The sequence below is a fragment of the Punica granatum genome, chromosome 2, assembly GCF_007655135.1.
Source record: "Punica granatum isolate Tunisia-2019 chromosome 2, ASM765513v2, whole genome shotgun sequence".
NCBI classification, from domain to species: Eukaryota; Viridiplantae; Streptophyta; class Magnoliopsida; order Myrtales; family Lythraceae; genus Punica; species Punica granatum.
The window spans coordinates 906,044-976,413 of record NC_045128.1 but is presented as its reverse complement, the minus strand read 5'-3'; the positions used below and the strand labels follow the sequence as shown (position 1 = coordinate 976,413).

General features: G+C 38.7%; 8 protein-coding genes across 9 annotated transcripts; 4 read left to right on the top strand and 4 right to left on the bottom strand.

Annotated features, from left to right (window-relative positions):
- The first annotated feature begins 17,147 nt into the window (after positions 1–17,147).
- Positions 17,148–18,138, top strand: LOC116197984. Its single transcript, XM_031528273.1, has 2 exons — positions 17,148–17,340; positions 17,481–18,138. The coding sequence occupies exons 1-2, from the start codon at positions 17,166–17,168 to the stop codon at positions 17,981–17,983; spliced, it is 678 nt and encodes a 225-aa protein (XP_031384133.1). The 5' UTR covers positions 17,148–17,165; the 3' UTR covers positions 17,984–18,138.
- Positions 18,139–22,024: 3,886 nt separating this feature from the next.
- Positions 22,025–23,714, top strand: LOC116197629. 2 transcript variants are annotated; one of them, XR_004155072.1, is made up of 4 exons: positions 22,025–22,261; positions 22,394–22,537; positions 22,849–22,931; positions 23,377–23,714. XR_004155072.1 is itself a non-coding variant. In XM_031527808.1 (3 exons), the coding sequence occupies exons 1-3, from the start codon at positions 22,109–22,111 to the stop codon at positions 23,386–23,388; spliced, it is 309 nt and encodes a 102-aa protein (XP_031383668.1). In that variant the 5' UTR covers positions 22,025–22,108; the 3' UTR covers positions 23,389–23,714. The 2 variants fall into 2 exon arrangements, 1 of the variants encoding a protein (XP_031383668.1); XM_031527808.1 differs by lacking the exon at positions 22,849–22,931.
- Positions 23,715–37,324: 13,610 nt separating this feature from the next.
- On the bottom strand, positions 37,325–40,959 carry LOC116197526 (protein ACCELERATED CELL DEATH 6-like). The gene is made up of 4 exons (XM_031527695.1): positions 40,470–40,959; positions 39,919–40,197; positions 38,953–39,464; positions 37,325–38,859 (listed from the first exon to the last, which is right to left on the bottom strand). The coding sequence occupies exons 1-4, from the start codon at positions 40,783–40,785 to the stop codon at positions 38,182–38,184; spliced, it is 1,785 nt and encodes a 594-aa protein (XP_031383555.1). The 5' UTR covers positions 40,786–40,959; the 3' UTR covers positions 37,325–38,181.
- A 4,478-nt stretch (positions 40,960–45,437) lies between these two features.
- LOC116195180 (uncharacterized protein At2g34160-like) lies at positions 45,438–47,702 on the bottom strand. Its single transcript, XM_031524169.1, has 5 exons — positions 47,488–47,702; positions 46,567–46,615; positions 46,256–46,318; positions 46,088–46,152; positions 45,438–45,981 (listed from the first exon to the last, which is right to left on the bottom strand). Exons 1-5 carry the CDS (start codon positions 47,608–47,610, stop codon positions 45,850–45,852), a joined length of 432 nt encoding a protein of 143 aa, XP_031380029.1. The 5' UTR covers positions 47,611–47,702; the 3' UTR covers positions 45,438–45,849.
- Positions 47,703–54,754: 7,052 nt separating this feature from the next.
- On the top strand, positions 54,755–58,725 carry LOC116194819 (protein WVD2-like 1). The gene is made up of 9 exons (XM_031523717.1): positions 54,755–54,895; positions 56,005–56,419; positions 56,658–56,737; positions 56,850–56,952; positions 57,225–57,304; positions 57,417–57,519; positions 57,599–57,670; positions 57,788–57,898; positions 58,189–58,725. Exons 2-9 carry the CDS (start codon positions 56,009–56,011, stop codon positions 58,459–58,461), a joined length of 1,233 nt encoding a protein of 410 aa, XP_031379577.1. The 5' UTR covers positions 54,755–54,895; positions 56,005–56,008; the 3' UTR covers positions 58,462–58,725.
- A 1,187-nt stretch (positions 58,726–59,912) lies between these two features.
- On the bottom strand, positions 59,913–61,169 carry LOC116197395 (histone H1-like). The gene is made up of 2 exons (XM_031527539.1): positions 60,909–61,169; positions 59,913–60,773 (listed from the first exon to the last, which is right to left on the bottom strand). Exons 1-2 carry the CDS (start codon positions 61,056–61,058, stop codon positions 60,138–60,140), a joined length of 786 nt encoding a protein of 261 aa, XP_031383399.1. The 5' UTR covers positions 61,059–61,169; the 3' UTR covers positions 59,913–60,137.
- A 2,292-nt stretch (positions 61,170–63,461) lies between these two features.
- LOC116197081 lies at positions 63,462–64,510 on the top strand. Its single transcript, XM_031527102.1, has 2 exons — positions 63,462–64,053; positions 64,160–64,510. The coding sequence occupies exons 1-2, from the start codon at positions 63,552–63,554 to the stop codon at positions 64,237–64,239; spliced, it is 582 nt and encodes a 193-aa protein (XP_031382962.1). The 5' UTR covers positions 63,462–63,551; the 3' UTR covers positions 64,240–64,510.
- Positions 64,511–64,585: 75 nt separating this feature from the next.
- Positions 64,586–69,191, bottom strand: LOC116197080 (E3 ubiquitin protein ligase DRIP2-like). Its single transcript, XM_031527101.1, has 7 exons — positions 68,757–69,191; positions 67,096–67,195; positions 66,222–66,555; positions 65,512–66,071; positions 65,341–65,391; positions 65,035–65,107; positions 64,586–64,916 (listed from the first exon to the last, which is right to left on the bottom strand). Exons 1-7 carry the CDS (start codon positions 68,869–68,871, stop codon positions 64,743–64,745), a joined length of 1,407 nt encoding a protein of 468 aa, XP_031382961.1. The 5' UTR covers positions 68,872–69,191; the 3' UTR covers positions 64,586–64,742.
- Between the last annotated feature and the right edge of the window lie 1,179 nt (positions 69,192–70,370).

Here is a 70,370-nt window from a genome sequence, read left to right as displayed (position 1 = left end):
CCTGTACATCTCTATGCATGTGGTCTGCCCAGGTGGCCACAGCTGCCACGAGATCTCCGATCCAAGTGATTGAGACGGCTCAAATGCTTCTCGCTAATCAAAGTTTCGGCAAGTATAACCTCTTGAGGAACAACTGCAAGCATTTCGCGACATTTTGCTGCACAGGGACGCGCATAAGCAAACAGATGGCACCGTGGGCTTGGTTTGCTGCAAAACTAAGCTTGCTCGAAGGTATCTTTCGACGACCACGGACGGCTATCACCAAATGACCCCAATTACTGTTCTTTGACCTATAGCAACGTTGCCCATTTATTTACCAAATTAGATGAGTTTAAGCAGAGAACCTTAGCAGAGAAGTTTCCAAGCTTCTCACATATATATATAATTAAGAAGTGTCAGGTAGCAAGAGTAAGAAAAGCTAATTTTAACAAAATTCATTATTGTTTCTTTCCGAAAAAGTAGCATACCATTCAATGATGACCGGTAATCACCGTCGCAGATTTCAATCGAAGGTTAAAAAAAAAAAAAGAACAACAAAATCACAGTTACAGTATATATATATATTTCATAGCGATAGGATAAAATATCCGGACGGGCTTCGTTTGGGTCGCCACCCCCACAACCGCCCTCTCTCCGGCTCGGGCTCTGATTACGGTACGTTATGTTACCCTTTCTTCTCGAAAGTGTTAAATAGATTATTGTTTCTCACTTTCAGAATCTTGTATTTCTGCATCTATTTATACAGATCATTCATTTATTTAATTAATATTGTTGGCATCAATTTCCATTGATTATTGTTTCCTTACTTCCTTCAGGGAAAGCAAAACCCTCCTCTCCTTCTACCTCTCTGCTAGTGCCAGGAAAGGCGGTGATGGCAGAAAGAAACAGCTCCTGTCCTCCTGCCTGAGGTGAGATGGAGAAGAAGACTCATGAATCATTTCAGAACGACTTGCCTCCTGAGGGATGGAGATACTTCACGGATGGGGAGTGAGATCGTTACCAGAGACAAGTTGCCGAAAGCGATGTATTTATTATTATATTTAGTTCATTCCATTTTTAATAATCAGTTATTTGAATCCTTAGTTGCATTGTTAATTGAATCGTCTGGTTCTGGTCTGATCCAATGTGGTGATAAAATCTTCGTCTTTCAGTAGGGCTTCGATGCTGATCATTTCGGTGATCAGATTAATGCCTATATGATTCGACCTGTAACGTTAGAATGTGTTTCAAAGGAAAAAGAAGCTACTATAAAATGTCTCATCAATAAAGCTGTTGAGCACTACAACGCTTGCAGCAACGTAAGTGATATGATTTGATTACTCACTCCATCCTTGATAGGGAAAATCACCATTCCCTCTCTCCCTGTCTGTGATTTTCTTCCTTTTATATGCTACTCTTAACTTTTCTTGTTGCTTATTTTGTTTGTCTTGTAGACTAAAAGAATCAGCAATCCCCACATTCTGAAATTTAATGAGGACTTTAGTTCTCTTACATACTATATCACTTTCACGGCTTATGATGAGGATGATGCTAATTCTGATTCGGATGAGCCGGGTGTTTATCAAGCAAAAGTGCTCCGGCAATTTCCTCGTAGTGATTCGGTTATCAGCTTTTGCCGGTGCAAAGGTATTTATATCTCTCTCCTAGATTCTCGTGTGGTGCCTTATAATTTTGAGGGGACGAACGGTAAACTCGTACATCCCCTTCATGTGCGCAGCCTATATATATATACGTGTATATATATATATATATATATCTTTGCCATCTTCATTTTTAGATGTTAACTAGACCCAGTGATGATCAACTAGTTAGCTCTTTGTCTTCATAAACTAATTTATGGTAATAGACGAGATTAGTTAGAAACGTTGGGTTGTTGGTTGTCAATTGGTTTTAATGTGCTGGTTTAGAGCGTAATTTGGGCACCCATCTCTAGCTTGTTAGCATTAATAATCTGCCAAATTAACTGAAGATTCCTGTATTGGTCGTATGTATCACTTGCTTGGTTGATGGACGGACCCAAGAGTAATCCACTGGTGCCGTCAATGCAAACTAATATGACATATCTCCTGGTAATGGCCATGCATTATGTGTCTCTCCATTTCTTCCTTGAGGGAGGAATGACAGCATGATCTCTCTTTCAGATTGGGGTAATCACCAGGTTCTTTGCTCTACATTTTGCAGCTACATGATTAAGTGGAGCTTACATATTCCACCAGGATGGTTGACCGACGGAAACTTTTTCAGACTATGATCTCTGCTCACCTTGTGATTATGTTTGTGGGACAGATAATAACTAGTACTAGCTAGCACTCGATGATGATAGATTCTGCTTTTTCAGAATTGTTGGCGGCTTGTGTTAATCTATTTTGATGCATCCAAGTCTATGAGCATCAAATATTGAGATTTCAATTATCATTGTGACATCGGGGGTGTTCGTGATTGTCGTGGAGTTAGGATGAACTGGACAAGTCTTCAATGTTCAGAAGAAGAATGGAGGGAAATGTTTCATGCTGCAATTATTTTTATTCCACCCAATGAGTGCTTACACATATATGCTGAACTGTCAATGACTGTTGTTACAGTCTTTACAAACTGACCCCTCAAAGTGCAGTCTTTAGATTTTGAACCCAAGTCAAATTTTTATGGTTTCCCTGTTTAGGTGTCTCTCTTTTTGGGTAGAGAATGATCAATCGAAGATTTTAATATCAATAGAGCTCCTTTTTTTTTTTTTTTTTTGATACGTAGTATCGATAGAGTTCATTATAACCTGATGCACCCCCAAGCATCCTTAACAGAACACTTAAAAAGCTAGGAACTTGGTGGAAAAGTAATGGGGTTGCTTGGCCACCACCCTACTCAGCAATAAGATTTGTGCACTAGTTAGCTGGTGGAGTACGAGGCACAATACCATGGATATGGCTCGCGAACTCTAATAGTAAGACATCACGGTAACTGAGAAAGTGAGAAATTGATTGACACTAGTACTATACGAAATATATAATGTTCGCTAGTTATACACACACACACACTAGTACATCGATGAAGTAGATTAATCTCCTCTTTTGGGATAGTCTTGTGGGAGATTTTGACTTGTGAGAAACCCTTTGCAAACATGCGATCAAAAGATATCGTTGGTACGTTCTGAATCGAGGATCTGCTCGGTGATGGATCATGTCATAAGACAACAGAACAGAGCTTCAGAGGAGGAACACCATCCACAGAGGACTTTATATGCCCATAGATATGCTTAAGAGGCTAGAACAAAGCTTGCTGAGACGTAAGTCAGCACTTTGTCATCTGATGCTCTTTCTGCGCATAGTCTAGAATTATTAGATGATGACACATATCGTTATTGATGCACGTTGCTGTGGATTGATACCTCATTCTCTGAGGATATTGTAAATAATATTGAAATTTTATCTTTACAAGATCAACATCCTATCAGTAGTATTGGTAAAGCACTGTCATAAGACCATATGTTCTTGACTCTAAACATAATAATGACTCTAAACTAGGGCCTAAGCAGAACAGGATAATGAGCATCAACGAGACGTAATAGTATACCCCCATAATGTAGGGATGGATCTCCCAGCACATATGCATAGCCGTAAATGCCCCATTCACTGCCCCAGGAGTTTTGAAGTATCCAGACATTCTCCTGTTGGTCTTGAATCTGCATGATACCATAACCTACAATAAGCATGGCAGGAAGATGTGACTCATCACTACCTTCCCACCGACAAATACCTTGCAATTCAATTTTCATATAACAATTTTTCAAAGTTCAAATGTATAAACAATATTGTAGTCACCATGGTTGTTAGAATCGGGATTCGAATCATAGAATCTTACGATTCTACAATTCAAGGAGTAGCTAGCGATTCCGATTCTATGACATGAATCGAGAAGGTAAAATTGTCGATGAATCGCAATTCGAATCGTAGAATCTACGATTCTAGTTTCAACCCAAAGTCATATGCCCTCCCTCTCTCCCTCTTCATCTCTCTCATTGTGCTTCGATATTGCTCTTTGGTTTTCTTATTTTATGAAAAGTTTGAAACTTGTATCTTGACTGTAAGTGATAGGGACCTGAAAAGTTTCTGCAGCTACTTCGAATTGGGTTCCAGTCGATTCTTGATTGCAATCTGGTTTGAGATGATTTAGGCTGTAATTTTTTTCGACTTTTTTAAGTGCAGAGAAATATGATTTCAAGAAGGGATAGGCCAATAAGAAATTAGGGAGGAAAGCAGTTTCGTCTACAGGATCCGTAATTACAGTATTATATCAATTTTCATTGGAGATTGTTATAGTGAGAGCGCTCTCTTGTGAATACTAAGCACCATTTGATTTTGATAAACAAAGTAGGAGGCTGCAAGATTTATCATTTAATATTTACTTTAATTATTTCTGACATGGGATTTGGTGTGTGTGTATATATATGTTATTTTTTTAATTACAAGTAGAATATTATAATTCACGATTCGATTCTACGATTCACGATTCTACGACCATCGACCGATTCTAGGTAGAATCGCGATTCTGATAACCTTGGTAGTCACACATCGCTACCCTCCCAACGTTAATTCATTATGGTATTAGAATTCACCTGTTGATATGCTTCAAAATCTGTAGTGACGCAAGTATCCACTACAATCCGTCCGTCGTTGAGAGCTTGAATAATTGATTCCTCATTTCACGAATATAGGTCGACGAATGTCTCTATTGGACCATGTCGTACATGAGGCTGCAAATTAGTACAAAATATTTAATCTATTGTAATATTTCTCTAATAGGAAAGCTTCAGGCTAAATTGAGAAATCTGCATGGTGCCACAGCGTACTATAAGCATGGCATGAGGAGGTAAAACATCACTACCCTCCTAGTGACAAATACCCTGCAATTCAATTTCCATATAACAATTTTTCAAAGTTAAAATATAAACAATATTGTAGTGAGACATCGCTGCCCTCCTAACATTAATTCATTTTGGCATTAGAATTCACCAATTGATATGCTTCAAAATCAGTAATGACGCAAAAAGTATCCACTATAATATGTCTGTCATTGAGACCTTGAATAATGGATTTCTCATTTCGCGGATACAAGTTGACGAATGTTTTTATTGCGCCATGTCGTAGATGAGGCTGCAAATTAGTACAAAATAATTAATCTGTTGTAACATTGCTCTAATAGGAAAGCTTCAAGTTGAACTGAGAAATCTGCATGGTGCCACAACCCACAATGAGCATGGCACGAGGAGGTGACACATCATTACCCTCCTAGCCATAAATACGCTGCAATTCAATTTCCATATAACAATTTTTCTAAGGTAAAATACACAAACAATGTTGTAGTGAAACATCGCTGCCCTCCCATCGTTAATTCATTTAGGTATTAGAATTCACCTATTAATATGCCTCAGAATTTGTGGTGTCGCAAAAAGCATCCACTACAATCCGTTTGTCACTGAGAGCTTGAATAATTGATTCCTCATTTTGTGGATACAAGTTAACGAATGTCTCTATTGGGCCATGTTGTACTCGAGCCTGCAAATTCGTACAAATAATTAATCTATTATAATATTTCTCTAATAGGAAAACTTGAGGTTGAACTGAGAAATTTGCATGATGCCATAACCTACAATAAGCATGGCATGAGGAGGTGACACATAACTATCCTCCCAGCGATAAATACCCTGCAATTCAATTTCCATATAACAATTTTTCTAAGTTAAAATACATAAATGGTATTGTAGCAACACATCGCTACCCTCTCATCCTTAATTCATTTTGGTTGATATGCCTCAAAATAGGTAGTGACGCAAAAAGTATCCACTACAATTCGTCCGTCATTGAGAGCATGAATAATTGATTACTCATTTCGTGGATACAAGTTGACGAATGTCTCTATTGGGCCATGTCATACATGAGGCTGCAAATTAGTACAAAATAATTAATCTATTGTAATATTTCTCTAATAGGAAAGCTTCACGTTGAACTGAGAAATTTGCATGGTGCCACAACCTACAATAAGCATGGCATGAGGAAGTGACACATCACTACCTTCCCAGCGACAAATACCCTGCAATTCAATTTCTATATAACAATTTTTGTAAGTTAAAATACATAAACGATATTGTAGCGACACATCGCTGCCCTCCCATCGTTAATTAATTTTGGTATTAGAATTCACTTGTTGATATGCCTCAAAATTTGTAATGACGCAAGAAAGTATCCACTACAATCCATCTGTCATTGAGAGCTTGAATAATTGATTCCTCAATTTGCGAATACAAGTTGGCGAATGTCTCTATTGAGCCATGCGTACATGAGGCCGCAAATTAGTACAAAATAATTAATCTATTATAATATTTCCCTAATAGGAAAGCTTGAGGTTGAACTGAGAAATCTACATGGTGCCATAACCTACAATAAGCATGGCATGAAGAGGTGACACATCACTACCCTCCCAGCGACAAATATCCTGCAATTCAATTTCCATATAACAATTTTTCTAAGTTGAAATACATAAACAATATTGTAGCGATATATCGCTGCCCTCCCATCGTTAATTCATTTTGGTATTAGAATTCACCTGTTAATATGCCTCAAAATCAGTAGTGACGCAAAAAAGTATCCACTACAATCCATCCATTATTGAGAGCTTGAATAATTGATTCCTCATTTCGCGGACACAAGTTGACGAATGTCTCTATTGGGCCATGTCGTACATGAGGCTACAAATTAGTACAAAATAATTAATCTATTGTAATATTTCTCTAATAAGAAAGCTTCAGTTTGAACTGAGAAATTTGTTAGTGCCATAACCTACAATAAGCATGGCATGAGGAGGTGACATATCACTACCCTCCCAACGACAAATACCCTGCAATTCAATTTCTATATAACAATTTTTCTAAGTTAAAATACATAAACAATATTGTAGCGACATATTGCTGTCATCTTATCGTTAATTCATTTTGGTATTAGAATTCACATGTTGATATGCCTAAAAATCTGTGGTGATGCAAAAAGTATTCACTACAATTCGTCCGTCATTGAGAGTTTGAATAATTGATTCCTCATTTTGCGGATACAAGTTGACAAATGTCTCTATTGGGCCATGTCGTCCATGAGGTTGCAAATTAGTACAAAATAATTAAACTATTGTAATATTTCTCTAATAGAAAAGCTCCAGGTTGATCTGAGAAATTTGCACGGTGCCATAACTTACAATAGGCATGACATGAGGAGGTGACACATCACTACCTTCCCAGCGAATAATACCTTCTAATTCAATTTCCATATAACAATTTCAATTTTTTAGGTAATTTACCTTTTCTTATGTTGGTAAAAAAAATGCTTTGATTTACTTAGTAATATTCGACACAATTATTTATCAATATATACATATATTCAGCTCTCGTAAATGTTCACAGCTCATACAAGTGCACGTTGCTTTATTTTGCACTTACAGATATATATTTCTTTTTTGCTGTTGAAATTTTGGAACTCTCCTGTAAGGCTATAACTGATGACCATCCTTTTTTTTTTTTCTTTTTTGCGTTCTACGTTGTGTATATATATAAAATATTAGCAAAAGAAATGAAGATCAATTAAGGCACAACACAAGCATACATACCACGTCCATCCGCCCATATGCGTCTGCATGTAGAAGCATGTGATTCTCGACTACGTATTGGAAGCCATATTCCAGATTTCTTTTGTGAGGCGGCCCACGGGCTCCATCCATGATTTCCTGTACGGAAAGGGGTTGCAACCCCACCCCTTCCCTGCTATACGCGGCCCTAATGCTGCAGGCCACCGTGATAGCCCAACATATAGCTGCAATGCAACAAATAATTATTAAATAAACATACATAATTAATTGTATCATTATTTTATTATTATATATGTTAATAATAACATTAATATAATATAATTGTAAATATATAGCTAGACTAGACTACATTATTTGGTACTTCTTTGGTCTGGCAATTAAAGCTCCAAAAGAGACGTACGGTATTGTCCCTGGTGTTGCACCGGCGGTAGAAACCCATCTTCAAGGTAGTCTACATACTGGAGTCCATCCACAAAAATTCTTCTTGCCCCCTGCATTGCATTGCGACACATTGTCCAACTCCAAATCAATCAATTTCTTAATAAAAAAATAAAATTATGAAACTAAATTAACGCATGCATCAATTGGCAGAGTTCGCATAATTTCCATACATACACAACCATTGTGGCGCGCGGCAATTTAAATAAATATAAGCATGACATTCGTGATATGTATGTGTATATATTATGTATATATGTCAAGAAGAAGAAAAAAAAATCATAAAGATACAAATGTATTTTAGTGAAACGTATGTTTATGTGTCAATGCTAATGTTCCTGATTCCCTGATGTGGTCTTTTATATCGTTTTTGTGGCGGTGGATCAACGTCCAATACATCATCCTGCTCTTCTAATTTTTGCTCGGGCATTTTTCCTTAAACCTGTAAAAAGAAGTTAATGTTAATGTTTGTTGGGCCATGATTACCAATTTCATTCCAAATGCAATTTGGCTAATTATTCCATCCCACCCTGACCGTTGCATTGCACGTCTCACTCTACTCAATGCAGGTATGTACGGCTCTCTTCCTCACGTACGTCTCGTACCTTTCTCTCCCTTCGATTCCCCCGAGCTGAGATAAGATGAGGTGCTCCCTCCCAATCTCTTCTTCCTAAGAACGAAAACCTGCAGGAAAGATTGAGCGCCTTGAACTGATTGATTGACGAAGTGTACGTTGATCAGGTCATCAAGAAATGAGGAGTGCATGTATGTATGTATGTATGTATGTATGGGTGGGTGGGTCGGTGGTCTTACGCTTATCATGAGCAGCTAGCTAACTCTCACCCAATGGAAGAGGGAGGAAGAGAAAGAGAGGAGGGCTGGTGAAACCCCAAGGAGGCTTGACGAGACGGAGCCCTACAGTAACAGCTCTATCAAACAATGAAGAGAATTGGAAGGAGGGAGCACTTCTTCTGTGCACTGTGTAGCGCAGGGAAGAAGGCAGCGTTGTCCAGTACAGTACAATACATGGGGGAAGAAAAAAACAAGAGATTTATTTAGTAGGAACCAAAAAAATACTATTGCTTTATTTATGACGTCTTTCTTTTAGCATTTGCTCGATCGGGTTTTACCTGTACACACATATTTCTCAGTTTTTTGTTTTTTTTTCCGGTTACATATACATCTTAATTTTACTTTATCGATAGATAATGAATTAATTTATTTTAACTTTTCTTACACCTTTCCCAACTCTCTTATATAACTAATCTATCGATTCTTATATACCTCCTGAAAATGTTAGGGCAAGATCCGTTCTGCTTCCAATTTTCTTCTTTTTCCCTTAAATTCTTAAGATGTATTAATCTTTTATTCTTTTTCTCCTAATTTTAAATAATGAAAAAGTAAAAGAATTAATTTCTCCTATGTAAAAATGACATGTGGCCAGAACTCATAGAAAGACTAACCGTGTTATGACTCTTGGCTAGATTTTTTACCAGGTTTCACATTTCATGTTTTGTTCTACTAAGCCTTAATTCGATTGCGGCTATAAATAGAACTCGAGACAAAGTCCGTATTTGGCCCTTTTATTAAACAGTATATTTAGAAATATATTGCCCATATTTCTGGAAGTTAAAAGTGTTTCTTTTTTGGGCAGTGATGATTAAAATAAAGATGGTTTTCCATTATCAACTGAGTTGGTTTAAACAGTTCGATATTTGTTCCGCTGAAGTAATGTCTCAAGTTCGAGTCTTTATGAATACAAAAAATTCACGCCGAGAAGTCTTTATTCTTTAGTGGACCGGATCGGCTCGACTAGATTAGTCGGACCCTAATTAATCTTTTGAATGTCACGGTAAAAAGAAAAAAAGTTTTCCATTGTGCCATTGTACCTATAATAAAATATATGTATGCAGTTATCTGGAGTGTTTTGTTTTCACATATACACCAACCGTATTATTTGAATTTCACAAGTATATAATCCAATAACTGCGACAGTAAAGATGCCTTTTCGCTAACGATCGACTTCCTCGCCCTTTTGCTTCTCTGACCTTACTTTTTCCAATAAAATACTAGGCCGTACGTGAGTCACCATATTCGCAACTTTCCAGGAGGATTACCTCTACCACTTCACTAGCCTCTTTCTTCTCCATTTTTCTCCTCCTTTCTGAGCCTATTCACTTTCCTTCTACGCCCGCCACCCGCCCTGCTAGGCTGCTCCAGCTTCGGCTCCTCGCCACCTACCTCCACTTCTCCGGCTGTTGCCCTTCCACTTCTAACCGCCCTCCAACGACCAGCCTCCCATGTGCACTGGTCTATGAAAGTTAGCACCTTCACCAACCGCTCATCCTTAATCGCAGAAGGTAGAACAAATGCATACCTGTCCTGCTGCCCGTGCCACTTCATGCCTTTTCCACCGACCGTTGCCAGTGCCTCTTTCCTTTTCTTCTGTCCCCATCAACGTTTTCATGCACATCTTAGATGTTCAACGCCTCCTCTCCCTTGCTCTGTGCCTGGTGTGCCCTTCCTTGTTGTCATACTTCTGTGGGTATCGGTCGTGGAAAGATTGAAGAGCAGCTTCTGAGCCTTATGAAATAGGAGAACGCCGTGCCGAGAACTGATCATGGTTCAACCAATAGTAATCCCTGCAAATAATTATTCTGCTGCAAATATGATTCCCAGAGAATCATTGGGAAGTAGTATTTATCACCGTAGACATCAGCAGGCTTGTCCTACTGACGAACCAGCTGAGCCAATGGTAACCATTCTGCAGCTAAAAGTTACCCTGGTGCTTAAGCCCAATGGCAGCATCTCGAAGCATGGACAATCCATGAAAATGGCCTCTCCAGGGTTTTATAACCAATCCATCTAAGGTAGCTCGAGGACTACGAGTTCTAGCTTAAATGCTCGGGATCATTGTGTAGTTTAACAGAGCGTCCATGAAAATCTTACTCGTGAGAGCACCAAAAACCTACTTCGGGTTAACCAGCAAGGAAAGATCAAGCTTGCTCGAGGAGCTAGAGGGGTTGACTTGTAATGCAATAAGGATGAAACTGTGTCTCCACTGCGCTCATCTTTTTATCCTTGTCTCTGTCATCATCCAAACCTTGACCGACTGATGTGTCCACGATCTGAACGATTCGATGATTCAGATGGAGAGAAATCTGATACTCATTCCTCAGCTACTCCTGAAACTGGTAAAGAATACATTGTGGTTGATGAAATGGTAATAACTTCGCAGCGGATTTCTAAGGAATCTTATTATAACTGAAAGAAATACAGAATAGGAATGTGGTATCTTATATATACTACTTTGCCCTATAAAATGCTTATCTGTTAATGTTTAATGGCCCTTCCTTATTTTGGCTGCCTGGGATGCGATGAAATGTTGTTCGTGGAATCCTTGTCACTTTTTCTACTCTTTATGTGTACGCAACTAGTTACAAGAGAGCTGCAGGTAACGTGTATAAAGATTCTTGACTCGTGCTTTAGGAGATTAGCCCCGTGAAATTGCTTATTGTTTCTCCAACTCTCTACATTAAGCATTTACTCTTGCCAAAGACTCTTGGAGCTTCTGAACCAGAATACTTGATAGAGCTTGGATCAGGCAATTGCGAAGTCGTTTATCATGGGAAATGGAAGGGGTTTGATGTTGAGCCTTAGCTTCTTCAGGAGTGCTCCTATTAACGAAGATCGCTCACTCAAATGGATTCGCAATTATAACAGGAATTTAATTTGCAATAAGCAGTAACTGTATTGTAAATAGCTATAAAAGTTAGCATAAAATGTGTACGTAATAGATGATCAAATAAATTAGATAGAAATTCTTTTTAATTTCATTCAAATAGATTAGCAGTCATGGCAAGAAATCAATTTGCAATTACCAGTTATAGATTAAATAGCTATGAGAATTGTCATAAAATGTGTATGCAATAAATCATCAAATAAATTATGTAGAAAATTTTTAATTAAATAAAAATTATTAATTTATAAATTAGATTAGGATTTCTTTTAAACTAGTCAATCCACCCGCACTTTAGGCGGAAATGTTATTTGTGACTGATTTTAATTCATTATTTAATTTGATTAAATTTTAGTTAATTTATAATTTATTTCTTGATAATATTCAAATTAATATTGAATATAAATTTTTTATTAAATATAATGCAGGGAACTAACATTATTAAAATGTTTATATATCTAAGTTTATATATTTTCTAAATAAAATTAATAAGTTTATTTTAATTAAAATTATGGTAAATAATTATATTTGTAGTTTTTAAACAAAACTATTTAATTTTTAACATCAAAATTATTAGAGTCACTTTGATTTCTTGCTCAAATATTCTAAATAATAATAAATCAATTATGAAACTTAAAATTTTGAACTCAAAATTTACTTAGTATTTAAATTAATTCTATTTACATTTTAGATTAATTTTGTTTTGAAAAACAAAACTTCTAGTCATCGAGCTCAAAAGAAGAAGAATATATATATAATATGTTGTTCTTGTGTTATGCAGTGGATTTGAAGGAAAGTGAAATAGATTATGACATCACCTTTAGATTATTGTTTCTCACTTTCAGAATCTTGTATTTTTGCATCTATTTATACAAATCATTCATTTATTTAATTATTATTGTTGGCATCAATTTCCATTGATTATTGTTTCCTTACTTCCTTCCTGAAATACAAAACCCTCCTCTCCGTCTACCTCTCTGCTAGTGCCAGGAAAGGCGGTGATGGCAGAAAGAAACAGCTCCTGTCCTCCTGCCTGGGGTGAGATTGAGAAGAAGACTGATGAATCATTTCAGCACGACTTGCCTCCTGAGGGATGGAGATACATAACGGATGAGGAGTGGGATCGTTGCCAGAGACAAGTCGCTGAAAGTGATGTATGTATTATTATTATTTTTGTTCATTCCATTTTTGATAATCAGTTATTTGAATCCTTAGTTGCATTGTTAATTGAATTATCTGGTTCTGGTCTGATCCGATATGGTGATGAAATCTTCGTCTTTCATTAGGGCTTCGATGTTGATCATTTCAGCGATTATATTTATGCCTATATGATTCGACCTGTACCGTTAGAATGTGTTTCGAAGGAAAAAGAAGCTACTCATTGATAAAGCCGCTGAGCACTACAACGCTTGCAGCAACGTAAGTGATATGATTTGATTACTCATGCCATCCTTGATCGGGAAAATCACCACTCCCTCTCTCCCTGTCTGTGATTTTATTCCTTTTATACACTACTCTAACTTTTCTTGTTGCTTATTTTGTTTGTCTTGTAGACTAAAAAAATCAGCAATCCCCAGATTCTGAAATTTAATGAGGACTTTAGTTCTCTTACATACTATATCACTTTCACGGCTTATGATGAGGATGGTGCTAATTCTGATTCGGCTGAGCCGGGTGTTTATCAAGCAAAAGTGTTCCGGCAATTTCCTTGTAGTGATTCGCTTATCAACTTTTGGAGACGCAAAGGTATTTATATATCTCTCTCCTAGATTCTCTTGTGGTGGCTTATAATTTTGAGGGGACGACCGGTAATCTCGTACATCCCCTTCATGTGCGCAGCCTCTATATATATATATATATATCTTTGCCATCTTCATTTTTAGATGTTAACTAGATCCAATGATGATCGACTAGTTAGCTGTTTGTCTTCATAAACTAATTTATGGTAATTTATTTAAAAATTTATCCAACTGGTATCAGAGCCCATGGTTATAGTCCTGGGTGTGTAGGGCGGCTTCGTGCCGTGAGGTGCGCATAACGCGCATGTATGAGCGGGTCCGTGTGACCTGTAGGCTCGAGTGTAAGCGTAACGTGCGCCTCGAACAGGCACCCGTTGTGTCCGATGTCGGGACATCGAAGTGAGGGCGGGTGTGATTAAGTCGTGCGGTCTCGTCGATTGATTAAGGTCACGTGACTCGTGTAAGACGACAGGATACCACGTGAGGGCGGGATGTTGGAGAAAAATTGATGATGTGAGAGTACACAATGTCCCACATCGGTTGAAAAGAAAATATGGGAAAAATTTATAAAAGACAAAGGTTCAGTAATCCATTGGCTTAAGCTTTTGGGTTGCATATGGGCTCGAGTCTAAATTAGGCCCATTTTTATTTAAAAATTTATCCAACAAGACGAGATTAGCTAGTGACGTTGGGTTGTTGGTTGTCAATTGGTTTTAATGTGCTGGTTTAGATCGTAATTTGTGATTATGTTTTCTGGGACAGATAATAACTAGTGCCAGCACTCGTTGATAATGATAGATTCTGCTTTTCCAAACTTATTGATGATTTGTATTAATCTATTTTGATGCATCCAGTCTATGAGCATCAAAAATGAGATTTCAATTATCACTGTGACATTGGGGGTGTTCGTGATTAGTGTGGGTTAGGAAGAACTTGACAAGTCTTCAATGTTCAGAAGAAGAATGGAGGGAAATGTTTCATGCTGCAATTATTTTTATTCCTCCCAATGAGTACTTGCACATATATGCTGAACTGTCAATGTCCAGTTCCAGTCTCCTAAGGCTGTGATCACGGCTTGAACAAGTCGATCAGAGAGCACCTGTTTGCAATAGACCTAGGAGTGGAGCGCTCATAAGTGAATGCTTCAGTTTACCCTCATCCTTCGACTCTGGAGGGACGTAAATCTGAAAGTAGAAGTTAATGGTTCTTGGCAGACTCCATTGGTGCACTATAGCTGTCTGTTGGGCAGGGGAAATACTATCAGCTTTGGACGTTCCATTCAGTCTGTTAATCCGGTGAATGATCTGAAGCAACCATGCGGTTTTAGGAACTACTTCTGTGTGTATTGGTCGTGGAAAGATTGAAGAGCAATTCATTAGGCTTTTTATTTATTTATATATAATCTTATTTCGTAATGGTTGAATTAATTTTTTATATAATCTTTTTTCCCTTAGGAACTTTGCTAGGCTTGATGGGTGATATATTAAACGCTGGATCTACACATATTCAAAAATTTTACTATGCTAATCTTTATGATTTCAATAGACTTATTTTGTAACATGGGATCACAGTGACCCTCTCTATTCTCCAAGTACAGGGATAGGGGGATCCCATGCACCTGCTGGTTGGATCCTACACTTAATTCCGGGATGATACATCCAATAAGCTATGTTCTCTTAGGTGTAGCGCTCATAGGAAAGGCGACGATAAATTATAAGAATGAAGGATAAAGTTCACGGAAGGAGAGAATTTTGCATGCACTTTGAATCGACTATTCTCGTAACTTTCCATGAGAACATTATCGAGAAGAAGGTCCAATTGCGTCGACTTCCATACCGACGAATAAAAATTGGAAGTTGGAGATTAACGTGTTCAACAGGACATTTTTATCTTTTGACTTCTTTCTTTTGCCTTTTCTACTTAAACCACTACATCTCTAGATCTCATGTTTAGTATATCATATTACGGCAAATCAGGATATACATCATTCATTAGGTCGAGGTTTAATCCAATCTTATGTTTGCTTTAAATTCATTTCAAATACGATCTATCATTCCATTGGGTATTAACTAAGAAATCATTGTCTTTTTCTTTTTCTCCATTTAGGGAAAAAGAAGAAGAAGAAGAAGGAATCTATATTTGCGTGTGTATACATGTGCGCACGCTTCAATTCTCATTCTAAGAGATAGAGCAAGAGTAACTAATGAAGATAAATACATGATATATTATATTGTAAATACATTTATATCGTATTATTTGTGTAGCACCAGCGTTACACGTACGCGGGAACAAAAAAAATATGATAAAAATATCGATATATTCATGATGGTCCGCCGGAGGGGCTCATGCGCCCTCTTTAGAAAAATTGGTTATAGTGGGTTCAAATTTTTCATGATCAAAAAATTGTCATCTTACTCACTCCCTGAAAGAGCCTGCCCCTTGATTTAAATCCTTGGTCCGTCTCTTAATTAGTAATTTGACAAGAAATTTAATAATTAGATTAGCATTAAAGAGAAATAATAATGATAGTTAATCATATATTAAAGTCGATTTAATAAAAAAAAATAAACAGAAAAAAGGAATTAGGCACCTATATGGAGAGGGGTTCTTTAGTGTAGTTACTAGCGTGCAAAAATGGAAAAGTAAGTTTTGTACAAGAAAAAACAATATTTGAATAAATATTACTTGACTCGCTGTCTCTTTCTCCAGCCCTTTTCGATGTTCCACATAACCCGATCTCTATTACGGACAGACCTGAATTATAACATAAATGACGTCAATTTTCGAGACAGAGCAATCAAATCAAATCTAAAGTCGGAACACAGAGATTCTAGCATGTGGTGGGCTTTTCAGCTAGTCCGCGTGCAAAAAGCCCATGCTAAAAAATCGAAAATAGAATAATACTTTTTGCACTTGGAGAACTAATAAATTCGAAGCGCATAAGTTTTGTACAGGTATGAAAAATTTTCGCACTTAAGGAACGAAATGTTATTATTCTTATACGAAAAGTTTTCATACAAGAAAAATATTATTTCGTATAAGAGCAACTATTGTATATGAAAATATTGTTTTTCTTGTACAAAGGATTTTTGCAAGAGACTAATCCCTCTGTATTCCAAAGGATTACCGAGATAAGGTTACCGATGAGGTTTTTTTTAATAGAGGGAACAAATCCATCAGTAATCCAGGCCAATTACTGATGGATTATTGAGGGAACGTTCCCTTGATAAAAACGTTGTCTTTAGGGGTGACCATTTCTTAATCGAGGGGGGACCGTGAGAACGATTCACAAGAAAGGTCGTCGTGAATGTATTTTGAGACAACTTGGAAATTTTCTTTGGAGGAAAAGATGACGTGATAGACGACAATTTGTCAATATGGGATCGAAAGTGGTGGGACCTTCTCAATTCTGACAACTAATGCATTGAGATTGATAGTTAAATTTTGACATATGGGTACATCAATCTTAATTCTGACTTCCTCGCGATTGCTCCTACGCTTGACGAGGATTCCTAATTATAAATAGTTGGAAGAAACAGAGCAGGCCGGGATCCTCCCATATCTCTCCCGTCCGTCCACTGAAACACACTTAAGCCCGAGAGAGAGAGAGAGAGAGAGAGAGAGAGAGAATGGGGATGATACTTGGAGTGGCTGATCGGCTCAGAGTGGAAGTGAAGGAGAGTTTGAAGAGGAGGCGGTCGTCTGGCCAGCCGAATATCAGTACTAATTCCTCTGCTTCCAATGCGATCAAATCGGGACAACATATCTTCTCCTACCGCCGCTGGGGACTCTACTCCCACCATGGTCTGTGAGTTAATTTTGTTTTCCTTCACACCCACCCCCCCCCCCCCCCCCCCCCCCCCCCAAACCAAACACGCACACACACAAAACAACAGTGTTTCGGGTCTTGTGCTTTAATCATGCTGGCTTTGATCTCGTGACAGGAATATATATAGGCAACGGGAGAGTGATCCACTTCACCCGGACGGAGGACAAAGAAGCCCTCGTTCCATCGTGGACACGACTAGGAGTGCAATGCCACTCTAACCATACTCCATGTCCAAAATGCAGCCACACAACCAGTCAAGGTGACGATCATCAGCTGCAGGTAGCTGCTGTAGTTCCTCGCGGAGTCATCCAATCATGTCTTGAATGCTTCCTTCGTGATGGCTCAAAGCTTCAACCTGTACATCTCTATGCATATGGTCTGCCCAGGTGGCGACTCTTGCTCAAAGTTCCCGGCTCCTGCACTGCCACAGCTCCCACGAGATTTCCGATCCAAGTGATTGAGACGGCTCAAAAGTTTCTCGCTGATAAAAGTTTCCCTGAGTATAACCTCTTCAGGAGCAACTGCGAGCATTTCGCAACATTATGCTGCACAGGGACGGGCATAAGCGAACAGACGGCACCGTGGGCTTGGTTCGCCATAAAACTAAAGCTTGCTTGAAGGTATCTTCCGTCGACCATGGACGGCTATCACCAAATGACCCCAATTACTGTTCGAGCTCCGTCCGCATTGACATCTCCGACGCAAAACCAAATCTAATCCGAATCCCACGTGTACGGACGTACTCATCCCCATACATCATCATCGTCCCTTCACTTCCCTCTTTTTTTCTATTTCTCTTTTTTTCCTGGGTTTAATGAATAGTTTTTTTTTTATTTCGTTAGTAATTAATTAATAGAAATTTTGTTCTGTTATATACATGGTCGTGGCACACACCCCCCGCCAACCCCCCCATCGCCAAGAGCCGGGGAGACCAAAAAAGGACGCCTCCTTTAAGCGGCCTTCCTCATAGAATCTGTCGGGTAAACTGTCACCCTGACGTGGGACTTTCAGATAATTCCATATGAAATGCAAAGGTCAAAGTCAATATGATGTGACAGCTTTTGAGAAACTATTTTTGAGACTGGCTATGTATATATATGCTTGGAAGGCTCTCTGCTTGAACTCATCTAATGTATATATATACATACGAAGAAAAATAACAATGATTCTAAAAATTTATTATTTTTTGAATATGAGTTATATTATTTTTTGATAAATCTTTAAGAATTATTAATTTGATATGCGATGGTTTGTCCACGCGTATCAATTGACGGCCAATTGGGACTATTTTTAATTGTATTATGTCCACATTAACGGTCATTAACGGTCAATTACGGAATGAACTAAATTTATCACTTTTCTATACGTTTCAGGACTGTTTTTTATAAAGTCAAATTTACATGATTTAACTCAAAGAATGATAATCTTTTATGATTGTTGCAATCTTTTTCCCAATATATATGTCCAATAAATTCCAAAACCCCTTTCCCACACATATATATAATTAAGAAGTGCCAGGGAGCAAGAGTAAGAAAATCTAATTTTAACAAAATTCATTATTGTTTCTCTTCGAAAAAGTAGCACACCATTCAATGATGACCGGTAATCGCTGTCACAGATTTCAATTGAAGGTAAAAGAAGAAGAAGAAGAAGAAAATCACAGTCACAGATTTATATATATATATATATTTCATAGCGATAGGATAAAATATCGGAAACCCATAGCAGATGGGATCCAATTTAATCGAGAAATGGAAAAATAAACCGAAAAACTACGTGAAAAATTATCATATCCAAAGAAAAATGATAATCTTAAGTGGAGAGGTCATCTAAGAGAAAGAAAGTGGGCCAACGAAACGAAGAGACGGTTACCCTTCTAAATAATTATGATGTGACACGACAAAATATATATATAAATATATATATGTTCAGACGAAAACAAATGAAAAAAGCAAAAAAAGATAGGAGAGTACGATAAATATGGATTGATTCAAACGATTCGATACTTAGTCCGTTAAGATTTTGGGTTTAAGTCCTTATGAATGTAGAAAATTTATACTGGGAGAATTTTACCTCTTAATAAACCGAGCCAATTTGACTTAATTAATCTGAATTAAACTGGACTTTCAAATATTAGTGTTCACATTAAAAAAAATAGAGCACGATGTCGTTGAATGTGGGTGGTGTCGACAGAATGTAAAGCAAAGTCTGATAATGACTCGACCTTTATATTTGTAAGTTTTTAGTTGAATTATAGATTGTATACTCAACTTATGACTTTTTTTTTTTACGTGAATCATGATATTTGAAAATTTAATTGGACCCCCGACTAATTTAGTCAAGCTGAGTCGGTTCATTAAGGGTAAAATTCTCCCGACATGAATTTTCTGTATTGACTTGAATATGAAATCTTATTTAAGTGAAACAAGTATCGAACCACTTGAATTAATTTATGTTGGTTAAATTTTTTTTTCTTTAGATTGAGGCAAAAATATTTATCAAAATGAATGTGCAAGTGAGCTCCCATGCATCTAATAGAAACACCTTCCAAGATGGAAAATGATTTTCACTGTGTATAAAAATTCACGAAGACATTTGATATGTATTCCACGTGCTTGATCGGTCTGAGTCTTATGTGTGAGGGAAAGAGTAAGTGAGGTGTTGATTAACCGTAAGCCTAGATATATACAAGTATTTATGGGGAGTTTAGCGATATATTACATTACCACCTTTGGAGATACTTCCGATTTACCTTATCATGGTCTTAGCCGAGTAAGGCCGAAAATCCCATCCCCTACTTATTGCATTGATACATTGATGCTTTTTCTGTGTGTTGAACATACGGTGGTGCTTCCTAATATACAATCAGTTAAATATATTAGCAATTATAAGAGGAATTTAATTTGCAATTCGCAGTGACTATATAGTAAATAGCAATAAAAGTAAGCATAAAATGTGTACGCAATAGATTATCAAATAAATTAGATAGAAATTCTTTTTAATTTCAGTCAAATAGAATAGCAGTCATGGCAAGAAATCAATTTGCAATTTCCAGTTATAGATTAAATAGATATGAGAGTTGGCATAAAATGTGTATGCAATAAATGATCAAATAAATTATGTAGAAATTTTTTAATTAAATAAAATTTTTAATTTGTAAATTAGATCAGGATTTCTATTAAACTAGTCAATCCACCCACGCTTTGCGCGGAAATGCTATTTGTGATTGATTTTAATTTATTATTTAATTTGATTAAATTTTAGTTAATTTATAATTTATTTCTTGATAATTTTCAAATTAATATTGAATATAAATATTTATTAAATATAATGCAGTGACCTAACATTACTAAAATACTTATATATCTAAGTTTATATATTTTCTAAATAAAATTGAGAAGTTTATTTTAATTAAAATTAAGATAAATTGAGAAGTTTATATATTCGTAGTTTCTAAACAAAGCTATTTAATTTTTAACATCAAAACTATTAAAAGTCACTTTGATTTCCTTCTCACACATTCTAAATAATAATAAATCAATCATAAAACTTAAAAATTTTGAACTAGAAAATTTACAATCTATTTAAATTAATTTTATTTACTTTTTAATAATGAGACAATTGATTTTAAAATGCATTTACATTTTACATGAAAATTGAAAATGTTATTAATTTTCTAAATATCTCTTTACATTTTCGAGTAAGTAATTAGTAGTGAAAATTTCATTTTGAGTTTTAACTTAAACTCGTAAATTATTTCATTTTAATATACTAAGTTAAAATTCAATTTTAATTTTAGATAAGATGGTAAAGTATATAACTTTAAATAATTTCAAAATTCATGATATTGAGCAATTATTTTCTTTCTAATTATATTATGAAATATGAGAATTGATGTTTATTTTGAGGTTTAATTTAAATTTATAACTATTTCACTCTAATTTAAGATTTTATATATTTTTAAATACATAAAATAGTATTGGTGTATAAATTTTTTTATTCTTTCTGAACTTACTATTTTTGAATAATTAGTTTCTTATTAATTTTAATATTGAATATTCATATTTATTTTGAGTTTGAATTAAATTTGTAGATCATTTTACTCTAATATAGTAAACTAAAATTGGAAATATCGTTACATACATAAGATAGTAAAGTATATTACGTCAAATTATTTTGCTACTCGAGTAAGATTGCCATATTAATCATATCCTTTTTTTTTGCCCATATTTATCATATCATTATTACATGCAAAATTTGATAGTAAACCTAAACTTCAGTTTACAATTGATTGACGCCTTTGAAAAACAAAACTTATAGTCATCAAGCTCAAAAGAAGAAGAAGAAGAAGAAGAATATATATATATAATATGTTGTTCTTGTGTTATGCAGTGGATTTGAAAGAAAGTGTTAAATAGATTGTGGTATCACCTTTAGATTATTTTTCTGAAGTTGTATGCGGAGGCGTGTCGTTCGGGTCACCATCCCCCACAACCGCCCTCCCTCCGGCTCGGGCTCTGATTACGGTACGTTATGTGACCATTTCTTCTCGAAAGTGTTAAGTAGATTATTGTTTCTCACTTTCAGAATCTTGTATTTTTGCATCTATTTATACAAATCATTCATTTATTTAATTATTATTGTTGGCATCAATTTCTATTGATTATTGTTTCCTTACTTCCTTCCTGAAAAGCAAAACCCTCCTCTCCGTCTACCTCTCTGCTAGTGCCAGGAAAGGCGGTGATGGCAGAAAGAAACAGCTCCTGTCCTCCTGCCTGCGGTGAGATTGAGAAGAAGACTGACGAATCATTTCAGCACGACTTGCCTCCTGAGGGATGGAGATACTTAACCGATGAGGAGTGGGATCGTTACCAGAGACAAGTCGCCGAAACCGATGTATGTACTATTATTATTTTAGTTCATTCCATTTTTAATAATCAGTTATCTGAATCCTTAGTTGCATTGTTAATTGAATCGTCTGGTTCTGGTCTGATCCGATATGGTGATGAAATCTTCGTCTTTCGTTAGGGCTTCGATGTTGATCATTTCAGCGATTATGTTTATGCCTATATGATTCGACCTGTGCCGTTAGAATGTGTTTCGAAGGAAAAAGAAGCTACTCTGAAATGTCTCATCGATAAAGCCGTTGAGCACTACAACGCTTGCAGCAACGTAAGTGATATGATTTGATTACTCGCTCCATCCTTGATCGGAAAAATCACCACTCCCTCTCTCCCTGTCTGTGATTTTCTTCCTTTTATACACTACTCTTACTTTTCTTGTTGCTTATTTTGTTTGTCTTGTAGACTTAAAAAATCAGCAATCCCCACATTTTAATGAGGACTTTTGTTCTCTTACATACTATATCACTTTCATGGCTTATGATGAGGATGATGCTAATTCTGATTCTGCTGAGCCGGGTGTTTATCAGCAAAAGTGTTCCGGCGCTTTCCTTGTAGTGATTCGGTTATCAACTTTTGCAGGCACAAAGGTCTTTATATATCTCTCTCTCCTAGATTCTCGTGTGGTGCCTTATAATTTTGAGGGGATGACCGGTAATCTCATGGTGCGCAGCCTATATATATATATTTGCCATCTTCATTTTTAGATGTCAATTAGACCCAATGATGATCGACTAGTAAACTGTTTGTCTTCATATACTCATTTATGGTAATAGACGAGATTAGTTAGTGACGTTGTGTTGTTGGTTGTCAATTGGTTTTAATGTGCTGGTTTGGATTGTAATTTGGGCTCCCATCTCTAGCTTGTTAGCATTAATATTCTGCCAAATTAACTGAAGATTCCCGCATTGGTCGTATGTATCCTCGCTTGGTTGATGGACGGACCCAAGAGTAATCCATTGGTACTGTCAATGCAAACTAATACGACATATTTCCTGGTAATGGCCATGCATTATGTCTCTCCAATTTCTTCCTTGAGGGAGGAATGGCAGCATGATCTCTCTTTCAGATTGGGGGTAATCACGAGGTTCTTTGTTCTATATCTTGCAGCTACATGATTAAGCGGAGCTTGCATATTCCACCATGATGGTCGACCGACGGAAACTTTTTCAGACTATGATCTCTGCTCACCTTGTGATTATGTTTCGTGGGACAGATAGCAACTAGTACTAGCTAGCACTTGTTGATGATGATGGATTCTGCTTTTTCAGACTTATTGGCGGCTTGTCTTAATCTATTTTGATGCATCCAGTATATGAGCATCACATATTGAGATTTCAATTATCATTGTGACATCGGGGGTGTTCGTGATTGACGTGGGGTTGGGATGCACTGGACAAGTCTTCAATGTTCAGAAGAAGAATGGAGGGAAATGTTTCATGCTGCAATTATTTTTATTCCACCCAATGAGTGCGTACACATATATGCTGAACCGTCAATGACTGTTGTTACAGTCTGTACACACTGACCCCTCAAAGTGCAGTCTTTAGATTTTGAACCCATGTCAAATTTTCATGGTTTCCCAGTTTAGGTGTCTCTCTTTTTGGGTAGAGAAAGATCATACGAAGATTTAAATATCAATAGAGCTCTTTCTTTTTTTTCTTTTTTTGATAGGTAGTATCGATGGAGTTCATTATAACCTGAGGTACCCCCAAAGCGTCCTTAACAGAACACTTAAAAAGCTAGGAACTTGGTAGAAAAGTAATGGGGTTGCTTGGCCACCACCCTACTCAGCAATAAGATTTGTGCAGGAGTTAGCTGGTGGAGCACGAGGCACAATACCATGGATATGGCTCGCGGACTCTAATAGTAAGAACATCACGGTGACTGAGAAAGTGAGAAATCAATTGACACTAATACTATACGAAATATATAATGTTCGCTAGTTATACACACACACTAGTACATCGATGAAGTAGATTAATGTCTCCTCTTTTGGGATAGTCTTGTGGGAGCTTTTGACTTGTGAGAAACCCTTTGCAAACATGCGGTCAAAAGATATCATTGGTACGTTCTGAATCGAGGATCTGCACGGTGATGGATCATGTCATTAAGACATTCAAAAGTTTTTCATGCAACCTAATTTATGCTACAGCTAGTATCATTCATGGAACCCTGAGACCTAAAATACCAAGCTGGTGCAACCCCACTCGGAGATAACTGATGGAGAGGTGCCGGTCATTGAATCCTGACTCGAGGCTGTCCTTCTCAGACAAAGGAACCACGCACTATGTCGGCAGCCATGAACGTAAAATTATAAATGTGTGGAACGTGTTCTATTATGGTTGCTCCTAAGCTAATAAATTATAAAGCTTAAGAGGCAACCGTAATAGAACAGAGCTTGTTGAGACGTAAGTTAGCACTTTGCTGTCCGATGCTCTGTCTGTGCATAGTCTAGAATTATCAGATGATGACACACATCGTTATCGATGCACATTGCTGCGGATTGATACCTCATTCTCAGAGGACATTGTAAATAACAGTGAAGTTTTATCTTTGCAAGATCAACATCCTATCAGTAGTATTGGTAAAGCACGGTCATAAGACCATATGTTCTTGACTCTAAACAGAATAATGACTCTAAACTAGGGCCTAAGCAGAACAGGATAATGAGCATCAATGAGACGTAATCGTAGACCATTCACTGCCCCAGGAGTTTTGAACTATCCATACATTCTCCTGCTGGTCTTGAATCTGCATGGTGCCATAACATACAATAAGCATGGCATGAGGAGGCGACACATCACTACATTCCCAGCGACAAGTTCCCTGCAATTCAATTTCCATATAAAAAATTTCTAAGTTAAAATACATAAACAATTTTGTAGTGATACATCGTTGCCCTCCCATCATTAATTCATTTTGTTATTAGAATTCACCTGTTGATATGCCTCAAAATCTATAGTGACGCAAAAAGTACCCACTACAATCCGTCCATCATTGAGAGCTTGAATAATTGATTCCTCATTTCGTGGATACAAGTTGACGAATGTCTCTATTGGGCCATGTCGTACATGAGGCTACGAACTAGTATAAAATAATTAATCTATTATAATATTTCTCTAATAGGAAAGCTTCAGTTTCAAAATTTGAATTTTTTAGGTAATTTACCTTTTCTTATGTTGGAAAAAATGCTTTGATTTACTTAGTAATATTCAACGCAATTATTTATCAATATATACATATATTCAGCTCTCGTAAATGTTCACAGCTCATAAAAGTGCACATTGGCTAGATATTATTATCTTGACCTATTTATGTAGACTTTTGTGCTTTCAATCAGCTAATTGCTCAACTCAATTTGGAATTGAACAGTATACTTCTCCAAGGAAATGGATATTTCTTAAACAGCCAATGAGAGAGTTATTTGATGGAAATCAGGATCAAAATGAAATGGAAATAAGTTCAGGGATCCAAATACAAAAGTAAAAATAAAAGCCTAAAGAAATGGCTGAATGTTTAATTTAATAGGTCGATAAGGATCTTTCTATTTGCTTTATTTTGCACTAATGGATATATATTTCTTTTTTGCTGTTGAAATTTTGGAATTCTCCTGTAAGGCTATAACTGATGACCATCTCTCTCCCTTCTTTTTTTTTTTTTTTTTGCGTTCTACGTTGTGTGTATATATATATATATATAAATTAGCAAAAGAAATGAAGATCAATTAAGGCACAACGCAAGCATACATACCATGTTCATCCCCCCATATGCGTTTGCATGTAGAAGCCCGTGATTCTCGACTACTTATTGGAAGCCACATCCCGGATTTCTTTTGTGAGGCGGCCCACGGGCTCCATCCACGATTTCCTGTACGGAAAGGGGTGGCAACTCCACCCCTTCCCTGCTATACGCGGCCCTAATGCTGGAGGCCACCGTGAGAGCCCAACATATAGCTGCAATGCAACACAATTATTTAATAAACATATATAATTAATTGTGTCATTATTTCATTATTATATATGTTAATAATAACATTAATATAATATAATCATAAGTATATAGCTAGGCTAGACTACATTATTTGGTGTTTCTTTGGTTTGGCAAATAAAGCACCAGAAGAAACGTACGTTGTTGCCCCAGGTGTTGCACAGGCAGTAGAAAGTAGAAACCCACTTTCACGGTAGTCTACATACGGGAGTCCATCCACAAAAATTCCTCTTGCTCCCTGCATTGCATTGCGACACATTGTCCAACTCCAAATCAATCAATTTCTTAATAAAAAAATGAAATTATGAAACTGAATTAACGCATGCATCAATTGGCAGAGTTTGCATAATTTCCATACATACACACAACATTGTGGCACGCGGCAATTTAAATAAATATAAACACGACATTCATGATTTGTATGTATATATATATATATATATGTCAAGAAGAAGAAAAAAAAATCATAAAGATACAAATGTATTTCAGTAAAACGTATGTGTATGTGTAAATGTTAATGTTCCTAATTACCTAATGTGATCTTTTATATCGTTGTTGTGGCGGTGGATCAACATCCAATACATCATCCCGCTCTTCTAATTTTCGCTTGGGCATTTTCCCTTAAATCTGTAAAAATAAGTTAATGTTAATATTTGTTGAGCCATGATTACCAATTTCATTACAAATGCAATTTGGCTAATTATTCCATCCCACACCTACAATTGCATTGCACGTAACCCCAAATGTGTAGCCCATAAGGTTATGCATACATGTATATATCAACAAGCAAAAGAAACAACTTTTTATGCAGATTAGCGCAAAATGCACAAAATGCTTTCGATGTTAATTAGTCTCCATTGCTGATGATTTCATATCACAAGAACTAAGCAACACATGGTCAATCAACTCCGTAACCAAAAAGTAATATAGCTACATGTCTGTAGTGACTCAAAAAGTATCCACTACAATCGGTCCGTCATTGAGAGCTTGAATAATTGATTCCTCATTTTGTGGATACAAGTTGACGAATGTCTCTACGGGCCATGTCGTACATGAGGCCACAAATTAGTATAAAATAATTAATCTATTGTAATATTTCTCTAATAGGAAAGCTTCATGTTGAACTGTGAAATCTGCATGGTTTCATAACCTACAATAAGCATGGCATGAGGAGCTGACACATCACTACCTTATACAATATTGTAGTGACACATTGCTGCCCTCCCATCGTTAATTCATTTTGGTATTAAAATTCTCCCGTTGATATGCCTCAAAATCTGTAGTGACGCAAAAAGTATCCACTACAATCCGTCCGTCATTGAGAGATTGAATAATTGATTCCTTATTTCGCAGATACAAGTTGACGAATGTCTCCATTGGGCCATTTCGTACATGAGGCTACAAATTAGTACAAAATAATTAATCTATTTTAATATTTCTCCAATAGGAAAGCTTTAGGTTGAACTGAGAGATCTGCATTGTGCCATAACCTACAATAAGCATGGCATGAGGAGGTGACACATCACTATGCTCACAACGACAAATAGCCTGCAATTCAATTTCCATACAGCATTTTTTTAAGTTAAAATATATAAATAATATTGTAGTGATACATCGCTCCCCTCTCATCGTTAAGTGACTCAAAAAGTATCCACTACAATATGTCCGTCATTGAGAGCCTGAATAATGGATTCCTCATTTCGCTTATACAGGTTGACGAATGTCTCTATTAGGCAATGTCGTACATGAGGCTACAACTTAGTATAAAATAATTAATCTATTTAATATTTCTCTAATAGGAAAGCTTCAGGTTGAACTGAGAAATCTGCATTGTGCCATAACCTACAATAAGCATGGCATGAGGAGGTGACACATCACTACCCTTCCAGTGACAAATATCCTGCAATTCAATTGCCATATAGCAATTTTTCTAAGTTACAATATTGAAGTGACACATTGCTGCCCTTCCATCGTTAATTCATTTTGGTATTAGAATTCACATGTTGATATGCCTCAAAATTTGTAGTGAAGCAAAAAATATCCACTACAATCCATCCGTCATAGAGAGCTTGAATAATCCATTCATCATTTCGTGGATACAAGTTGACGGATGCCTCTATTGGGCCATGTTGTACATGAGGCTGCAAATTAGTAGTAAATAATTAATCTATTGTAATATTTCTCTAGTAGGAAAGCTTCAGGTTGAACTGAGAAATCTGCATGGTGCCATAACCTTCAATAAGCATGGCATGAGGAGGGGACACATCATTGCGCTCCCAGCGACAAATAACTGCAATTCAATTTCCATATACCAATTTTTCTAAGTTAAAATACATAAATAATACTGTAGTGACACATCACTGCCCTCTCATCGTTAAGCGATGCAAAATAAATTCACTGCAATCTGTCCATCATTGAGAGCTTGAATAATTGATTCCTCATTTCATGGATACAAGTTGACGAATGTCTATATTGGGTCATGCCGTCCATGAGGCTACAAATTAGTACAAAATAATTAATCTATTTTAATATTTCTCTAGTAGGAAAGTTTCAGGTTGAACTGAGAAATCTGCATGGTGCCATAACCTACAATAAGTATGTATATACATACATACATATATATGTCAAGAAGAAGGAAAAAAAATCATAAAGATACAAATGTATTTCAGTAAAACATATGTGTATGGGTAAATGTTAATGTTCCTAATTACCTAATGTGATCTTTTATATCGTTGTTGTGGCGGTGGATCAACGTCCAATACATTATCCCGCTCTTCTAATTTTCGCTTGAGCATTTTCCCTTAAATCTGTAAAAAGAAGTTAATGTTAATATTTGTTGAGCCATGATTACCAATTTCATTACAAATGCAATTTCGCTAATTATTCCATCCCACCCCTACCATTGCATTGCACGTAACCCCAAATGTGTAGCCCATAAGGTTATGCATATATTTATATATCAACAAGCAAAAGAAAGAACCTTTTATGCAGATTAGCACAAAATGCTTTCGATGTTAATTGGTCTCGATTGCTGATGATTTCATATCACAAGAACTAAGCAACACATGGTCGATCAACTCCGTAACGAAGAAGTAATACAATTACAAGTCTACAACTTGAAAATGAGTGAATATAATGATTACAGCTCAAGAAATGATATATTATGGAAAGATTCACTTTCCATTGTAATTTATACACATATCTCTATGTACTATTATTAGGACACACTGATTTAGCCGTAGATATTGTTTTCCTTTTATTTACCAGACCTAGATATATACATACCAGATTGATGAATGAATAGTATTATCTTTTCCGCTCCAATTCTGATTCTTGACACGATATCAGAGCGGTGGTGTTGAGGCCAACCCTTTCTCATCTCATCGCTGGCCAGCATAGCCGAGCTTCCATCTGCCAACAATCCTTGCTGACCATCTTTCATCACTTCTTTACTTTGTCCTGCAGATTTTCAGTTTCTCAAGATTCCTGAGTTATCATCATGGCAAAAGCCACAAAACAACACACTTCGGGTGGAGGCATGCCACTCACCTACGTCTTTACTCCTTCTGATGGTCCCGGCACTCAACTCATCTCCTACAAGCTCAATGGCAAAAACTACAACACCTGGTCCCAAGCAATGCAGACAGCACTTCAGGCCTAGAATAAGCTCAGTTTCATCGAAGGGAAAGTAGCACAACCAGCAGAAGGAGAATCTTACCATGAGCAATGTGTAACCTGTAACTCCATGCTTGTCTCGTGGATTTTTAATCACCTGGATGAAGAATTGCATAACTCAATTGCAGGGACCAGGAGCGCAAAAATACTTTGGGATGATCTAAAAGAGCGATTTTTCTGAGGGCAACAAGACCAGAATTCATCAACTGAAGACCGACATCTGCCTCCTTAGACAAGAAAGGAGGTCAGTCTCTGAATATTATTCGAAATTGAAGTCTCTTTGGGATGAGTTAGATCTGTACCTCGACATACTAGCTTGCACATGCAACTCTGGTCTGCAACTCGCCGCTCACAAGGAGATGGAGAAAGTCCATCAGTTTCTCATTGGGCTCAATCCCGAATTTTCCACAATCGGCTCGCAAATCCTCAATATGGACCTATTACCAAACACGAATATGGCACACTCTATGGCTTCACACGATTAAACTCAACGTCAGATTACGCTGAACAGGGAATCGAATTTTGAAGCGTTAGGGTCTACAGTAAAAGTCGATTTCGATGGAAGTTCTAACCCTAATTTCAATTCAAACAGAGGAGATACCAAACCTCGAGGACGACCCTTCTGCGATTATTGTGGTCGGAACGGCCATTATCGAGCCACCTGTTATCAACTCCATGGCTATCCGAGTTCTGATAAGCCAAATCAGAAGAATTCGAAAGGGAATTCCTCAGGATACTCTCGATTAGGCGGGAGGCATTCAGCGTGCTCTTTCCCGACTCGACAGCAGCTTCAGCGTGGAGGAGGAACTGGGTATTCTAACCCGGGAGGCTCGGCTAATTTCTTTTCGGGCGGCCCGTCCCAACAACGCTCGGGCCAAATGAATCGTGGGCAATGGAGGCCCAATAATCAGTCGGCCTAGTAATCTGTTAATCAGAGCTCATCAGGCTATATGGCAACCCAGGTTCATGCGGATCAGTCGCTGATCTCAGTAAATTGGTCCATCTCTCCGAGGCCCAATTGCAGAAACTAATGTCGATGATTTCACGCGATGATTGTGAGATTAATCGACTAAGTGGTGAGAATTTTGTGCCTATTACTTTGAAACTTGATTGGATTATTGATTCGGGGGCTTCACAACATATGACTGGTATTCTGGATAATCTTTTTGATATTACTCCTATTACTAATGGCCCGACTATTCATGTCCCTAATGGAACAACGAAGGCTACTTTTATGGGCAAGGCTTCCTTTGGAGCCAATTTGGTCTTTCATAACATCCTTTACGTGCCAGATTTTAATTGCAATTTATTGTTCGTGGCTCAATTATTTCAGAAACTTAATTGTAGTGTGCACTACATCTTTGATCTATGTTTGATTTAGGACCGCACCTCGGGGAGTACGATTGGAGTGGGTGAACTTCACGGGGGGGTCTGAATTCTGCGACGAGTATCTTCATCAACTCAGAAATTACAGGCCATGAAAGCAGTTGATGGAGTCATTTGGCACCGGCGGTTAGGACATCATTCTTCTCGTCTGCATTTTGAGAATAATTCCTTTTATATGAGTCGTTCAGATAAAGATTCACTTTGTGACATCTGTTGCCGAGAAAAATAGACACGCTCTAGTTTTTCCATTAGTTCAAATAAAGCCTCGTTTCCATTCTAGTTAATTCACTGTGACATATGAGGCCCTTACAAGGTCTCATCTATTTCTGGTGCTCAATATTTTCTGTCAATTGTGGATGATTATAGTCGTGGTACGTGGGTCTATCTTTTACGGGATAAGTCGGAGGTACTAGGTTTCTTGATCAGTTTTTGCAGGATGGTTAGGAATCAATTCGACCGAACAGTGAAAACAGTGCGCAGCGATAATGGATCAGAATTCATGAGTCGACTTGTCCAAGCCTACTTTTCCGATAACGACATCATCCATCGAACCTCGTGCATCGACACACCACAACAAAACGAGCGGGTTGAGTGCAAGCACGTCACATTCTTAATGTGGCCCGAGCACTGGTGTTTCAAGCTTCCCTCCCAATTGAATTTTGGGGAGAATGTATTTTCGCTGCGGCACATCTTATCAATCTCACGCCTTCGAGTATCTTGTCGAGAAAGACACCGTTCGAGCTTCTTTTTTGCCAAAAGCCAGGATATCCACATATCTGAGTCTTTGGATGTCTCTGCTATGCGCATAATAATCCTTGTCTCAAGGATAAATTTGGGCCTCGGTCAAGGAAGTGCATTTTCATTGGATATCCATTTGGAAAGAAAGGGTAGAAAGTTTATGACTTGGAGACTCGTGAGACTTTTGTTTCTCGAGATGTTCGATTTTATGAGACTCATTTTCCGTTCAGCAGTGTGCCATCGTCCAGCTCGACTAACATTGGTGTTAGGTTCTTAGACACTTCGGGCCTAGGATTTCAGGGGAAGTTATTTGGCCCACACACGCCATCTAGTCCACCTATTTCTCATTCTTCGTCCAACCCAGTAGAATCCAGTTCAATTGGGCCTCGTTCTACTCAGCCCAGTCCGACTGAGCCCTTTTCGGCTGAGCCCAATTCCGCCTCTAGGCCCGTCTCCGCACAAACTCCTTCAGCCGAGCCCAACCCACTCAATCCTTATGATCCGCCCATTACTCAGCCCACTTCAGCTGAGACTGGAAGCTCAATCGATCAGGTTCAACCGTCCGCTTCTACCGACCCGACTACTGTTCCAGCAGATTGTATAGCACAGTCTAAGACTCCTCATAATATTCAACAACCGACTTGGCTTAATGATTTCGTCTCCCACACTGCTCGTTGCTTGGACTCTTCCTCCCTCCTCTCCTCATATCACCCACTCCATCGCACTCTTTAGGTACGTCTCATCCCCTGGAGCATTATCTTAACTATTCTGACCTTGATGCCACACAATTATCGTTCCTTGCCGCAATCGATTCCGATATAGAGCCAAGGATCTATTTCCAAGATGCTAGATATACTCGATGGTGGCTCGCCATGGCAAAAGAAATTCGAGCGCTCGAGGATAATGGCACCTGGGTTATTCGGTCACTTCCTCCTGACAAGAAATCTATCAGGTGCAAATGGATGTTCAAGGTCAAAAGACGGGCAGATGGCACCGTGGAACGTTACAAAGCTCGACTCATGGCCAAGAGTTTTACTCAGATTGAAGGAGTAGATTTTCACGAGACGTTTGCTCCTGTGGCAAAATTAGTCACCGTTCGTTGTTTATTGACTATTGCCATTGCCAAACAGTGGGAGATGCATCAACTCGATGTCAACAATGCTTTCCTCCATGGAGACTTGGATGAGGAGGTTTACATGTCTCTCCCTCCTAGTTTTTGTTCTGCCCATTCTAATCATGTTTGCCATTTGCGGAAGTCCTTGTATGGTCTCCGTCAAGCTTCTCGCAACTGGTATTCCAAGTTCGCCACGACTCTCATTCAATATGGCTTTCAACAGTCCGAAGCTGATCACTCTTTGTTCACATTCTCTCATGGCAACATATTTCATGCGGTTCTCGTTTATGTGGATGATATGATTCTCGTGACAAATGACTCCACTTTCTGCGCTAAGTTTAAGGATTATCTTCACCAGTGCTTCCGCATTAAGGATCTCGACCCTTTATCCTATTTCTTGGGAATAGAGATTATTCGCAGTAACTCTGGTCTTTTTCTCAATCAGCGGAAGTACACTCTGGATATTCTTACTGAGGCTAGAATGCTCGGTTCACAGCCTGCTTATTTCCCTATGGAGCAACAACATCAGTTGTCTCAAGACAATGGTGCTCCTATTTCTGAACCAGGACAATATCGTCACCTTGTTGGTTGACTCATGTATCTCACCATTACTAGGCCAGAGCTTAGTTATCTTGTCCATATTCTTTCACAGTTTTTACAGGACCCTCGCCAAGGACACTAGGATGCTATCATGCGCGTACTTCGCTATCTCAAATAATCCCCCAACAAGGAATTTTTCTTTGGCCAACTTCTCTGTCTTTAACTGCTTACCGTGATGCGGATTGGCTAGTTGTCCAATGACTTGACGATCTTTGACTGGGTATTTCATCACTCTTGGTTGTAGCCCTATCTCTTGGAAGACCAAAAAGCAAACGACGGTCTCCAAGTCCTCCGCTGAAGCTGAATACCGTTCCGTGGCAGCCACTGTCAGTGAACTCTTATGGCTTCGTTCTCTCCTTAGTTCTCTGAGTGTTTATCATGCCGATCCAATGCGTCTATTTTGTGATAATCAAGCGGCTCTTCACATCGCCTCCAATCCGGTTTTCCATGAGCGCACCAAGCATATTGAAATAGATTGCCACTTTATTAGGCAACATCTGCGCTCTGGAGCTATAGCAACATCTCATGTGTCTACGCGATTTCAATTGGCGGATATCTTTATTAAGGCACTTGGGCGTGATCAGTTTCATTTTCTCCTGAGCAAGTTAGGAATTCAGAATCCTCATTCTCCGACTTGAGGGGGTGAGTATTATGGAAAGATTCACTTTCCATTCTAATTTATACACATATCTTTGTATACTATTATGAGGACACACTAATTTAGCCGTAGATACTATTTTCCTTTTATTTACCGCACCTAGATGTATACATACCAGATTGATGAATGAATACTATTATCTTTTCCGCTCCAATTATTATTTTTGACAGGAAAGGAAGCAGGATAGAATGGGCACAGGGGGGAGGGAGAAAGAATCAAGTAAGAACTCAACTGATGTGAATTGGGAAGAACTCGGAAAATTTCCAAAAGTTCAGAAGAATGGAGGGAAAAAGGAAAATTCCGAGAGAGATGGAGTTCTTCCGTGCTTCAGTTAAACACAACGCTAACTGTCAACAACTGTTTATTGCAGTATTTACAAACTGACCCCCCAAAGTACAAACTTTACATTTCGACCCCAACTCATAGGAGTGTACCCCAAATTATAAACTCGAACTTTAATTTTTCTTTTTGATAAGTTCTATAAAATAAAGGTCTACGATTCAGATGGTTTATGAAGACATCCATCGAATTTTCATGGTTTTCGATGTTTAGGTGTTTGGTTTACAAGGAAAAGGGTCACAATCTTCTGGAATAGTGAACTCGACCCATTATGTACACTCAATAGCTAATAATTGACTGAAGATGTTGTGACAGTGGAAAAACAGTTCAATATTGTAATGGCAATTGAATTGGATCATTTTCTCTTTCGATCATCCTTGCTTGAAAATCAGATATGTGTTGATGTGAAGAACTAGTTTCACTTCATCTGTTACACCAGAAGACAGTCATCTACATGAGCAAGCACTATTCAAATTCAAGCATCTATGTTCTTGAGGTTCTTGACCTGCGCATCGGTTGTTAAAACATTTTTATTCACCATGAAACAATTTGTAAAGATCTAATAAGGAAGGTTGTTCTTCTCTAAGGGGAAAGGCCTATACGTTTGCAGCAGTTCTTGTTTTGATTATGTTCTTGTTTGAGTGCAATCATCACGCTATATATCATCATACATACAAATTTTGACATGACACCTAATCTTCAGCATAATTAGTCTGATCATATACTAGGAATCACAGCCCATGAAGCTGAAGTAAAACAGAAAAGCTCGAAAATTTGCATGGCAGTGACTTTGTCTCTGCAAATGCATGGAAAAAATGGGAAAATAGGCAGTTGCTCGAGACGAGGATGGCCTAGTAGAATGTTGAAGGAAAAAGGTTTTCATAAATGATGAAAAGCCTATCTTGGATTCACTCTGCGGAAATTAGTGTTAGATACTGCACAGATTTTAACCAGGATGATGCTGTACAGTAAGAAGAATTAATACTTGACATCAGACAGTTGATAGAAATTTACATGACTGTTCAAGTTATAATTTGCCTCTGTTAAGGACAAAAACTCAAAACCGAGAAATAACGCGGCCACTTGGATATCATGGATAACATTCATTTCACAGAAAAAAGACAAAGAATGACTTGAACAAGGTTGAAAGCTAAAGAATATGAGACATTCACATTTCCATGTAAGGCACAGTAGTTCATTGCCATGTCCCCGTCTCTAAACGCTTAATCCTATTCCCTACTCGCTACCACACACCTCTTCTTAGCAAGATGGTGATCAAAAGCACAAAAAAAAAAAAAAGCTACCTATCTATACCACATAATCACTGTACCATAACTGAAAGCATCATGGAAAAGATCAGGAAGTGCGAATACAAGACAACAACAGAGGGGGAGCTGATCGATGCAGTCTAGTTGGCTGATTCCTGTTCTTTCTTCTCATTGTCAGCAGCAGCAACATCAGCTGTATTTTCGGATGCTTCAGTATTGTTTGCAGTCATCAGCATGTCGAATTTCAGATTTCGCCAACACAATCTCGATTTATAGATAGGGAAAACCCGAGAGAAAATGATTTATATTAGCTCCTGGAATTATCCTACTTTTGGAATGAGTTTCTCTAACACGGTCAAGAAAGTAAACATTCACGTTAGCCTTCTGAATCATCTGACCCTTGTTCTTGTCTTTCATGCCAACTGTAGATGTCAAAACCTCTGTTCCATCCACATGTACTCGAGTAAGCATGGCCTGAATGATATGATGATTCAGATGGAGAAAAATCTGATTTTCATTCCTCAGCTACTCCTGAAACTGGAAAGAAATATAGAATAGGAATGTTGTATCTTATATGTACTACTTTGCCATATAAAATACTTAGGTGTTAATTTTTAATGGCCCTTCCTTATTTTGGCAGTCTATGATGTGATGAAATGCTATTCGTGGAATTCTTGCCAGTTTTTCTGCACTTTATGCACAGTTAGTTACAAGAGAGATGCAGGTAATGTGTATAAAGATTCTGACTCGTGCTTTAGGAGATTAGCCTGTGAAATTGTTTGTTGTTTCTCCAACTCTCTAGATCAAACATCTACTCTTGCCACAGACTACTAAAGCTTCTGAACTGGAATATTTGATAGAGCTTAGATCAGGCAATTATGGAGTCGTTTATTATGGGAAACGGAAGGGATTTGATGTTGCAATACAGAGTTAAAGCCTAGCTGCTTCAAGAGCGCTCCTATTTATGAAGATGGCTTGGTTAGTCATTGTCTCTATGTATTCTTATTTAAAAATGTCGAATGTGCTTTTCTTGTGAGGACCAGAAAACTTTCAGATGTCCTTATATGCTTCTCATACTGCAGGTTGATGACTTATGGAAGGAAGCTCATATACTGGGGCAGCTTCAACACCCGAATGTAGCTCCTTCTATGCGTCGTTACAACTTAAAGGAAAACAGCCTCGGAATGCTGCACTTCACAGAATGGGAAGATTTGTGTTTCGAGAAAATCTTGATTGCCTACCCTCTGCAGTCTGCTATAACAAGCAGCAACGCAGCATAGTGGAAGGAAGTCTGTTTGATGATGTTGCCTTCACAATTCTCCCCATAGTACATAGTCGGTTACAGACAACGCTTTTAAATGTCTCTCTCTACATACAACTCTAGCATATCCCCGTTCATCTGCTGGAAAATGCCCATTCCTAGCAGCCAAGTGCACAGAGTATTCCCAGTCTACTTCCAATGTCGTCTGTGAGCTTTTTGTTTGCATCGTAGATGATCAAGTTGACCACCCTGAAGGAGCTTACTGTGGTGTGGCGCAAAGGTAAGTCTCATCCTCGGAGTTTGTTTGAGCAACGAGAGATGGTGGGCTGAATCTAGTGACCTCTTTGAAGGACTCGATCTGCTTGAGCTCAGCTGGGATGTGAGATATGATCATCTTGTTCCAAGATAGCACAAGTTCTGTGGCTCTCTCTCGCCGGCTTGCTTCTTGTTAGGAGGCGAGAAATTTGATTTTGTTGCAGGTGAAGCAGGATCTGAATTTTAAAGCAGGCCAAATATTGAGTCATGATATGTGAACAAATTTAGGTTCCGGTGATAATTATCACCGTAAGTGTCTCACTAGCATCATTGCTTAGACAAAGGTATTGTTTGACAGTGACTGAATCAGTAAACAGAAGCAACTGCAGGTGGGTGAGTTCAAGGTTCGCAGGAGTATTAATTCTTTCCTAAGACCAGTATCGCCGAACCAAGAGTATCCAAGACTTCATATCTCCCTTTGTGAGACTTATGCCTTTTCATCTACATGTATGAGGTATCTTGGGCAGTATGATTGGCTTGGTTTAAATAAGAAATGCCGTTATTTTCTTTCAATAAAGAATACTACACAGGGATTTGAGGGAAAATCATACAAGTACTATCGGTGTCTCTCCTACATTATCCCGTGCCGGAACAGAAAGTTCCTGACAGATTTCCTCAACGGACGTAGCCCAAGATCGGGGTTCCCTAATGGGTCGACAAACCACCGGAGACAGAATGTTAGTATGAAGCACCCGACCATTATAAACGCGGTCAAGCCGAGCCCAACAGATTTCGCCAGAACCACATACATCCCAGAGGCGAAAGCCAAAACCATTGCCAGGATAGCGATGAAAATGAACACCATTGCCACGTTCACAAACCTTGCGCGCTCGTAGTACCCACCCCCAGATGTTCCGAACTGGAGATAAACAGCTGCCACTGAGCAGCAGAAAGCCATTGTATCGAATATCACGAATGCCTTGAAGGCAATCTTTGATGAGAGGACAGCCATCCCCTCATCCGGGCGATCGTTTTGGTACCCACCAGGAAGAGTAAAGGCAGCAGCGAATGTAACTGTGGCTATCAGCACTGCCACTAGGAGATGGATCTCGAGCATGTTTCCCTTCCCAGCAACAGGATGGTAAAAGTTCTCGCGTGTACGGGGAGCGTTTGGGGACTTCGGCTCATGAGGCTCTCCAATTTCTTTGTCGAGTGTCCTCTTCATAGGGGCATTCACCCATGCCTGCATATCGTGTATGCCATAGGTCTCCTTCAGCATGTAATAAACTTTTGCAGCTGCAAAACCGGTCTGCAGAACACGAGTAAGAATTTAGCCAGTGCTCATGCTGTCATTATAAAATGCAACTGCGAAAACTTGTATTTGTTGGAAAAAAAAACATACCTCTTGGTATTTACTGTAAATGCCAAGAGCTGTCAGGTTCTTCTTGTTAGTCGCTTTGATATCAACCCGGGGGTGCCGAGCAAGGATTGCTATGATGCTGTATTTCCTGTGTAGTGCGGCCAGATGTAGAGGCGTGTTCCCATCCTGATCTGCTTCATTCACCAGACCCACAAGCTGAGCATCCCCCAAGATGTACCTGACAGAGTTCTCCTGCCCGCCTAAAACAGCTGCGTGAAGGGCAGTTCGACCTTTGTTCTCCAACAGATCGCAGCAGTCAGGACGGGTCCTTAAGAGCTCTCTCATGACAGGGATCCGGCCCCGGAAGGCTGCAATGTGGAGGGCAGATTCTCCATCTTTGCCTTGGAGGTAGGCCGCCGAGCTGTCCTTTCGGAGGAATAATGTGACAGCATTCACGTTGCCGAAGTGAGCCGCATAGTGAAGAGGGGTCCAGCCAAGGATGTCTCCTTCCTTTATCATGTGAGGCCTCTTCTTCACAAACTTCTTCATTGTACCTAATCGTGAAATGTTAGCATCATCATCGTGTTAATGAACCACAGGTCTGATTCACTTAAGCTATTCGAGTTGCCAAAGCTGCTCTGTAATCTGCAGCACCTTCTTTTTTCACACCGATGAGAATGAGAATGAGAACTCATCCACATAAGCTCTGTCGAAGTGTGCATTCAGTTGTAGGATTGCCTCCCCAGATTATCTCATCTGAAGGCAATCCTCAGCTCGGTCATCATCTTAAACATGTTCATAGAACTTTGCCAATCATTCCTTGAACAAAACTTAGATTGCTCGTTGATGGTCAAATTACTGGAATGGCATACCAAAGGAAATTAGCCAGTATATTACCGAGCATCTCATTACTGAACAAAACACTCTCGAGACTGCCAGATAAAATGTGCACTAAAAGCACTATGCAATTGAACTTCATTAAAGGTTTGTTTCTAAAAACCGAATTACCATTTAACTGATAGTATAGAGCTGCGTGTAACGCTGTCATCCCATTGGTGCCCCCGTGGAGGGAAGACGAAGAAGTGCTTAAGATCAGGTCGGCAATATCAGCAAACTCCTTTGCAGCGGCTATGTAGAGAGGCGATTCCTCTGCACCATTGACACAGATTGAGAGTTCGGGGTCTGCTTCTATCAGTGCCTTTGCCACTTCAAAATGCCCATTTCTCACGGCACAATGCAGCGCGTTGTCGCCGTCCATATTTACCAGTCGAAGCAGCTCCTTGCAACCTAGCAGACATAAACTTGAACAAATATAAGACTAACTCGCACGTAGGTCGACTGTTTAAATGCTAATTACGTACTAACTGTATAACAAAGTTGCGCTGCACAAAGGATACCGATTCGCAGCAGAAAAGACCGGGAATTTCAAGGCTTCCTACTTTCCTCTGCAATACAACTCCATAGAAGAATGAATGGCTTCACTCCTTAAATTTCCTAATATCTATACTATGCCAGCAAGAACAGCAGTCAATTATATCATATCCACAACAATCAAATACCTTCAACTTGCCCGTTCTCAATGTCGGCGTGGAGAACCTTGGAGTGCTCAATGATAAAGCTGACCACGTCGGAGCAGCCTGCTCTGGCCGCCACATGGAGGACGGTATCGCCCTTCGAGTTGGCGCTATTGAACAGAGCCCGGGGGCTGAGGCAGGTGGCCTCCTTGAAGAACTCGCGCTGCTTGAATTCGGCGGAGACGTGGAGGATTGTGTTCTTCTTCGGGGTCACCTGCGATAGCAGAGTTGCGTTCCCTTCTATCCTCTCAAGCAGGACAAGATCGCCGGATCTCGCAGCTTCGTAGAGCTGAGGATCCATGTAGTCACTGCTCTGTCTCCTGACTCCTGTTCACACAGTTTGAGACTGCAGAGACTCAAAGTTTCTGAGAAGAGTAAACCAACTGCAGGTGTAATGGAAGAGATAATGAAGTTTTGATTGGCAGCTTAGGAAGAAAGCCAGAGACAGAAAGAGAGAGAGAGAGAGAGAGAGAGATGGGGAGGGGAAAGGGAGGAAAGGAGACAGCAGATTCCTCTGTAACAATAGAGTCAAGTCAACTGTGTTCTTGAAAGTCAACAAAGAACAAGACATGAATTCACACTGACAGCTACAAGTGGAAACCGCGGGAAATTGCCAATCTTTCAACACTCTTTTAAGATCCTCTGCTGTCACTTTTCAATTCATCAGCCTATTCTTTTCCTTCCAGCAAGAGGAATTTTTTTAGTCTCATAGTTCAATTTGAGTTCGATAATTGAATTTTCTTTAAGCCTAAACTAGTCTTTATATCCCCTTGAGCTGGCTGAAAGAATCGATGTTGAGCGAGTGCATTCGTCTCATGGTTCTCTCCATCATCAGAAAGTCGAGAATACGAAATTAATGAGAGACTTCCCGTGCAGGAGGACCATCACGGATAGTAACGCGAGATCCAACTTCGTCAACTAGCTCCTTAATTGGTCCCCTTTTGGTCCGAACAAACATTAATCTAATGTTTAAGTGGCGTCCTTTAATGGAGTACGATCGTCATGTTATATCATATCATTATTACATGCAAAATTTGATATCGCAAAACCTAAAAATGAGTTTACGATTGGTTAACGCCTTGGAAAAGAAAATCCCCAAAAGAGAAAAATCTATTGTTCTTATGTTATGCGGTGAACCCCAGGAATGGTGAGGACTCATATGCTCCATCGATCGGTCGGAGGGGTCATTTGCATCGTACGTAAATTACTATGAAAGTGAAACTCACTTGCATTCCGGACAATGGGATTACTACTCCGCCATGGACCAGGAACTTCCTCAAATGGGACGCAATCTTGTGAAAAATCAGCAGGATTCCCGATAGTTATAAGTCACAATTGCAGATCGGAAAAGAAATGGAAGAACCTTTCATGTGACTAAATTAATTTGCAACGAGTGGGCCGGGGGGTGTCTAGCTTGTTAATTTATGGATCAATTGCTTTTGTGTTGGTTATCGTAATTTGGGCACTCATCTACAGTTTGTTAGCATTATTGTTCTGATAAAATAAACTGGAGGTGTTCCCGTATTGTACTGTATTATTCACTCGGTTGATAGACCGGACTGACCCGATAGTAATACGTTGGTGTTGTCAGTGCTAACTAATAATCTCAAGGTTTTCCCTCAAGGTAAGTATTGCGGCATGATTTCTCTTTTATAGGTTGGGGTAATCACTGGGTTTTAGGTCCTATCTCTTGAAGCTGCATGATCAAGCAAAGCTTCCGTCCACCAGGATGATTAGTAGATGTGGAGGATCTGTGTTCTTCTTTGGGGTCACCTGAGAGAGCTGAGTCCTGTTCCCCTCGATCCTCTCGAGCAGGGATGACATCACCGAGTCTTGCAGCTTCGTAGAGCTAAGGATACATCGAGTCATACTGCTCTGTTTCCACTTTCTGTTGATTCAGTTGGACATTATATCATCTAAAGTTTCTCAGAAAGGGTACCTTGACTTTGGCTGGAATTTCATTACTTTACTGCCATGGAAGTTTCCTTTCCAAAAGGCAAATAACCAAAGACAAACCAAAGAAGGAAAACACCATCACAAAGACTAGGCCAAGGCTACCTGCCCGCTCGTGACCTCTTTAAAGCTTTTGCTAATAGAAAGCGGCTGGAGCACTAGCAGGACTGACGCCTCCTCCCAATCAGTTAAGCTAATAACGCTAGCCCCTTATAGCCCAAGTGAATGAGGATTTTTCGAGATTATTGCAATCCCAACATACAATAAGGAGGGTGAAATTATGAATGAATATCACTTTTGAGTTATCCATCTCTACAGATGTTCGTCTATAGATTATGCGGTTCGACTTCTTTTCAACAAACTCACAACAAATTACGTAAATCCAACTGCCCTCGTCAGTTTCCATAGGTTGTCATATAGACAGGAACGTATATAAAAAGCAGTGACGACCATGACTTGATGGCGGGATGCAATGCATAGTTGTTATTGCCTTCCTTCATCAACTGGGGGTGCTGGCTAGGGTATGTCAGTAGCCATGGAATTATTCTGCGGCATGATCCTGTCCTGCATTCAATACAAACCTAATGATGGATGAAATACTTATAAAATGCTTTAGTTGCATATTAGTCTATTGATGTAGGCAATAGTAGTTCTTCAGAACAGAAACAAATCGCTATAACATGAAAGAGCATCTATAGTTGTTTGTGTTCTTGAGCTGTACAGAACAGCAGAGATGTACAACTATATAGATGATCCTTTTCCTATCAATAACTATGTGCAGGAGAAGTGTATCTCCTAAACCATTTCATGTTATGTAAAATATGATCGTAATAAATAGTTTTACCTGTAATAGCTGCCAAGCTGTCTGAACCTGCTAAGCATTTCCACGAACCTTGACAGTTAATTCTTCAGGAACTCCTCTGGTTGGTTTTATAGTCACAGTCGCCCCTCTAATGCCAGTGCGGAGTTTGCATTTGCAGGGCAGTATTCTGTAAAAAGAGAGGTCATACACCTGAAATTCAGACTACAAAAAAGCAAAAACATCAAAGTAACCTGCTAGTTTGGTGATGGAGATGCCACTGAAGTTTCTCTTCCACATGAAGATGCACCTCGATGCTGAGGCTGATGATGACACTGTTGATAATCCATTGGAGGTGGCAACTTCAGTGAAGCATAGTATAAGCATCATGTGATAGTTTGGGTGGCATATATGGTGGAGTAGGTCCGTAACCAGCAGTAACTTATTATATTTTCATCAACTTGAGGTATACTATGATTCAAATAGACTCGCCAATGAAGATACGGAGCAAGTGTATCTCGGTGCCATAATCCTCCATCAACAACAGGTGGAAGAGATGAAATTAATGAGAGACTTACAACTTTTAGTGCCATCCCAAAAGGATCATCAACGATCCTAATGTGAGCTCCCGTTTTAGCAAATAGCTTTTCAATGTGTTCGCCATCATGTCTGAGCAGACCATCCAACTTCTGAGGAGGAAGCAGCATGCGAAAAACACTAGGCACGGGCCAGGCAGGCCACCCTTCTCCCATCATATGCACAGACGAGAAAAACTGACCTTTAACCGCCCCTTAACACCAAATGTGTATACCCATAATGTTATGCATAGATGTATATATCAACAAGGAAAAGAAAGAACCTTTTATGCAAATTAGCACAAAATGCTTTCGATGATAATTAGTCTCAATTGCTGATGAGTTCATATCACAAGAACTAAGCAACACATGGTCAATCCACTAAGTAACCAAGAAGTAATACAAGTCTACAACTTGAAAATGAGTGAATACAATCCTTACTTGTCAAGAAAGAAAAGAAAGCAGGATAGAATGGGCACAGGGGGAAGGGAGAAAGAATCGAGTAAGAACTCAACTGATGTGAATTGGGAAGAACTCGAGAAATTTCCAAAGTTCAGAAGAATGGAGGGAAAAAGGAAAATTTTGAGAAATATGGCTGAAAAGTTCTTCCATGCTTCCCTTATATAAAGCTAACTGTCAACAACTGTTTGTTACAGTCTTTACAAACTAACCCCCCAAAGTACAAACTTTACATTTCGACCCCAACTCATAGGAGTGAACCCCAAATTATAAACTCGAATGTTCATTTTTCTTTTTGATAAGTTCTATAAAATAATGGTCTACGTTTCAGATGGTTTATGAAAACATCCATCGAATTTTCATGGTTTTCGATGTTTAGGTGTTTGGTTTACAAGGAAAAGGGTCTCAATCTTCTGGAATGGTGAACTCAACCCATTATGTACACTCAATAGCTAATAATTGACTGAAGACGTCGTGAGAGTGGAAAAATAGTTCAATATTTTAATGGCAATTGAATTGGATCATTCTCTCTTTCGATCATCCTTGCTTGAAAATCAGATATGTATGGATGTGAAGAACTAGTTTCACTCCACCTGGTACCCCAGAAGACAGCCATCTACATGAACAAGCACCATTCATATTCAAGCATCTATGTTCTTGAGGTTCTTGACCTGCGTATCGGTTGTCAAAACATTTTTATTCACCATGAAACAAGTTGTAGAGATCTAAATAAGGAAGATTGTTCTTCTCTATGGGGAAAGGCCTATACTCTTGCGGCAGTTCTTGGTTTGATTATGTCCTTGTTCAAGTACAATCACCATGCTATATATCATTATACATACAAATTTTGACATGACACCTAATCTTCAGCATGATTAGTCTGATCATATACTAGGAATCGCAGCCCATGAAGCTGAAGTAAATCGGAACAAGTCGAAAATTTGCATGGCAGTGACTTTATCTCTGCAAATGCATGAAAAAAAATGGGAAAATACGCAGTTGCTCGAGACGAGGATGGCCGAGTAGAATGCTGAAGGAAAAAGGTTTTCATAAATGCTGAAAAGCCTATCTCGGATTCACTCTGCGGAAATTAGTGTTGGATGCTGCTTGGATTGCAACCGGGAAAATGCTGAACAGCAAGAAGAATTAATACTTGACATCCGACAGTTGACAGAAATTTACACCACTGTTCAAGCTATAATTTGCTTCTGTTAAAAAGGACAAAAACTCAAAACCGAGAAATGACGCGGCCACTTGGATATCATGGATAACATTCATTTCAAAGAAAAAAGAAAAAGAATGACTTGAGCAAGGTCGAAAGCTAAAGAATATGAGACCTTCACATTTCCATGTAAGGCACTGAGTTCATTGCCATGTCTCTGTCTCTATACGCTTCATCCTATTCCCTACTCGCTACTACACACCTCTTCTTTGCAAGATGGGGGATCAAAAGCACAAACAAACGAAAAAGCTACCTATCTATACCACAGAATCACTGTACCATAACCGAAAGCATCACAGAAAAGATCAGGAAGTGTGAATACAAGACAACAACAGAGGGGGAGCTGATCGATGCAGTCTAGTTGGCTGATTCTTGTTCTTTCTTCTCATTGTCAACAGCAGCAACCTCAGCTGTATTTGCGGATGCTTTAGTATTGTTTGCCGTCATCAGCATGTCGAATTTCTCAGATTTTGCCAACACAATCTCGATCTATAGATAGGGAAAACCCCGAGAGAAAAGGATTTATATTAGCTCCTGGAAGTATCCTACTTTTGGAATGAGTTTCTCTAACACGGTCAAGAAAGTAAACATTCACCTTAGCCTTCTGAATCATCCGACCCTTGTTCTCGTCTTTCATGCCAACTGAAGATGTCAAAACCTCTGTTCCATTCACATGTAAACGAGTAATCACATTAGTCGATGGATCAAGTTCAATCCCTGAACCAGTAGTCGAGTACATTATAAAGATGTGGTGGGATCTTACTTTTCTCAGTAGCTAAACCATTGTTCTTCAGAATCTCAGCAATTGTAACAACGGTCGTGATTGCTGCAACAGTAATGAAAATTGTTAGCGTGTGCTGAAAGATGAATCTTAGAAGAGGCAAAGGAGATTTATCAGAGCCCGATTAAACGATTGCCACAAAAATCAACTGAAACTCAGATGGCAAATACAAGAACCGAAGTTTGATCCAGAAAATTTGGGCCTATCTGACCAGACTTTCAACTATTCCGTATATTAGCTTTGAACTAAAAGGAATTAATTGTATATCCTTTATCATGCACAGAAACACATACCCATCCCAAGAGCAGAAAGTTCGACCTCTTCATGTTGCTGCATGTACCTCTGCATCACAGCGAGACCGGCAGAAAAAGGTTAGGCCAGATCAAGAGAAAAGATTACGATAGACGATACATAATATTCAAGAAGAGATGAATACATGATCTCTTTAATCCAAATAAGGTCTGCCCCGGTTATTGTTACCATACAAATCCGATATGAACCATTGGCATGAATTCTTAGCAAGTATCAAACCCGTGGTAACTCAACAGAAATATCAAAGATTAGCGTCTGGTCATACATTCAGAAGGCCACAGAATCGTTGATCGAATCCGCAAACAGTAAAACAACATCAAAATCATGGAGAGCAGATCTCTAATTTATCAAGGAAAAAATATCTCAAATTAGAGCTATCTCGAGCACGAAACAAGAGGGTAATTTTGGAAAAACAATACAAGAATCAGGACCGGAATCCAGATCTACAAATCTGAACATGATACGAAGGGAAAAACATGAGGAATGCTATCTAAGTGCAATAACCAAGAAGATAACTCCGGCAAACAATACAAGAATCAGGACAATCGCCTGGAATTCAGATCTACAATCCAAACAACAAACGAGGCGCAAAACATGAGAAATGCCATCTGCGAGCACAAAACAAGAAGATAACTCCGGAAAACAATGCAAGAATCAGGACAATAGCTGGAATGCAGATCAACAATCCGAACAACATATACACGAGGCACAAAACACGAGGAATGCTATCTACGAGCACGAAACAAGAAGATCATTCCGACAAACAATGCAAGAATCCGGACAATCTCTAGAATGCCAATCTACAATCCGAACAACATATTTACGAGGTGCAAAACACAAGGAATCTCTTCCGATCATGACAGAAGGAAAGAATGGAGTGGGAGTAGTATCAGGATGGATACCTTTGCGAGATTGACGTAGAAGAAGAGAGGTTTCTTCGTGTTGGAGACCTGGATCCTGTTCTTCTTCTGGGCAAGAGCGTCTCCTCCTCCCGCCACTGAGACTGGGATTGCCTCGACCGCCATTGAAATGCTCTGTTTCTCTTTCTCTCTCTCTCTCTCTCTCTGGCTCTCTGTGAGAAGAAGAAAACTAAAAAGCTTTGTTTGGGCAAGTGAAAGGGAAAGTAGGCGAAACCGTTAAGGAGGTGAATATAAATATGGCGAGAGGGAAGGAGTGGGAGCCAATGGAAAGGCGCCACGTGGTGACAGTTATGGTCGTTCCCGTCCCGTCGTGGCGGTTCAGTTACCGAAAGCCCAGGGTGGATTTAAAGGGGAGGCCTTGATCTCAGATATTGTGGGGTCCCTGTTTATCTTTATTTTCCTCCTCCGTTTTTTTTTTTCTTTTTCTTTCGATGGAAATAATAATAATAATAATAATTAACTAATATATTATAATTATTATTAGTAGAAGAAGATACGAAGCAAAATTATTCTACTTACCATGATACAAAATTATTATCGCGATGATGTGATATGGTGATGATACAATGAATTGTGAATTATCTACTTATGGTAACATAGAGTTATACCCGCACTACATGCGGAACCATTAAAATAATGTATGGATTTTATTTATTTATTTCGATAATACATGAATGATGAAACTTTTATTCAATCATGGATTTTAAAAATCAATAGGCAGTACTAACTCTGATTAATTTAATATTTTTATTGCAATATAATGAAAAAGATATATTGCTCAAATCCTTAACTGTAAAATAGGATTTGTAACAAAGAAAAGATGAGAGAAGAGAAGGAAGAAATGAGAGAAAAAGTAGGAAAAGTGAGAGGGAGAGAGAAAAAAAAATATTAATGGTTAGTTTAATTAGTAATTTTTATAATTTTAACCTTAAATTAATGGTTCTCATAAATATAAATATAACAAACAATCTGGGGAAGAGAAATTTAGACAAAGAGAATCGGTGTGAATCTGGTATTCGAAAGTTCAATTAGATCCCAACTAATTCGGTTGAACCGGGTCGGCTGAACAAGCTCCGACTTGTTTGAACTAATCCACATTGGTGATTACTTCTTCTTTTTAAAGTAGTACAGAATATATATTCCTTGCTCGACTCTCAATCACCAAGACAACAGCTACAGGCAGCATTGGCAAGTCTTCGCAGGTGCAAAGTGCAAAGCCAATGGCCTCTCTTCTCTGATCTGAAACGAAATCATAGTCAAGTTGAAATTTTTGTGCCGATTCTACATGAAAAGTCTCAATTTTTTTCCATGGCACATCATAAAAAGTTTTTCAATTTTTTTCGATGGTATTGGTCAGCTCATGTTTTACTAGTTTGATCTCTGAAGTTTCTTTCTGCTACGAAAGGATCAGAATCGAAAATGACAAAATCGAGGGCATATAAGCAACCCTCAGCTGAAGTAGATGAACTTCTTGGCGTGCTGAACATAAGGTTGAATCTTCTGCCCCTAAAAAGCGACGTATTGAAATTGAGAAAAAGGGAGAGGTAAGCTGGGGAGTGCCTGGTTGAGCATGTCGCAGTTGTGGCTTAGTATGTTTTACGCCTTGTCAAAAGTGGAAGTAACTTCTGTCTTGCAGTCTGACTACTGTCTCGATATAATCTTTGCACATTCATGTCACTGTGCTAACTTGTTAATGCCATTAGGCTGAAAGACAATTGCAAGACAATCTTGGTCACCATGGACAGAAAAGATGTCTATTTTGGGGACAAATCGAGCGATTCGGGTATTCCCTCAATGAAACTCGTCTTACTTAAGTTTTACTTGTATAATGCGTGGTTCCCTAGAGTTAGAGCTGCTTGTAAGTTTTTTGATCGAAGTACTCAGTGGCTGGCACGACCAAGTTGCGTCCACAATAGGCTATGGCCCTTTTCAATACATATATTACTATGCCTTAGATTGACTATAGACAACTAAATAGTTCTGTAGATTAAGAGACGAATTCTTTTTGTGAGTTGACACTTAACTAATGAGCTTTTCCCTCTCTGACTAAAAATCTTGAAATGCCAGGAGGAAGTCTTTGTGCCAATGGATCAAAGCGAGGGTGCCGATCACTTAGACCAGTTGTGTAGTTTACCTTATGAGGTTCTCGTTCAGATCCTGTCTTTCCTCCAACTCAAGGATGCAGTGAGGACGAGCAATTTATCTAAAAGGTGGGGCACTTGTGGGACTTGGCTCCCGATTTCGATTTCATGGAATGTCACTTCTCCGAGAAGTCAGTCTTCATGGATTTTGAGGGAAGTGCATGCGCTCTTGGCGGCGGGTCTGATTTGAGAACGTTTTCACTCTCATGAGTATTCGGAGCTGTGCCTCGCGTCAAGAAGTTGGTTACTTCAGTCGCAACTTGTGGTGTACAGTACCTAACTCCTTCAATATAATTTTGGAAGGCCTTACATGTTACCTTCATCGTTATTCAAGTGTAGAACCTTAGAAACGCTTCACGTGCAATCTCGTTGCCTCTTCAAGCTCCCCTCTTCAGTTCGTCTTTCAAAGCTCAAGGTCTTGATTCTTTGTGTGGTCATATTTAAGGATAACAACTCAGCGAAGTTGTTTTCCTGTCCGTTGCTCGAAAAGTTAGACATCAGGGACTGCAGTTAGAAGAATCTCCAACGCATACATATTTCTGCCCCCATGCTGAGAGCGCACATCATCACATCGCAATACGTATTAATGGAACGTTAGTCCTTCCACTATTATGGCAGGAACATCGGCCCACATTGCATATCCGGAGATACCACCCTGCTAGTTCATGCCAAGCTTCTGGTACAACTTCATGGAAAAGGTGTGGTAAGGGACAGAGGTTACAGTCTCCTGTTGGCCGTCTCTAACATGAGGGAGTTTACTCTATCCAACCAACTTCTCATGGTATGCTCGCATCGTGCATCTTTCATCCTTAGTTCTCTGCATTTTCAACGCACTTTTCGATGGCAATATTGTTTTAGTTCTGCTAAATATGTCACTGAGGTTCGGTTCCATGCTCCCTCGCTAGGACTTTGCTGAAAGGGATGAGATTCCTCTGTTCAGAGGAACATGGTCAAGTTGAGATTCGGCGGGATAAGCTATTTGACTGTTCAGGGCCTTGGGATGATACTCGAGAGATCTCCACGTCTTCAAAGCCTGTACTTGGCACCGACTAATCAATTCAAGCCGAGTTAAATCACTAAGGGATAAAACTATCTTCAAGCATTGGTTTTTTCTTTTTACAAGACTCGAAACCTGAGAACTTTACTTTGAAAAAACGAACATTAAACCACTTGAATCAACTCACATCGATTCTACTCTATTGTTTACTGTTTAGTACTAGTGTATTGGAGATGAGTACTGGATTTGGTTGGAGATATTGTTTTCGCATAATTTTTTTATTAGAAGTACTGTATATATATGACATTATTAATCAAATGTTTGCTAATGTAAGTATTTATTTATATAATTATTAGTTAGACATGCGGTCTGATCCTTCAAAGTGCCCAGTAAAACTTGTAAACTCGTGAATATCCATATTGTCACTTATCCTAATATTTTATTCATACTTTTCGCATTTCAACCGGACTATGGCAAAGTGTGAACCGATAGAGAATAATTCAAGAAGGGAAAAAAAACAAACAAACAAACAAAACACGTTAAATCAAGTCTCAAGATTAAAATAATATCAATCAAAATGTAATGCAAAAAAAAAAGAATGAATGAATGAATGAGGTAATACGACGAGATGTTTACATTTTGAATTTTGAATTTGTAGCTTGAGAGAAATTAAACTAGAAACTGTGGTTTCGACCCTATAATATGCACTCTTCATTCGTTAATTGTTAAAAAAGAAAAAAGAGAACTCAATTGTGGCTCGCCGGTGGGGATGGTGGTTTGTTGGTGGCACCTGACAAGAAAGCCCGGAGCACTGATCCAAGAAGCAATAATCTTGGTTGTTGTCAATCAAACCCTCTTAATCCGCAAAGAAATCAGCATCCGAGTCATGTAAAACAGACCTATAAGAAGGTGATGAAAGAATAAAATTTCATTTCATATTTATATGAGATTTTGCACGAGAATGTCACGTATCTCAAAAAATTCTTTCTAAGAATCTAGAAAACTTTTAAATTTTCAATTCGATTAATTATATATGCCGACGCACAAATAATATGGACATATAATCAAAATGCGTACATTGAATATGAAAGAAATAAATAACGGCAAATTTCATTGTACTAGAATTGAGCAGTCAACTTAACATGGAACTAAGAGTTATTGTATGGGTTAATCCGAGCAATTGAGAACATCTTCCATTAGTTAAGGGTCATCAAATTGAGCTTTCTCATTTTGCTTTTCAGAGTCTATATATTACTAGTTACGACCCGCATACTTGGAGTTTGTGAGAAAATTAATTAAATTTATTGTTTTCGCAATATTTAGTACTCTAAGGGGTATGAACAATGATATATATCAAGTCAAATACATTATCTTTTATCTTCGCGGAGATCTCCATAATCCCCTATGCATAATATCTTACCTTTAGCTTTTGATCATGGGGATTTCATCATGAAACATTTATTATAATTTTTTAACCGATTCATAAAGAATCCGAACTTTTACTAATGTAAAGAGAATAATACACGAAACCACTTGAAACTTTACATCTTTTATAGTTCTAGTAACCTCACCCAGTATCGTTCTTTCAAGCTTACAGCTCGAGTAACCTCATGTCCCACAGGCCCCCCTATCAAGGACTAACATCTTCCTCATCTCTTGTACTATGCAGCCACGAGGTTGGTTTCTTAATCTACTAATAATCATGCAAGGCATCCATGCATAGAACTATGGATATTTATAGGATATTTTATACTTTGAATTAAACAAAAAAAAATTATACATTAAGAAATATTTTTCATTTATCGAGAAAACCTTTTCATTTTTTGAAAAGTTCTTTAATTATATATCACTCCATATAAATAATGTGGACAATTATTCAAGATACATTGAATCTTAGTTAAAGTACAACGAATGTGCGTAAAATCAAGTAATTAAAGACACGCCATACCGTGAGCTGAGAGCCATCGAATAGAATGATTCGGGCCACTCAGATCGTTTAATCAAGAGATGGGGGTTTTTAAATAGAACTTCCACGATTCCGCCCTTTGGAATTTATATATTATATATAGATATATAGATACATGGTAATACCCTAAAAGATCACCCTGAGCAGTAAGCGGGCGAAGTTGGACTTCTATAATTAGGCGAAGACTACAGTCAAATTATTTCATGACCTAGAAAAACCTATCGACGTGTTAATTCATTCATCATTTGCGTAATATTTGCTTATCATAGCTCAATACAATTTAATATTTGCTTAATATTCAGGCCTTGACCCTCCTTCACACCAAAAAAATATATATATTTAATCTTATCTAGTTAGTAAAGTGTGTATAATTTACAAAATAGGATAATAGAATACCATGATTCTTTCATATTCGATATTAGTGTTGGGATACACTACCGAATTTTATTAATTCCCGTCCGGATCAAACTGTCATATTGATCGGGTCACAAAATGAAAAATGTGCACTATTCTCCCATTTTTTTTCTAGGGGAAATTTTGGGGCAACAGTAAGATTCTCAAAATATTTTCCTATATTCTCTCTCACACTCCTCTCTTTCATTTTCTTCTCTCCCTCTCTCCTTCTACACGTTCTTCCATCCATTTAAACGGTTTCTTGCTTAGTTATTATCATTTATATTTTTTATATATAATGAAGTTTTAATAAAAATTGATAAAAGCTTGTTTGATTTCAAAACAAAATAACTTAATTCTACCCACAACAAAACAAAATAACTCATACAAAGTCAAAAGGTGAGCCCCATTTATACCACTCTTTTTTCCACAACAAAACAAAATAATTCATACAAAGTAAAGGATGGGCCCATACATAACTATTTATACCACTATTTTTCAAAATCAAAATCAGATTTTAAAATCCTACTTTGAAATCAAACGCAGCAAAGACTCTCTCAAATTTACTAAATCGATATTTGATCATGATTTAGAAGTAAATATTTTTACGTTTTGATTATCTTTTTTTATGCCATTCCCGTGGATAGTCCGAGTCATCCTCTAGTCATGAAGTTCATGCATTGTACAGAAAAAAGAAAAAAAAAACGCTACAATATATACATTTATTTAATTATGTAAAATACATAATAAATTCATGTCGACACTATATCATTCTTTATAATTAATTAAAATATAACTAAGAAGACGACATGATACTAATTTTTGTAATTAACACAATTTTTGTAATATTCTTAAGAAGACGACACTATATTAATTTTTACGACATTATTTATTGGTTATATTTTGAATTTTTATAATAAGAAAAATTAAAATTCGAGTCACATTAATTATTTTGATATAGGATGATTATATATATTTATTAAAAAAAAGGAAGTTAAATGCAAAAAATAATAATTAATTAGCTTTACCTTTGTCTAGCAAATTACTAAGTTCAATTAATTATGTGTCTATATTGCGCAGATATACTTCCCTAGATTAATATACTACCTATATTTTTTTCAGTCGAACAAAATATACATACATAGTGACACCCTAGAAATATCACCTTGAGCCGCAAGAAGATGAAATATTTTACCAATTTTTTAGTATAATACGATTGAAGTGCATACGAAGCAACAACTACGTTCAAATTATTTCATGACCTAGAGGAGTCTAGCGAAGTGTTCGTTTATTCTTTACATAATATGGCTTATCCAGCTCAATACAATTTACTTATATATATAATCTTATCTAAGTAGTAAAAGTGTGTTTAATTATTAGTCAGGAGGATAAAATACCAGGGTTCTTTGAAATTCAATATGTATCGGTGTTGGAATACACTATCGAATCTTATTGATTAATCCCGTTCGGATCGAACTATCATATTAATCGGGTCACAAAATGATGGAATGTTCACGATTTTGGCTCTTATTTTTTCTTGGGAAAATTTTGGCTCAACCGCAGCGCCGTCAAATAACGGCGTCGAAAGATTGTCGACTGGACAGAATCGATCAATCAACAGAAATAGTTGTAGAATCAGAAATTGGCCAAAACTAAAAAGGGAAATACTCAGAGAGATATATAGCCTACCGTACAGATACAGAAAAGACAACATTAAGAAAAGGGGGAAAAAAAGAATATAATTTAAAAAATAATAAAAGAAAAAAACGGTTTAGCGTCAGAGGAGGAGGAAGAAATAAATGGGAAAAATTCATACAAATTCATCCCTCTTTCGGGCAAACATGTAGACAGGGAGAGGCTGTTCTGGAGACCTTGTCAGATCGAATCAGAAGGGTAAGCATTGCCCAAATGTATCCTATCTCCTTCTACGTACATTATCCTCCTCTTGGCTTTGGTTTCAATAACGTTCTTGATTTTGAAATCCCATCTCGTTTGGCTGTAAAAAGGAGAAAAAAAAATCCTGCTTCTTGTTTTTTTTTTTTAATTCCATGAGTAATTTTCAGTTATGGGGTCTCATAAAGATATCGTTTTTCGATTAAAAACCTTCCCTTTTCATCTGTTGTGATGAGATGAAGGTAAATGGTGATGGCTACAAGCATGATGATTGTTTTGGTGTTCTTTCCGTGTCTAGAAAAGGATTTTGTCTCCTCCACATTTCACCATTTAATCCAATTGTTTGCATATAAAATGCAATGAATAAATGAACAAACAAACGAATGAATGAATGTACTCACCGTTGGGGTGAAAATGTATCGGTCCTACCATGATTATATATAGCCCATCTGTGGATTGAATGCTCAAGCTAGGGGAAGTGATGCGAATGTCTATTCAGTTTGGTTATGATGCGTTTTATGCGTCCAGAGAAAATGTCTATTCCCAATAAAATGTCGAAGAAAACATATGAAAGATGGAAATTTTGTGGATTCCATCGGTTCATGTATCTGATTCTCATAGGCAGTTGGGAGGACGGATTAATCACAACCACCCATTTCATGAGGGGAAGTTTTGTGATGTGGACTGCAGGATTTCTTGCAATCAAGTTGTCACCGTTTTGTTATATTTAAAGCGGATCATGGAAAGACTGAGCCCGTGAGCTGCCCACAAGTTATGTTTCATGTGTTCTTGAGTGTGGTTTCTGCTTGCTTCTGTTGAATCTCTTACCTTTTACATCTTGGGGTCTTTAATTTTTCCCCCCAATTGAATCAGCTAAGGAAAACTGCAAATTGTTGTTTTTTGTCTTTAATTTTAGTTCCAGGTTGTTAAGAAACATAACTCCTTGTAGGCTGCGAGAATCATTCTAGCAGATAGCTCTGGATCATTCCATCTCCGACAAAAAGTCTGATCTATTTATTGAAAAGCGCAAGAACTCTTGTAGTAGGAGGTTATTTCTCGACTTTGATGATGATTTAGGATTTTTGTTTTTCTGTTTATTTCCCTTGCAGTCTGATGGGAGGGAAACTTGCTGATATGGAGACTAAAAAGAAGCTCAATGGTGTTGCAGTTATTCTAGATGGTGTTTCCTTCGATCAAATAGGCTCCGCTCCCCAAGTTTCCAAAGACTCCAAGAACGCAAACAAACGCCCGACAAGGGAACCGATCATGGAATGCTCAGTTGCAGAGGGTAGTCACGTGGCACAAGAAGTGTTTGGTCAGGACAGCACAAATTACAGTTCTGATTCTGTGTCTCCTGAGAAGAACAGGAAATCAGGAAGTCAGAAATTGAGTGATGGTGAAAAGATCAGCTTGCCTCCAAATAGATTTGGGCAACCTCATCGGACTGTACAACAGCCTTCTTCTTTTGCGAGTGCAAAACTTGGTTCTTCTGACGTTACTCGTAATGTCGGTGGAGAATCTAAGGTAAACACCTTGAATTGTTAATTGTGTCATGGCCGCTAGTAGTTTGACTAACCATGAAATTGTAAAATGCTCCGCATTTATTGTTCGTTGGAATTTGTAGGTTTAGTTTGATTGAGTTTTCAGAAGTTTTTATGTGTTCGCTGGTTCTTCCAATAGCATGAGGCTTATAGCAGATTTCAGTGGAATACCGACTTGTTTAGTTGGACCAAAGTAGGTTTAAATGTCTTTCGATTTACAGCCACCAACACAGAGGAAGCCAATGAAATCAGATGAGATGAAAGAGCAGGAGGAAGATGACATTTTGTCAGTTGCCTCATCGTATCCTCTGAATATAGAGCTAGTTTTAATACTTCAATTCCTCTTCAATATATCAATTTGATTTTATTCAGTAGTGACTACTTGGGGAATTCTCATCCTTAACAATGTATAGTACTTATTCATCTGCACGGTCTGTAAGATCGAGTAGATCCAACACAACTGTCGCTACAGCTCCAACACTCCGATCCAGTGAGCGTGCGGAGAAATGGAAAGAGGTAAGTTTTCGCCCTTAAATGATGTATTTTACTTCGTGGGAGCACTTACACTGTGCCAATTATATCTGAGCAGATAGATTATATCATTGAAATAATATGTTGTATTGAACGTATTGCTTTCGGGTCTCTTGAGTATATCATGGATCGTGTGTCTAAGTTTTATGTTTGGGGCTTTTAAATTTGTCGAAGTTCATCGCAGATTTTGTTAAATATCGATTTATTTAGTTGGACCGGAGGATCTGACATCAAGAATTAATTTTTCACCTTTACAGCTGAACTCACGAAAGAAGCAAATGCAGCCTGGTGAAAAGAAATATCAAGATGACGACGACAATTCATCCGTTGCTTCATCGTATCCTCCAAATCTAAGAATAATGACGGAAATTGTTCTAATATCGGGGATTCCACTTTAATATAACAATATTGCGATAAAGTTTTACCTCTTCATCCTTAACCATGCACAGTGCGACTGCATCTCCACGGTCTTTCAGGTCGGTTAGATCCTACGTAACTGTTGCCAATGCTCCTACATTCCGGTCCAGTGAGCGGGCAGAGAAACGGAGGGAGGTACTAATTATCTAGCATTAAAGCAGTAACCCTAAAATATTGTGCCGAACTTCTTACATTCTGCTTTCTGCCCTGATAGTTTTACTCAAAATTGGAAGAGAAGCAGCAAGCTCTGGAGGCAGAGAGAAGCCAATATGAAGCAAGAAAAAGGGTACAGCATCTTTTTCTTCCTTCATGTTTCGAATCCTGGGTGCTTAAGTTGCATCCATGCAACATCAGTTGCAGGGTTTTTTTACGGAGAATCTGAAATATGGAAATTTGTTTGAAGGAAGAGGAAGAAGCAGCTATTAAGGAGCTGAGGAAGAGCCTGGTGTATAAGGCAAACCCAATGCCGAGCTTCATCTACGAGAGGCCCCCACCAAAGTTCGAGCTTAAAAAGGTATTTTTCTCTGCCCATCGAGAACTGTTTCTCAGCCTAAGCGCCGTAGTTTTCGCATGCAGAAGGTCTGAGCTTTCTTTAGTACTTCAATGTAGAGTGCTCTGCCAATGTTTACTTAAAACCATAGTATTGCTCTTTCCAACTTCGAAGCTCGAAGCAGTGGGGAAGGAGTAGAAGATAGGCCAAGTTCTTAAACTTCCATTAGCACTGATGTTTTGTGTGAGCATTTAGTTTCCATGGAATGCACTTTGATTAATACACTATCAATCGTAACTCCTGTGGCATTGTAGCCGCCGCTAACTCGGCCCAAATCACCAAAGCTCACCCGGAGAAGGAGCTCTGGCGACCCACTCAACTCGTCTCAGGAAGATAGAAGAAACTTGACTCGCGTTCAACGCCAAAACATTGGCTGCAGCAATCACAAGGAAAGTCAGATGCAGTCTCCCAACTCCAAAACTTCCACAGCTGCAACAGCCATTAACGGACCGAAGCAGAAGGAGCAACCGACGAAAGCCACAGTTTCTCGTCAGATTACTACTGATCACCAGGTCGCAGTTCAATAGTCAGGCTAATGCTGATCACCAGGTCGCGGTTCAATAGTGAGACACCGAAACATTTTTCTCGTTATGTTATACAAGGAAGGGAAAATTATGATCTTCTTTACCACTTGCTTAGCAAAATGGTCTTTCTAAGTTTCCATGGCTGTTCGATGATCGGATTGTTGTTGTCGGGAAACAGTGACTGCCTCTTTCTGAGAGAGTGATTGGTGTATATGTTTGTACCCGTACTCTATTGTGCTATATACAATATAGAAAAGATTTGAAACATTCATTTTTTTCCTTTAGGACGATGTAGTCTTCTTCCTTAACTTCCCCGAAAATGCTTCACGTCGTAACTAACAATTGGAGTTCAAAAAAACCGACAGGCCCACTTTTACATTCTCGTATCCGACAATTCTATTATCTTTCCTGAACATCCTCCTCAAAGGACATCAAGAATTGCACCGGACATCATCCTATGGTTCCATCCATCGCAAAATCGCATCTTTAATCGCATCGACAACCCTAAGGGTGAATCGGACAAAACCCAGATTGGATATCGATGTAGAAAACCCCGAATTGAACAAACCCGGATTGAACAAGCCCTGAATTTCCCAATTGTACAACTACAAAAGTGCGGAAATTACACAAACCAAAATGGCAGTTAGATAAGAGTATTTTCTTTAATAAAACCATTTGTCATGTACACTGTGGGTTGAGGTGAGAGTATTTTCTTTTGGCATGACCCATGGCTATCGGACATCCCTCTCTCAGATTATTGTTCTAGGGGACTTTTATGCTTCCCAACTATTGAAAAAAACTCGAAGGTAAATTATGTTATAAAGTTTAGTGGTTGGGAGTGGGCTCGAACATCCGACGTCCAAGCCGAGGAATTGAAGTCACAAATGTCCGCTCTTCAGTTGATACAGCAAGATAGTATTGTTGAGACTAAATCTTGATTCAGAATACTATCTAAATTTATACAAAAATTATTCACGTTAACATCAGAATATTAAATCTAGATTCAAAAATTTGTCTGTGTTGTCTTCCCTTGTTAGGAGTTTTATAGTGCGTTTTATTTTAAAATTAAATTTTAATTTTAATTAAATTATAATAGTTATGTTATTGAACTATGAAAAATAATAAATAATTGAGAAAAAATAATTATTAAATTATTGAATTGTGAAAAAATAATTAATAATTATGATAATTTAATATTAAAAATTAAATTAAATCATTAAACAAATTTTAAAAATAATTATATTATTGATATTTATTATGCAATAAATAAACTTACAAGTTAAAATTTTAAAACCATAACCCACAATCAATGTTAAATTTCCTTGTTAATGTAAATAATTTTTCTAATGATTCTTTTTGGATAAATGTAATAGAATTCGTCACTTATTAAAAAGAATGAAGAAAAAAAAGATGGCAGTTAGATAACGGAGAGAACTTTGCAGCAAACAGAGATATAGTGAGAAGGAGAGTAGTGTTATAGCACAGGGGAAATCTGAAATTCGTCCGACAATGGACCGACGATGATGATGATGATGATTAACGCCAAACCCTAAATCTGTATCATGAAAATTCTCTAAATTCTGCTCAATCCTGAACCAAACTCTTCCTCCATACTACGAATTTACACGAAAAAAGGAAAAGAGAGAAACCTAAAGCCAACACAGACAAATTTCTATCCCTCACTTCTTTCTTAGCGCTTTCCTAGTAGGTGTTGTCGCCTTGGCCCTGGTGGGCCTCTTCGCCGGGGCCTTCTTCGGCTTGGCTGCCTTCTTTGCCGGAGACGCCTTGGCGGACGTTTTAGCTGACTTGGCTGGTGGCTTCGCCTTTGGCTTCTCGGCAGCTTTTCTCTTCGCAGCAGGTGCAGCCGCCTTAGGCTTGGCAGCCGGTTTCGGCTTAGCTGCAGCCTTTGCCTTCGGCTTTGCAGCTGGCTTCGGCTTGGCAGCTACCTTGGCTTTCGGCTTTGCAGCTGCTTTAGGCTTTGCTGCGGCCTTGGCTTTTGGTTTTGCAGCTGCCTTAGGCTTGGCCGCTGCAACCTTGCCCTTTGGCTTGGCAGCTGCTTTGGGCTTTGCTACTGTCTTCGCCTTGGACGGAGCTGGTTTCTTCGTGGGAGAAGCAGCCGCCTTCGCAGGTGGGAGCTTGTACGAGTTCTTCACCTTCACAAGCTTGCCCGAGGCAACGAGGCGCTTCAAATGATGCAAGAGAAGCTTCCGGAAGTTGGCCGGCAGCTGCTTGTGCTTCTCCTCGATGAACTTCTGAATCGCATACTGGCTCGATCCTGTCTTCTCCTTCAGGGTCAAGATCGCATCACTGATCATCTGTACAGAAACAGGCGAATCGCAGCTGAATTAGATCAAATGAAACAAGAATTGCGCCCCAAACATTGGAATCCATCGCAAAGAGACAAAATTGAAGCTGAACGGATAGGTATTAGGTTAAATTCTGATATCTACCTCGAGGAACGGAGGGTGAGTTGACGGAGATCTCTTCCGAGGGGCCGCAGCCTTCTTAGGCTTCGACTCATCGGCTTTCACGTCGTTGGACTCCGGCACGACTTCCTCAGGGCTATCGGACGGGACTAGCGCTTCGGCGGCGGTGGCCATGGCTGGAAACTATGAGAGATTCTATGATTCTTCAGAGGAATGCCGTAGAGAGAGAGAGAGAGAGAGCATAGAGATGAGTGTGTCTTCGGTTAAGAGAGACACAGAGAGAGAGAGATTTAAATAGTGAGAGAGAGAAGACAACGGAGAGCTCTGATTGGTGGAAATGAGGGTCACGGGGATTCAGACAATGGCTCGAAATTTTAAATAGTGGCCGCTGGATGTGCCGTTTATCAACGGCTGGTGATGGGCCTCTAAAGTATGGATGAAGGAAGATTTTGATTTAGGGCTGTGGACTCATGAGGTGGGTGTGTTTTTCACCTCAATTGTAATGCCCCTAACTTTGGATGAGACCAGTGTTTTGTTGGGAGATTTTGATGATGATGTAGTGTGGGAAGTAAGGTTTCCAATGAACGTCTTCTCAGGACATTCGGCTTAACAGACGGGGGTAAACTTGCATTCGAAATCGAGTTGGTCAGGAGAAGGTCAATTGAGCGTTTCCCGCATATTTGATCCAATTTAAGATGATTCGATTCCAAGAAATGCGGGATTCGGCGATCATTTCAGGTAGTAGTGTTGCAGTAGATCCCATCAGGTGAAAGAACCGGAAATTTCGACCGTGAATGGGCAATCAAATAGTGATCCGACTACGGGCAAAGATGAACATTTTCATTCATCCTCGTCGATTACATTAATACGGATGAGATGTACATGGATTGGATTCGGATTCCTGTTAAGGAATGACATTTTAACACGAATTGTGAATCTTCAGTCGAGAATAACTTCAGTTAAACTCTATGATAGCTCGGATCTGAAGAGGGAAATCAGCACTAAAGAAACACGTGGTCTCATTCACTTATGCATGCATCTTTCCATGTACTTGTTGGCCTCTCAAGGATTTGCTTATCGACGATTAACACAAACAACACTAAAACAATCATGAAAGAAACGATTGTCGATCATCTAAAATATGCACAACCGCACTAACATTGATGAATCAAAGAAGACATGTCCTTTATTGTAAAGTTTCCATATAATTACATAATGAGAAAGGTGCAAGTCCTATCTAATGAAGCTCAATAGTATGAGTCCAACCATAGTACCTTTATGAATTATCTTCCTAAGCTCGTACTTTTCTTCAAACTTCGGATAAGTTGTATAGTACGATGAACCGAAATTGAAACTTATGGAATCTCATGATTCGAATATACTTTTTCCTCTCTTCGGTTATTTGATCATACCCACCCCGAGATTTACTTTTCATTACTAACGACTCCGTGCTTAGCCTAGACTTCAACACCATCACTTTTAGATCTCACTAATGGCCATTTCCCCTTCCTATTCTTCCTAGTCGGATTCATGTAAACAGTTCAAGGCATGTATACACTGTGCTATGAGTAGACAAAGGAAGGTAACCGCGTGAGCATGTATTTTGAGCCTTCAATATATATTCGCATTCAATTACCCTGCAACAATAACTATGTCCATATGATCCCGGGCAGCATATGGAATTCCAAGCCTATATGAATCTCATTAAAAGTAGCAAAACCATAATATTAGATAACAAAAATCAAGAGGCAATTCTTGAGAGACCTAACCTATGCATACATGTGAATTATATGGATAACAACAGCAACAGCATAATATTACCATCAACATCACTTCTTACAGAACAACTATTTCCCCAACCGGAATCTGCTAATGGTTCCGTTACCATGTTCGGCTCAAACTAATTCCATGAACTGAAAACCAATTAACTTAAAACTGTTAATCTAGTAATATGTGGTAATTAATCAACTTCCATCTCCTAGAGTCAACATGATATAATAAATGCATAGCTCTGTAAGTTAATTGTATGATACATAGACGTATGCGCACAAGTCTATATATATACGCGTTCTTTCTCTGTACTCCTTGTTTGTTCATTAAGTCGATCAACGAGCGATCATTTGGAACGGATTAACTTTTACATGCGATTGGTTGGGCATACCGGAATACGGGGTTAATCTTTTTTCTTATTTCCCCTCAATTTCCCCATATAGATATACACTAATATGTATAAGATGGAGAAGCCTAAAAAATGAACGTGAGGTCCCAAAAATGGGCAGTAATGTCCACCAAAGATTAGATAGATAGAAGAAGCTGGCGGAGGAGAGCTTCTGCCGCCTCCCATGGTCTCAGCTCGGCCACTAATTTCCCTTCTCTACAAGCCAATTTGGCCTTCTTCCCTACCCGCTAATTAACAACTCCCTCTCATACTTAAATCAGCAACTTGCCACAGAGATTGCTTCAACCCCTGGGGCAAGATTGATCGTGGCAGGGGGAATTCCGTCTCTGCCACGGCCCGTAAACTGAACACGAATAGCTTCCGATCGGGATTCATTTTTCTTTCTAATTATTTAGAAGTGCATCGAGGAAAGAATAGCGTGCAACGCAATCTCTCATCAGCTAGTGAACATATCGAAGTTGCCTGCAGGAAGAACAAGCGGTGTATATATGTGCATTGGATTGACGTCGAAACTGCCTGCCCCGAACTCTCCGTGCTACGATGGCTCAGAGAATGAGGAGGTGCCCGCGGTGGTGTGCCCACACAGGAACAGACAATTGTCCAGGCAGATGTCCATGTCGGAGACGCCGCGTGATGCCATATGGGAGAGGCGTAGACGGCAGCAGGTCCTTCGGAAGGAACACAGGAGGAAAAGCACTACCGGTGACAATAGCTCGGACAGTGACATCACAGACGAGGATCTGAGCGAGCTTAAGGCGTGCATTGAGCTGGGGTTCGGGTTTAAGGAAGAGAAGGGGCAAGAACTCTGCAACACCTTGCCGGCATTGGATCTATACTTCGCCGTGAACCGGCAATTATCTTCAAGTCCTAGGTCAACCCTCCAAGGCCACATGAGCCCGTGGTCATCCCCGTCCCTGTCCCCTAGCAACCTACCATCACCCTCCGGTAGCACCACAAGCGAACCCGAGACATGGAAGATATGTAGCCCCGGTAAGAATCTAACTACTCGTATCAATCATTTCGAATATAAACGTGAAATTAAAGTTATTATCAAATGCGCAGAGTCTCACACATGATTAAAATGTCTTATTTACAGGGGAAGATCCTCAGCAAGTGAAGATCAAGTTGAGGCACTGGGCTCAAGCTGTCGCCTGCTCCCTGATGCAATCTTACTAATAAAAATAATGTGGCTTTCTCGTATAATAAAAACTGAAAGAAACCGAAAGGTATCAGTTGCAGTGTACAGAAACAAAATAAGGATGAGAAAATTTTTACCTATATGTATTTTATATTTGAACACAACTATGATCAACAACAACCAGTACAACCTGCCTCGCCAAAGAATTCGGACGCATTATTTAATGAGATGGTAACGTCTTAACATATTTCTTTTGCATATTACTATAAACCGAAAGCGCCAAATATATAATGTAATGGGGACTTAGAATTCAAAGAATATATTCCATTCGAAGAATTTATAGTTTTCTTAGCGCTTCATAATAACTTTCGAATATAAAAGAGAGATTAAAAAGAACAGCACCCTTTATGATTATAAATGGGATGGGAATACATGAGAAGAGCAGAGATGACCAAGAAACAATACAGCTCTATAAGATCTTGTTTCTTTTGTATACATATCATTATGGGAATAAAGGAAAATTGAGGATGATATCTGTCTCTCAAGGCCGTTGGACTTTGCGGCAGTACGACAAGACCATAACGAAATCCTTAGCCGATGTACCAACAGAGGCAGTCAATCTTTTCGAGGTCGCTGCTGTCCGGAACCAGAGGTCTACGAGATGATGCAGCTGCAGAGTCGGTTCCATCGGTTGACCCCGGCATAGAATCTCCACCTAATATCAATGGATAAAGATTGAATAAATACCCCTCTTATATAAGAAATAATCAAGTACCAAGATGTAATCTTAACCCCCGCACGGGTCCTGATAGAAAAAGTCGAAGCAAACATACCTCGGATTCATCGGTAAGATGGAGCTTGTTGACAATGTACTTCTGGATGATCGAGACAGGAATGTTACCATCCCTGTTTATGGAACACGAGTCGTGAGAAATCAACAGTAGTATTTGGCATTTGCTCACACGATTGCAAAATTAGATAGATACTAAAAGTTCTTCAAGAAAAGCTATTTAGCAATCGAATTCAGATGCATCCTGTGACCTCGATATCCTTGATTTTACCAGGGGAGGTACCTCATTAAATTGACAAGCAGAAGAAGGAGCAGAAAAAATAGCTTTTTACAGAGACAAAGAACTTACTTGATCATCAAGTAACGTGCAGATATCTGCGGCAATGAGACCTCTCCTTTCCTAGAATCCACATGTTTTGACATCATCAGCAAAAGAATTCAAGAAACAAAATGATGACATTCTGTAACCTTTCATATTTAAGAAAAAGGTAAGCAACTATTATCAGTCTCTGCGACTCACTGGTCCTCGGAAGCAACCAACGAGAACCAAACCGGATGATTCCTTCTGTTACGTTTGCCCGCTGAAGCATCGAGAAGAAGCTGAGCTGAGGGGCCCACCGTCTCAGATGCAGAGGCCTTCTTCACACCCACTCCTCTTGCACGTTTGCGTTTTACTATCCCGGAACCTGCCAATGAAGAAGTTCCATTCTTGTCCTCCAGAAGCTTCATTTTAAGTCCAAGGTCCTTAATTTTAGCTTTTGGCATCGAAAGGCTGCCTTCTGGAGTATTAGGCACTTCTGATTTGGTTTTACTTTCAGGATTATGTGTGGGGCCACTGGCCTGTTCCATCTTGGAGAGAGAAATGGCTTGCAGGTTCAGCTTAGAAGATTTGGTTCCATTAGCGGATTCGGCAAGATGAGGGTGCGATGAGCTTTGTTTCGATGATTTGGTTCTGTTAGCGGCTTCAACCAGGCAATTAAGTGGGGTCCACAGATCAAATTTTCCATCCTTCGAATCAGTGCCATTTTCCCTGTCTACAGAAAGCTTTCGCTCATTTGAAGGCTCATCAGGGGAGGACTCCTGCAACAAGCAACTCTAGATCAAGAAAACTGTTTTTTTTTTTTTTCCTTGAAGAAACTTCTAAAAAATATCAATTCCAATAGTATATTTTTCAAAATATTCCTCGAGTCTTTAATTCAGATGAGACAACTGGCCCAAAGATTCTCTTACCTGCCGTTTATTGAGCTTATTAGGTGAATCCTGCGAGCTCGATCCTACTGCTGCATCTTCTGCAGAAGAATCTTCCTTCTTTTTATTATTCGGTTCTTCGAAGACGAAAGTTGAATTTCGTGAGGTGGCGGCTCTTCTGCCAAAGGCCTTTGTTCTTCTTCCTGTTGGTCCTGTCTGCATCGAGACCTTAGGAGCGCTTACCACCAAAGACGAGAGCAACCTCTCCTTCTTCTTCGGCTGTGGTGGGGCCGGGGCAAACACTTCCGGGGCATTTATTTTTCTTCTTTTGAGGGGAAAAATCTTAGCTCTAATGTCTTGCAAATTGTGGTCGGGCCTTGAAGTTGTCAAAGGAAGCGCACGAGGTTTAGCTAAAGTTAATGAGTACGAAGTGAAATCACATTTTAAGATTGGCCAAAAGAAATTGCTTTTATGGTAGAACTGCACAAAAATAGATGAGCAGTTATTAAACAATAAAATAGCATTGTCATCAAGAATACAAAAGTTGGCCCTTTTCTGTTCAACAGACCCTAAAACTCTTCCCGCTGTCCTATCAGATTCACGTCAAAACCCAATGGAAATAAGACAAACATATTGTATTAGATTTGCATCTCACAATAATCTCGGAATGCGAAATCCAAAATGAAAGGGGAAAACAAAATAACAAAAAAAAATGAAAAAAATCTTCAGAACCAATAGATCCTTAAGTCTTCACAAACTATATTGCTAAGAACATGATTAAGGTAATTCAAAATTTTTTAGATAGGCCTAACATTATTGCATGCCAAAAGTTCCACGCACATTCTATCAAGCATCCAATAATTTATTTAGCAAGAATTCCTCTAAACATCCACAAGAACAAAAAAAAGAAACCAACCTTAGTTTCTCCACCGGGAGACATCCGAGATCGATATTGCACTCTGGACAGCAATCTACCTCCTCATCAGACAGCTTCTCGTATATGCATTTCCTACAAACTGTTCCAAAATGTTCGAAATTTTTAGCTCCACAATAATCATCAAGAGAATACTGAAATGTTTCTGGTAAAGCTATTGGATCAATCAATTGGACTCGAAATATATTCTCCATTCATATGTTTCTAGATCAAATATTCAAATCTTATCTCAGGAGAAACATGTGTAACTACTTAAGCTTAGATTTCGGACTACGAAACAATCCAAACCATCTCAACCACGACAATTTTTCAATTATCAAGGCAAACGTAGATCTTGTTTGAAACTTTTTATTGCCCTATCATTGCATTGCTACTGTATGAAGTTTTTCTATAGCGCAGAATGCAACGAATGAACAAAAAGACCGCCTTTTCTTTATAAATACCTCATAATATGGCCAATGATCCTTGATTAAACATATGAAACATACTATGCAGATGATGACTTCAATAAATTCACCAAAATGACCAGATGTCTTGGAATAGGAGTGCTCAAGAGAGAAACACATGCCCCATGTGTCTGTGGTTTTAGTTACCCAGCACTAATTGACCAAAGAGTACATCACAAAACAAACCAATTTCAAATATAATTCGTCATGAAATCAACAGAATGATATAAATACATCCATCTGATCACAGACGACAAGAGAAGTGGAGATAACCAAATCTATAAAGTAGGAAGAACATAAAACACAAAACCTGTAGGATCAACATAGAAGGAACAGAGAAGCTTTGCTGTCTCAGGAAAGAAGTGGAGAGATGTCCACAGTAAATGCACAAACCACAGGTTGTGTCAATCGCATTCAATCGCCAAGCTTTTTAACAAAATTACATAATGTCCCCTTAATTTTAAGTAATTTTTCATGCAACTCCCCTCATATAATTACAAAATCACCTCTTCCTTCATCCCATTCTGATTATGCCACTAGAGTCTAGTATCAATTCATGCCCCATAGAAGAAACCGCCACCACTGTGCATCCAAAGCAAAAAAATATATGAACTTTATCCAAGTAATAGCCTGCCATGGAAATAACATCAAACACGTGCAGTTCGGTGTTGCATAGGCATAGAAATCTCATACATCTGTATCGGGGTGGACTCTCAACAGTCCATGTGACTGCATGGAACTATCACCCCATAATTTATGTTTCTTTTACTACGTAAATTATATTGAATATTTTATCGAATTGTTACATTAGGGAGTGGTAGCTATGGAACTCTTTGCTTCAACGTAAATTGAGCACACGACAAAATGCATAGCAAACACAGCCCCACATAGGATACACGCACAAATCAAGAAGCCATCCAATTACGATGCAGCGTGCACCGGAGAAATCAAGAAACCGGCAAGAGAGACACGGTCCCGCAAAAGGGAGAATTTTGAGAGGCGCCCCAGCACAGAACCAGCAGAGCAAGAGAAGACCCAGATCGCAAAGAACAAGAAACGACGTGTCCCACGATCGAAGGGAGCAAAATCGAAACAGAACAGACTTGAGCTAACATTAATCAACAGAATAGAAGCTTGAGCTGGAAGGGGAACCAAGACCGACGACGAGGAATGTGAGAACGTGAACAGTTGACTCACATGTGTGGAGGCAGAGAGAGATGGTGGTGGCTTCCTTGAGGAGCTTCTTGCAGATTGGGCATTTCATGCATGCCTCTATCTTCTCTCTCTTCACTTTCACAGCTTGACCCCCCATACCCTTTGTCTCTCTCTCTCTCTCTCTCTCTCTCTATGCCGCAGCGAGAATCCTCGTTTTATTTATCTATATCCGCACTGCATGAACGGCAACGCCTGAATCAGCAATGGACGAGATGGAGCCAGCCGGCGATTAATTGGGGGCAGAGGAACGGATTCTTGCGGGAAAGCTCGGAGCTTTCTCGTGGTTTTCTCGTGGGGTTGCGGATCTGACGAGACGTGAAGGAGGGAAGGAGGGAATTCGGGAAGATGGGGTTTGAGGAGGTGTCGAAGATTTTACGTATGGAAGAAGGGGGGGGGGGGTTTAGAGAGAGAGAGAGAGAGAGAGAGAGGGAGGGAGAGGGATCTGCAGTTTCGTGTTTCTACGAACGATGAGAGAGAAGCAAGAGAGAGAACAAGGGGAAAAGAAAAAAGAAACCGGTTTGCAATGTTTTCTGTTTTCCGTTTTTCGTTTTTTACTTTTTCCATTTTATATTTCTTAAATTTTTGGTTCCGTGCGCGTGCGTCAAAGAAATGGGACCGAACAAGGGAGGAGACATGCTTCCGACTCTCATCAGTTTCACTTCGAGAATTCCTCCTTTTTTACCATTTCTATATTCTAAATTTTATTTATTTCTTACAATTTCTTCATTTATTTTGTTTTCAGAAATTGGGTGGAATTTTTCTTTTTTTAAAATTTTTTTAGGTAAATAGAGGGGCAAAAGCCCAAATAGAAAATTAAAGCATACATAAGTGATGTATAAAGATTCCAATGCTGTTGCTTAACATAATGATTTACCTAGTTACACATTCTTCTTCTTTTTTGCTGAATAATTACGCCTTCTTATTTCCTCATGTATGAGGATAATAATAATTTTTTTCGTTAAAGTTTTTATGGAATACTTTTTTTTCATTTTAATAAATTTTTTTTAACTAATTTTATATATGCATTACTAATAGACATAGTCACCTCATGTTTTTGGAATGTACAAAAAACATCATTTGAAAGGCAAGGAAAAGCAAAGAGGAGCAGTGTGAGAAGCATGAACACCGATAAGAGCCACTCAAGATGATAACAAACGAGGGACCAAACGCATTCTACCATTAATGGTTGAACGCGCCAAATGCACTTAGGGCTTCGTATAATATTCACAGTTGCTTGTTTAGGTGAATTACTATCTACATACATGTCATGCCATTGATCACTGGAATGGAGAAGTGCAACTTATATGCAAGTTACCTCTGTACATTGATGACATAGATCAAAATAACAAAGAATGTAAGAAAAACATATGATATTTCGAATTCGAAATGATAAATTTACCTTCTTATATAAATAAGAAAACTCAATATTTTAATTTTTTTTCCTAAGGAAAAATAGTATTAGAAAGCAAGTGTTCGATTTCAATATACTTCATATAGTTTGATCTGATCGCACTCTCAAAATACTCTCAAAATACTCCCTCTAGTTTCACTTTTTCTCAAAATGCTCTTGAAAAATAGCCAAACCATTTCAATTCA

What these genes read in the sequence shown, in the direction of transcription:
- LOC116197984 (XM_031528273.1), top strand. Translation starts at nt 17,166, where the DNA reads ATGGGGATGATACTTGGAGTGGCTGATCGGCTCAGAGTGGAAGTGAAG. An exon ending in GGGACTCTACTCCCACCATG is followed by an intron (nt 17,341 to 17,480) that starts GTCTGTGAGTTA and finishes ATCTCGTGACAG; the next exon opens with GAATATATATAGGCAACGGG.
- LOC116197629 (XM_031527808.1), top strand. Translation starts at nt 22,109, where the DNA reads ATGGCAGAAAGAAACAGCTCCTGTCCTCCTGCCTGCGGTGAGATTGAG. An exon ending in GACAAGTCGCCGAAACCGAT is followed by an intron (nt 22,262 to 22,393) that starts GTATGTACTATT and finishes GTCTTTCGTTAG; the next exon opens with GGCTTCGATGTTGATCATTT.
- LOC116197395 (XM_031527539.1), bottom strand. Translation starts at nt 61,058, where the DNA reads ATGGCCACCGCCGCCGAAGCGCTAGTCCCGTCCGATAGCCCTGAGGAA. An exon ending in CTCACCCTCCGTTCCTCGAG is followed by an intron (nt 60,774 to 60,908) that starts GTAGATATCAGA and finishes GTTTCTGTACAG; the next exon opens with ATGATCAGTGATGCGATCTT.
- LOC116197526 (XM_031527695.1), bottom strand. Translation starts at nt 40,785, where the DNA reads ATGGATCCTCAGCTCTACGAAGCTGCGAGATCCGGCGATCTTGTCCTG. An exon ending in TGAGAACGGGCAAGTTGAAG is followed by an intron (nt 40,198 to 40,469) that starts GTATTTGATTGT and finishes TATGTCTGCTAG; the next exon opens with GTTGCAAGGAGCTGCTTCGA. An exon ending in TCTATACTATCAGTTAAATG is followed by an intron (nt 39,465 to 39,918) that starts GTAATTCGGTTT and finishes TTTCACGATTAG; the next exon opens with GTACAATGAAGAAGTTTGTG.
- LOC116194819 (XM_031523717.1), top strand. Translation starts at nt 56,009, where the DNA reads ATGGGAGGGAAACTTGCTGATATGGAGACTAAAAAGAAGCTCAATGGT. An exon ending in GTGCGGAGAAATGGAAAGAG is followed by an intron (nt 56,953 to 57,224) that starts GTAAGTTTTCGC and finishes TCACCTTTACAG; the next exon opens with CTGAACTCACGAAAGAAGCA. An exon ending in CAAAGTTCGAGCTTAAAAAG is followed by an intron (nt 57,899 to 58,188) that starts GTATTTTTCTCT and finishes GTGGCATTGTAG; the next exon opens with CCGCCGCTAACTCGGCCCAA.
- LOC116197081 (XM_031527102.1), top strand. Translation starts at nt 63,552, where the DNA reads ATGTGCATTGGATTGACGTCGAAACTGCCTGCCCCGAACTCTCCGTGC. An exon ending in ATGGAAGATATGTAGCCCCG is followed by an intron (nt 64,054 to 64,159) that starts GTAAGAATCTAA and finishes TCTTATTTACAG; the next exon opens with GGGAAGATCCTCAGCAAGTG.
- LOC116197080 (XM_031527101.1), bottom strand. Translation starts at nt 68,871, where the DNA reads ATGGGGGGTCAAGCTGTGAAAGTGAAGAGAGAGAAGATAGAGGCATGC. An exon ending in TTGGTTGCTTCCGAGGACCA is followed by an intron (nt 65,392 to 65,511) that starts GTGAGTCGCAGA and finishes TGTGGATTCTAG; the next exon opens with GAAAGGAGAGGTCTCATTGC. An exon ending in ATCTTACCGATGAATCCGAG is followed by an intron (nt 64,917 to 65,034) that starts GTATGTTTGCTT and finishes CATTGATATTAG; the next exon opens with GTGGAGATTCTATGCCGGGG.
- LOC116195180 (XM_031524169.1), bottom strand. Translation starts at nt 47,610, where the DNA reads ATGGCGGTCGAGGCAATCCCAGTCTCAGTGGCGGGAGGAGGAGACGCT. An exon ending in ACTTTCTGCTCTTGGGATGG is followed by an intron (nt 46,319 to 46,566) that starts GTATGTGTTTCT and finishes TTACTGTTGCAG; the next exon opens with CAATCACGACCGTTGTTACA. An exon ending in GGATGATTCAGAAGGCTAAG is followed by an intron (nt 45,982 to 46,087) that starts GTGAATGTTTAC and finishes CCCTATCTATAG; the next exon opens with ATCGAGATTGTGTTGGCAAA.